General features: G+C 45.5%; 1 protein-coding gene across 3 annotated transcripts; it reads right to left on the bottom strand.

The window, feature by feature from the left end:
• Window positions 1-17,614: 17,614 nt before the first annotated feature.
• LOC144177991 (carbohydrate sulfotransferase 3-like) lies at window positions 17,615-51,636 on the bottom strand. 3 transcript variants are annotated; one of them, XM_077705543.1, is made up of 5 exons: window positions 48,466-48,592; window positions 32,583-32,734; window positions 23,259-23,506; window positions 23,004-23,180; window positions 17,615-19,207 (listed from the first exon to the last, which is right to left on the bottom strand). In XM_077705543.1, the coding sequence occupies exons 1-5, from the start codon at window positions 48,474-48,476 to the stop codon at window positions 18,668-18,670; spliced, it is 1,128 nt and encodes a 375-aa protein (XP_077561669.1). In that variant the 5' UTR covers window positions 48,477-48,592; the 3' UTR covers window positions 17,615-18,667. The 3 variants fall into 3 exon arrangements, with proteins under 3 accessions (XP_077561669.1, XP_077561668.1, XP_077561667.1); XM_077705542.1 differs by lacking the exon at window positions 48,466-48,592 and adding an exon at window positions 51,451-51,636 and having other exon boundaries at window positions 23,004-23,506; XM_077705541.1 differs by having other exon boundaries at window positions 23,004-23,506.
• Between the last annotated feature and the right edge of the window lie 20,453 nt (window positions 51,637-72,089).

A 72,089-nucleotide genomic window follows, 5' to 3' on the forward strand; every position in this document is an offset into this window, starting at 1 on the left:
CTTAAACAGTACCGTACTGTCGCACATCTCACCTACCACATTCTCTTACTTCTGCCATTCCTGCAACCTCCACGCCACAACAGCCCATCTTTTATGGTTCTGCCCGCACCATCCCGATCCCCTCCCTTCCCCATTCCCTGAGCGGTGGGAACGCGCACTGACCAGCCTGCACCCGGAGGACCAGCAACGCCCGATCAACCGGGCCACCAGGGCTGCGGAAGCGCGCGGCGTCCTGAACTGAGGAAGCCACCTACCTTCTTCTTTATTTTGCTCACTAAAACGTTTTGCGTCCTTCCCCTCCTCTACACTTCCTTGCTAATTTCCTTGCACTAAGTTTTTTGCTTCTGACTCACATATCGGGCCTGGTGGTTTTGGGTTGTTTTAAAGTAGGAATATGATGATACTGGTTTCTAGGTTACTCTTTCTCGACAATGAGACGAGAGTGACAAAGCAGGGATTTTAACCGAAATAATAAAAAAACAATTAGTGGCTGACACATAACTTGGAGGGTGGACCTAAGTCCTTGGCAGGGGGACAACAACAGATTTATATTTATAAAATGAGAGCTCTGTGCTCGCATTCGGAACGGCAAGAACTTATCTTTCCATCCCAAATTTCTTTCCATCCCATGTCAGGAGTGAACGGGACCACTCGTCTGACCGCAATTACAGCAGTATTTAAGCAGGTGATCATTTACAGAAAGGCTTCCTTATGAATACCAGTGTCCTTAAGAAATCTATGAACGTAAAACTCAAATAAAACGACAAAAGGTAATGTCAGAGCAACTATTGCACCATCAGTAACTTTCATAAGCGTCGCTTCCTCAAAATAATATTGTTCCATGCTGTTTCAATAATTTTGCTGGAGCAACTTAAAGGAGCCATGAAGAGGAAACACAAGTCTGGTTCATTCGAAAGATTGCCTCGTCAGAACCATACTGACACTACTTTTAACGCAAACGTCGCTCAAATAAGCTACATAATTAGGAAAAAAGGGAATGACCGTGCGACCCACCAGCTCATTTCCCGCAACAGAACCTATGTGCCATACTAGAATGCTCTGCGATTGGCGGAGGTCGGCAAAAACAAACGCCAGTTAGGCAGGGCTTACCAGTTTGCATAGCGAGCTATATGCCCGTTAAAAATACTGCACATACCTTTTATGACACTAAGAACGGTGAAGTAAACGGTTGAAGTTCTGAACGAACACGCAAACATGTACGCCAATGCGTACGAAACTACCGATGGCCGAGATAGACGTCCCGCCGTCGCGCAGACGAATTTTCAGGTTCGAGGCTCTTCGGGGGCAACGAACCGTTCCAGCACGCGCAGCCGCGACATTGCTTGGTATCTTAATCCCTACAGAGGAGGTTGGCGTCCTATCGCCAAGCAGCAAAAATAAACATAGAAACGAGGGGAGTAAGGAACAGCAAGCAGCGACGAGATAGTGCCACTCGCGGTAGAAGTTTCGGAATGGTACTGGCTTGCTGCTGTCGTTACGAGCTCGTTATCAGTTTACAACCACTGAAAACTTCAATTTGTTCGAGTAAGTTAAAATGAAATTTCGTTGCTGCGTCCTGAACTGCCCATTATTACGGGTAAATCGTCGAGGGAGTGCGATCTCCCCTCCGGTGAAAATATCGTTTTTTATGCGCTTCCCAACGACGAACCTCAGCGAAGCAAGTGGCTACGTTTTGTGAACTTTGCAAACGGAGGAGAAAGGGAGCTAAAGGAAGTACGAGTGTGCTCGCTTGATTTCCGACGAAGTGGTTACGGCAGAAACCCTTACGTTAGCTCACTCCTGGGACATGCCATCGCTCGTCGCCGAGTTCATCAAATCGCCGTCAAATCGCTCTGAGCTTGGAAAAAAGTACCATACACACCGCGCATTGACGCTCGTATCTTTCTGGTCAGAGCAGAGAGCTCGCGCGAACGGCTTTCCATACACGACACCGGCAAACTGGCATAAGCGATACTGCTACTGAAATTGAACGATTATTAACCGTAATAAAAATACGGCACATACGTACCAGTCTGTATTCGTCTGTGACGACGGGGCTGACGAGGCAACGGTGCCGACGGTTGGGTGGTCGTCTGCTGTGGGTATTGCGGAATGGTCGCTTTCCGGTCCATCCGTGTATCCCACAATTCCAGCCGCTCGTGCAATTAGAAGGTTTGAGCGTTCAAGTTGTGTGATGTTGTTAAATGCGAGCCCGGCTCCTCGGCGAGAGCTTTGTTGTCCGGATCAGGCGATTACAAGACTAGGGCTGCGGGTGTGCTAGGTTTTACTAGTATTTTTAAACTAGCCGCCATATCTGTTTCGGCACGAGCTCCGGTTCCTGTTTGATTTCCGTGTGTGGGCGCTGTATGGAGTCGAGATATTAAGTGTCTGTTTCATGTACCAGCTCATATCATGTGCAACTTTCCCGCTCATGGCAGTCCTTTCAACAGTGATTACTCTGCAATTGTTTAGCGAAATGAAAAGTTCTTTTGCACAGCTAATATTTGGGGTGAATACATGCTTTGTGCACAGTTTCAAGTCGCGCACGTTGCGCGACTGGGTTCCTGAGCCATGGGAACTATCCCATAGAAATGCATGGGGAGTTAGATTTGACAGCAAATTACAGAAAAAAATATTCAGAAACCTGAAATCTTCTTTTAGCGTTTTAATCTTCACGTTGACTTGTAGCTTTATATCAAATATCATTTTCATAAAGTGTTTTTCTAAGTTCTCGAGAGGTTGTAATTTTGAGCAAAAAAGCTGGGTATGGACGCCATTGTTCACGTCAAGAAATGTACAATTTAGCGGGAGATTTAAACATTTGCCTTCAATTGCCTTATTTCTCAGTGAATAAAGCTTCGTTTACTTCCGGGAAAGAGCTTGGGGTACAATGAAACACCTTATTTTTCGAATAAAACAAACTTTTGTTTTCTCTTTATCGCTCCTTTAAATAACCCTAATATTTATGACGAGCAATCGGCAGCTGGCAATTTTTTCGCAGCGCTAAGGAAAAAAAAAGATCTACGCCCCGTATTTGTCAGGTTTTTGTCCTTACATATCGACTCATGATAGCCTTCAAATATTATATAGAAAGTGAACAATGTTGCAGTTCCTTCTGGCTAATGGTACACCACCATTTTTTCTGGCGAGCGCATTGCTGCCATGATACTAATTTAACAGCAATCTGTGCATTTCTAGAGGTTGATGTATTTGTGTTCTTTGTCAGTAAAAACACCGCGATCACGACCGCCTCGCGGAAGAGATAACTTCATTCGAATTCTAAGCAGGAAACGGTTGCTACCACTGTTAAAGCTTCTTCTACAAACATAGATACAACCGGGCTGCTAAGACGAGTCTCTCATTACTAAAAGTTTTATTTTCATGTCGTGATTAGTACACCCTGCACTTATGAACGTCCATACATGATCATCTAATTGTGTACCATAGTTACAGAAAACACCTGCAACTCTTGTTGCATCGAAACGTTCCCCAAAACAATTATGTAAGAATTTGCCCCTCGAACCAGTCTGTCATGACGTGATGATTGTTTTAGTTCTAATAATTAGTGGCAATTGAAGCTGTAATCGTTACCGATTTCCTGTCCCCTGTTAATATACGGACTTCTACTAAGGGAGAATGGTTACAGATAACGGCTGTAACTTTTGCTTTGTCGAAACTATCTTGAAAGGAATCGTATGGCAATTGTCCGCTAAGACGAGTATCATCATTATGCCACGTTTCATTTACTTGTACTGAATTGTTCATGGTGAAGTTGTAATCGTTACACATTTTCCCTATCCCCCCATTACGTGGCCGCCCCCGCAGGGAGTGATGTTACACAAATTTGCTGTAACTCTTGTTTATTCGAAACTATCAGAAAACAAACATCGAAAAATAGCCGTTGAGATGTCTCTGACATTATGGATAGCGTTACTTACACAGCTCAGTATACTTATCCACCTCTCAACCTTCGCTGGTATTCCCTCTAAACAGTACTATGAGGGCCCCAAATGTTTGACAGGAGAAGGGTCAACTGTTTAGGAGCGGATAATTATTCAGGTATTATTTACGGATGCTGCTTCAATTACTGCAGAATTCTAGAGACTTTTCCCACAAAGAATTGATTTCAGTGATTATAAGATTTAACGCACCGAAGCTACAAGGGCAGATGAGGCGCGCAGTAGTGGAGGGCTCCGGATTAATTTTGCCCGCCTGGAGATGTTAACGTGGCCCAAATCACGAAGACACGGGCATTTTCGCTTTTTGCCTCTACCACAACAGCAGCCGGCGCGGTCGGGAATCGCCCCCGCATCCTTGGGATTAGCTGCACAATGCATTAGCCACTTAACTACCACGGCGGGTTTGTCCCACGAAGTAGCTTTTGAAAATGAACGGTAAGCTGAGCGAAGGCGTAGAATATTTTCGAAATTACCTTGTACAAAACGCGAAATTTCGGGTACTAAACGCCTGACCAAGAGGTATACAAACTAAACACTGCAATGGCTGATTTCCGAGCTTACATGTACGCACATTACACATACACAACCTCATCTTCGCATTACAGCGCACCAACCAGATTGGGAGCATGGGAGGAATAAGAACTTCGTCGGTGTTAAGAAATCACACTCAGTCCGATCTTAACGTCAAACTAAATTTTGATTCTGAGCTTTTACTAAATATTTGTCACAAAACACATTACGTCATCTTTTATAATACATCCTCCATCACTACCCCCGAACGAGTTCATATACATTCATAAATTCATTTTATTCTGTAGGGTATGTAAAAAACTCTACTCGTCGTGAAGTCATTATGCCAGCATTTGGTAGTCGCTGAAATTACCAAATCGTCAAAAAGTATTCTTATTAGTACTGGGCACTCTGCAAACGAGAATATCACAAAGAATGACAACCGAGGAAACGAACGCAGATGTTCCACAGTTTGTATAAAAATTATTTTGGGGAATCTCAAAAAAATATTTCACAACACTAATAACAAAAAGAAAATTTTTTCACTGTATTTTTTGCGATAAACATTAGATATGTACATTTATTCTACATTCAATGTACATTGCAATGTGCAATGAACAAAATGTACCTCAAGAGCCCATATGTAATTGCACTACATGTATTCCTGTACCGAGATTTAACTTCCTGGTTTCAAAATCAATGATGATATAAGTGTTATTTCCGTCTACGAGTGGTTTTTTCAGTAGTTCTAATTTCATTGTGACAGCAACAAAATGTGGAGGGGGGGAATTATTCTAATTTATTATTCCAATTCGCTATTTTTTTTTGTTTCAGGGGAGAAAAAGTTGCAATGCCAACTCCTGATGAGTGCAAGTACCGTACAAGGCGACGTCCCTCCAGAGTGCCTCAGTAACTACAAGAGGCACTGCGGGACAGTAACGGCTGGTAGCTACAGATTGGGATGCTTGCATGAGACAGACAATAAGGAATCATGCAGTCCGATCGTACCACGACCACTGGGCTGCTAAAGGCAAACACGGAAACAAAATCACCCGCCGACTATCTTTGCGCACAAAGAGGACATCGACCTGGTTTGAGCTGCGCGCTCTTAATTCGTTCATGTTTCATTAAAGAAACGATCCAAAAATAGTAATTGCCTACCTTGTTGACACTTCGCCCTCTAAATTTATTCCATGGTTGCAACAGCCATTACTGTTGCTGTACCGTAGAGGTTTCAAAAACAAAGTGTCAAAAGCATACCCACATACTCTGTACTAAACCGAAAAATCTCTTACCTGAAAGAAAAAAAAGACAGAAGCTTGAAGATGGGCACCAAATATTTTAGTGGTGTATGATTTGCACCGAGCACCGTATTGGTTAATCGTGCTGACCTGAATGAGAGCCAGAACACTCAAAGCACATTTCTTTCTCTCCCTTTACCAGGAATGGATTACATCCACGCTCCACTATACTCTAAGAAAAAAAGGTGTGGTAGTTTTTCCCTTAAGTGTGAAACAGGAATGTATCAGATATTGCTTCCTAAAAGCTAGAAAGATTCTCTCTTTAACAGGAAGAGCGCATTTCTCCCCCTACGAATGGAGGAAGATTTCCCCCTTTCCTGAGCTAATGGAGGAGCGTCCCTGCCTTTTCGGCGCTACCCGAACAATGCTTGTTATGCGACAAAAGGCCTAGCGAGCTGATCGGTTTGAGGATCGAGCAAATACAGATAGGTAGGTACTGTGGTTGTGTGCATATAAAATGCGTCTAAAATACCCAAAACATTACCTACCACGCAACAGAACTGCGGTTAGCAAGCCATGACACCAATCGTATATGCCCGACTTGCATCCGTCCCGCTTAGCGCTCTGTCTACGCATTTAGCCCGAACGCGCCGCTGTAAACCGAGCAGAAGTCATTACGATTGCATTCAAAATGCTGCCTCTATTTCCCAAACGCTTGTAATTCTGCCGTTCACCTACTCACGAGATCACAAACATCCAATGCGGCTGTTAGAGAACGACTAGTTGTTAGTAGCCTTACCTTGCTACAACCGATGCATCACAACGCAGATCGTCCGCAATCGTGCACCTCAGCGCAAAGGCGCTGCAAGCGGCTCAAAAAACGGATCCGCCGTATCCGCCCGGGCAAAGAGAGGACACTGCTCGCCATCTAGCGAGCCCTAATCGTAAACGTTTAAAAATAGAGAGTTATAGCAGATCGGAAAAAACGGTTCCGGTACGGTACACGGTACCCGCTACCGGACCGTACCGGGAAGTCTTGTTTTAAGAGTTATAGCAGACCGTAACTACCGGCCATGCTACCTTGACTGGGAGCGACTTGTGTTGTACGTCGTTTGGCAATTTTTCGTGAGTCTGTTGCGCTTCCTGTGCTGAAATATTAGTTTTCGGTTCTTAAAAGCGCTAAAGACAGTATTACAAAAAAAAAAAACACCCAATGACCCTACGGAGATTCGAACTGCGACTGCGTGAACATGAAGTGGGCACTTTACCTCTACGCCATTTCAATAGATGGCGCCAGCAGGTCAGGTGAAGCTGGGCTCTCAGTACATACGGCTGGCTGTTTCTAGTTTTTCGTTTATATCGCCTGTTCCTCACTCGCCGATTTGTAGACGGGCCCCATGTTGCTGTTAATACTAGTTATGTAGCCGTATCGCCCTTATTTAACCTAAAACAAGCTATCGGGCATGCGTCGCTCGACGACACAAGTCACGGCAGTTGGGCCGGGACCGTGTTTCGCTTGCTGCTTGAGCTGTCAGAATCGCGCGGATTTCACTTGTTGCAACCTCATTTTTCTTAAACGATCTCATATTTACAATCCGTTCTAATAGGCGTGAGCTAATCGTACGTCTCGCAAACTCTTCCAAAGCGGCCGCCCGCTTTCGAACGACGGACACGGTGCGTCTCGGTATACCGTCCGGCCAAGTCGCTCCGGTATACGGTAAGGTTCTGCGCATGCGCGGTGTCGTCCAGACGGTAGACGTTACCGTACCGGAACCGTTTTTCCGACAGATGACGTAAAAAAATAGTTCGGGAGAAGGAGGGGCGGCTATTAAGCATCAGTATCAGTGGGCGCTTACATCAAGGCGTTTTCTCTATGGCTAACGTATATATAGCAACATTACAGAGGCCGCAGGCTGGTGGGCACAAATTGGGAAGAAACATAGCACAACACGCCAACATAAACTTCGTTGAAGACATTGTCAACGCACACTGCATGCAGAAGTCGATGGTTGGACGGCATACCGTCTCGTCAGGTAGCATACTACAAAACAAGAAACACAGGTCACTGACCAAGTCAAAAACAAATTGACGTTTCGGGAGAGCTACGGCTCCCTTGTTCACAATTGTGAACAAGGGAGCCGTAGGAGCCGTAGTTGTCCCGAAACGTCAATTTGTTTTTGACTTGGTCAGTGACCTGTGTTTCTTGTTTTGTACACTGCATGCAATAAACAGCAGCGCAACCCGCCGCCGTGGCTCAGTGGCTAAGGCGTTGCGCTGCTGAGCACGAGGTCGCGGGTTCGATTCCCGGCCGCGGCGGCCGCTTTTCTGATGGAGGCGAAAAGCAAAAAAACGCCCGTGTGTACGAGATTTCGGAGCACGATAAAGATCCCCAGGTGGTCAAAATTATTCCGCAGCCCTCCACTACGGCGCGCCTCATCGCCTGCGTTGCGTCGGCGCGTTAAACCCCACAATCAGACAACAGCGCAAGCATAACACGTATAGATACACATTGCACAACGCATAGTACAATTTTCACGTGTCCGCAAAGCAGAAAGCACAACTACACCTTTAACGGTCACAAAGCATTTATACCACTGACTGCAGAGCGTGCAAATAGGAACAATGAGCTTGTTGTTTGTTTCAAATAACCCACAGCAATGCGTGAGCTTCAGCTGTGTTTTGTTGTTTAGTCAAATGTAACTCGTGCAATTGCAACCTTTTATTAGTTTAAGGTTTTGTAAGAAGTAGTAGAATAGCTCAAAGAAGAAAAAAACGTGTAACGAAACGGTACGGTGGGTGTGTTTCACTGATGACCTTCGCTCTTCTAGCGAAGAGCGCACCGCTGGTCTGGCAACCAACCATTCAGAGACGCCAGCCGAAATGCTACCATGCTACTGCAGGGGTCTTTTTGTTGCTGGTCACTCATGCATCAATATGCTGCTGTGCGTCCTCGTTGATGAAGAAATGGGAACTTTGGTAAAATCGTTGCCCTTTTTTACCCTTGCGAGTGAGTAGAAAACATCCACAAATGCGGTGGTAACGTTAAACTGGGCCCAGGCGAATCGTACCCAGCAAGCATGCAGTGGCTACCACGGAATGTGCGCCAAACACACGGCTGGAGAAGCGAACGTTTCCGTGGCGAGCACATGGTGATAAAAAAACAGTGAGAGTACAAGGAAGCACCACCTTGAAGAGGGTGATGTTCCACAGAATAATCGCGTACGCCCGATCGGCGAAAGCCGTTGCGCAACGAAGAACGGTTTCGTTGTCGACGTCGCCGCCAACGGCAGATCGCAGACGACAATGGAGAATGTAAGCTCCCCGTGTCCTTGTTTCGTAGAGGCCCTACAGAGGGTGCTACGTGTAATGAGCTAAAGGGAGAAACTCGCTAGGCTGGGGGAGGTAACCCGCATTATTCTCCCTTTTTCTACCCTTTTTTCTAAGAGTGTAATTCCTGATTCCACTTACGTTCGTTATGCCAATCTGATGCCGTTCTTTCCATGCACACATCTTCCATAATTTGGAATTTCCTAGGTTTAAACTACCGTCGTACTGTAACAGCCAAAAGAAGTTCTGAATCAGGTAGCGTGCTTTTTATTTTAACAGAAATTAGGCTTTAACATTTTGGACTGCTCTGTTAGCGTTCGAAGTAGTGATGTTTTTTTGAACGCTGTAGAACAAATATGAAATAAAGGGCCCAAACTGCCAACTCAACCCATGAATGGGCCATAGACAACAATGGGGGCGTAAGCTTCATACTTTGGCGGAAGATGAAATTGTTATAATAAATTAGAGCTACATGAGTCCCCTGACTGCTTGCCTGATTTCCCAGCAATGGCGGTAAACCAACAAAACAGAGAGAAAAAGAAGGCGGAGGACAAGGTACTGTGTTCTGTTGGTATGGCACAGATTGTAATAAGGTGAATCCCCAGCAAGTTCCACCACTGTTTATCCTGAAACCTTATTTAAGGGCCAAAGCATTACGAGAATACGAATTCATTTTCTCTGCATCTAGCGTGTTGTCCAACCACACTCCACTAGGCCCTTTGCAAAAAAAAGCCATCACTGATAACAGTATGCCTTGCGTAATGTACGGTAACGTAAACTAACGTAACATAACCTTAACGAAGAGAAAACAAGCATTTAGAACATCAAAAACTAACCCAACCCACAACCCATCACAGCTTACAATGAAACAAAGATGAAAACAACCGGCACGAGTTATGAACGAATCAACGCCGTTGTTTTCATGAACCGAAAACAGTACGATTTGCATAGAATCCGTACCGCGCTGGACAAGCAGAGTTAACCACGCGCCTGAAAAGTAATATGCAGGAAACTAATGAAACGCTCAATAACCTCGAGACAGCACAGCGGTTTCAGATACGTGACGAGACCGTGGCAGTCGGAAGCAAGTATACCTACGTAGGCCATGTAGTGACCGGCATCTCAACCATGAGCACCGATAATTAGAAGGATAAGAATGGGGGGAAGGGAATGTATGCGGTAAGATTTCTCAAATAATGAATGGCAGCCTACCGTTGTCCCCGAAGAAGAAAGTGTATGACAGCTGCCTATTTCCGGTACTCACCTACGGGGCAAGAAACATGGAGGCTCACTAAAAGGGTCCAACTTAAACTGAAGGCGACTCAGAGAGCAAAGGAACGGAAGATGATTTGTTTAACATTAGGCGACAGGAAGAGAGTGGAGTGGGTAAGGGAACAAACGTGTGCTAAAGATATGTTAGTCGAAATTAAGGAGAAGAAATGGCCGTGGGTGGGGCATGTAATGCGAATGCAAGATAACTGTTGGTCATTAAGGGTAACAGAGTGAATGCCTAGAGAAGGCAAGCGTGGCATGGGGCAGCGGAAAGTCAGATGCGCAGATAAGATGAAGAAGTTTGCGGGGATAAATTGGTCGCTGTTAGCACATGACCGGGATAATTAGAGATTATTGGGAGAGATGTTTGCCCTGCAGTGGGCGTAGAAAGGCTGGTGATGATGATGATGAAAACAGTACCTATGCACCACTGCGGCAGACATTCCAAACATTTATAGTATATCCTTAAACCTTGCAATAGTGTCGGATCGCACTCTAATCTTCGGAATTATTTTTAAGCATGAACAGAAAGCCTTTGAATGTCATTTTTGGTAGAACATGTTTTGTCGAGGATCAAGTTGTCAGAGGTACTTGTGAAGCCCAACTAACGATATGCCTACACGACGTCGTGCCTGTAGACTCCACGATGTTATGGGAATGGATCTACCTGCTTATCCGCCGCCCGCCCCCCCCCTCCTCACTACTTCTACCGGCTCCGTTGGAGCTGTCCAAGAAGGGCGCAATAAAAAAAATTACCCGCACCTCCCCGAGGGGGATCGTGAGGATGCAGAGCATCTTTGTGGCTATACCGGCGTTAATTGCGTTGTTAATTACGGTATTACGTTGTTGGGTGTTGTTACGTTGTTATTCCGTATTAAATTGCGAATGGTTACCATCATCATCACACATTGCTTGAGTACTTTGAATGTATGAGACTAAGAGTGCGCCTAAGAAAGCTCCTAAGAGAGCGACTAAGAGAGCGCGCACCCGGAGGGAGAAGCGCGCCAACCCGAAGACGACGCGAAGGGGAGGAGGGGAGAGGAGGTGCGAGCGCGCGCTAGCAGCTGGAGTGGAGAGGAGGATGAGAGAGGGCGCGCGCATGCGCGCTTATCACAGCTGGCGTGGGCGGAGCTTCGGAGGGGAGGAGGAGCGCGCGCCAGCGCACAGATGGCGTGGAGAGGAGGAGGGGAGAGGAGGGTACGAGCACGCGTTATCGCACAGCTGGCAGGTGCGGACGGACGGCGCGCACCGACGACGAGTGACAGGCCGCCACTATAAGATGCTCTGCATCTAAAATCGCCTGGCACTTTTTAAAGATGTTTTGCCTAGTCAAATGACCAAAAATGGAAATGGGCTTGATGTAACCATCGGTATCATGCATGAGCAGTTGACTAGCCTTGGAGTCGGAAAGGAAACTTCTAAACCTTTAAGTGAAATTTCGCAGACCTTGATTTATTTTTTTATCTATACAACGGGATTTATTTCGCACACCGAAAAGCGAAAATCAACATCGGGTCGTTTACTCAAACGTTTCCAACAATATTCAACCTTATATTCATGACCATTTTGGGTGTGGGGAGGAAGCGACCACTGTATGCAACAAGATTGCAACTCTATGCAACTCGGAGCATACATTAGAGGAAGCGAGCTCACAAAATTTTTTGGGCATAATTTCCCTCAAGTACACGCCCATCCATGCCACATTTCTGTGTGCTACATACCCACGGGAAAGTTAATAGATACCCACAAATGTACTGCCCGTTCCATAACAAACATCCAGTGTTGTACACGTTCCTCTAAAACAGGAACGAAAGCTCGTTCCTCGTTCCTTCCCAATCTTGAAACGAGTTCCCGTTACAAGTTCCCCGTCAAAAGGAACTATAGATGTCTTTAATGTAATTCAATGTGAATGGCATTAGCTATAAATGACATTCGCTTTCGCCATGAGGGTCTACATGGCAAAAAAATGCCGTTCGATAATAATAGCAGTGGCGATTAAAAACTCGCAGATGTTTAAGATAACAACGTAAATGCTTCCAGAATATCTTTAAAGTTTTACTGTTTTAAAAGGAAACCAAATTACCTTTTAAAGAACAAGTGTATTTCTATTTTAGGTAATATTCACATCAGAAGTGGTTGCAAGTAAGCACTTTAGGCGTACTTCTTGTTGGTCGAGTTGGTGCACATTATCAAAAGGTGTTAGCTACGCCAAGGAAGAAACCACACAGAGGGAAGTACACACGGACCGGTGCAGACTCGCAACTAAGTATTATTCCACGAAAATACATACATAAATACAGACGGGCCTATAATTCCTCACCCGCGAAACGAAAAAACCAATCAAATCTACAAAAACCTGTGGTGAGAATTTTCACAAACGCTCTTCGATAAGCAACTTAGAACGCTAGCCGTCGACCTTCGGGCAGCCTCGCGCAGGTGTTGTCCATACGAAGCGCGACGCAATTAGGCCCAGCAATGACGAAATTCCTGTCCTTGGTCAACACGTCGCGTGCAATACAAAAACGACCTGGCACTCCCATCGACCGATTCCGGCATGATCGGCGACATACCACGCCGTGATCAACTGCGCGCGTACTAACTTCGAGGAGGAAAACATCCCAAAACTGCGGCGCGCCCACATCAATAGTCGGTGATCCTTCGAATGAGCTCACAACGTGCGCAACTCTCACGAAATCAACGCACCCATGCCTCGCGCACAATAATCCGGTAATTACCCCTGAAAATATACAGATACGGGGATTTCACAAGGTACCTGCAGCGCCGCTCGGACTTAGGTAACCTTTTCCCGGCCGGGAACAATTCTATCGGCCAGACGCGCATCCTGGCCTCTTTAGACAAACTATTAGAGGTGAAAGCGTTCGGGTACAATATGCCCATTACGACTACCAAATCAACGCCTGGATCGGAATAAAGCGCGGCTGCGATATTCAACCTTCGAACGCCGCGTAAGCTCAACCACCATGAAAGCAAGCACAATCTGCGGCACGCTGCGTGTTTATTCTGCTTTGACCTTAGAGGACGTACGTTCCGCTGAAGGGAGGGCAAATTGGCCAGCTTATAGGAAGAGAACCACAGTAGCGACTTGTGGATTTCGGTACTCGAGCCTTGGAATCAAAACAGCCAAATCGTAGCGATGTAACTTTTGCGGAAGAAACGCCCTTCGTGCCGTTTCTTCATAAACCTAACGAGTTACCGTTGCAGTTCCACCGACCCTAATGCAACGGTGGCGTTAAGGCGTTCCTCCAAAGAGAAACTAGTTCCAGGAGCGCCGTTCCGTACAACACTGCAAACAACCCGCGGTAAGCATGTATTTAATGAAAACGCCGCAAGCGCTCACATCATACGGCGCGCCGTATGCGACTGCTGCAAAACCATATTGAATTTCATATCTTCCTCTGTATTCATCGTCAGAGTTGCGAGAACCGGCGGAAAGATCACTTAATCTTGTTTGTGTGATTGGATGCCGCCAGCCTAAGCAAACTCGGAAATAACATGAATGACCGGTTGATTGAAGAGAGACCTTTAGATTTGTTTGGTCGTAACACTTTAGGACTAATGTGCAGGCAACACCCTGATTGCCCTGTTATAACTCTCTGTGGTTCGAAACGTGAAAGTTTTTATTGTGTTGAACGTTGGTTAAAAAGTCCATCGAGAATGGAATAAGGCTGAGTGAGTTTGCAAAGGCTTGTCCTTTGAAATTGACATAGATAAATTTGTCTTAGTGATCCTATCAAGACAACTGAATAAAACAAGACAACAGAATTTTTTCCTTCTTTCATTCATTATAAACATTTTACACTAGGGCTTAAGGAGGGGCGTCTTCACTAGAAATCGAAACGAAATGAACTGAACTGAAGTTATAAATGGGTTTTAACCAGGTATTTGCCATAATACCACGGTGAGCAAATTTTTCAGGAGTCTGGATCGATGTCCTATGATCCCCACTTTGGCTGCCAGACACATTGTAACATCTGCTTTATTTCTTACGCACCATCCCTTTTCTTCGTAGTCCCAAAAGCTGCTATTCGCATACAAAGGCCATTGCAACGAAATTGCGGCACGAATTGAGTACATAAATATTAACCAGAAAAGAACAGACTTTTTCACCTTTTGAAATTGCAAGAAACAAACAGCAGACTGCCATTAAGAGACCTCGGTTCAGCAGCAAGTTCGGATATTCCGGAAAACATCACAAGGTTTGTAAAGTTTTTCCACACACTCCACTAAACAACGTCCTCACAAGTGCTCAGGCGAACTTCTGAAGTGAGCACCACTGCTGACACTTGGATGGGAATCGACACGACCGAAGGTAAGTTAAAAAAAAGAAATAAAATGTAGAAAATGCGCCAACGAATCGAAGCTACTCTCGGTCTGGGCGCCACGCAATGAGAGACCTTTAGAGCCAGAAAGAAAGACCCACCGGCAAAGTCTCCACCTCCACCACCAACCACCTGCGGAGCGGGCAGTTAACCGTAAGACAAAAAAAAGACGGAGGAATACCGCGGCTGGTCACGCGCACATCAGCCTTCCAAAACCAAAGGACAGGACAGAAAAAACCAGTAGGCGCGCTATGACGAAGACACTTCTGTTCTCCGTCCCCAAAGCGGTCACTGAGCTGGAGCTTGTGAACTCCAGTACCCGCAACCTAGCACGCCACCGCCGCCACAGCTCTTGGCTGCGTAGTCAGCAAGTCAACTCTTCGTGTTTGCCTCGCAAGCACAAATACCCTCCATTTCTAGCAAGGCACGGATTCGGCGTAAGACGAACGCGCTGCTTCGCAGACACAGATGGAATACTAAGGAAATTGCTGAAGGTGCACAAGGTTTACGAATGCGAGCGCCAGTAAAGGAGAAAAGATGGGAATGAATATGTTGGGAATGAATCAACTTGCACAGGCTCCTTTTGTATAGAGGGTGATGAACAGGTTCCCCTGCTATAGACACAAGTTGATTTAAACCCATGAGTTGATTTAGACCCAGAGTTTAGCTAATGAAAGAGAACAGCAAAACGACGAAGATCATGGCGGACATTTCCAAATAAACAACATGAAGTATTTTAAATTAATAGGATTGTCTCGAAACCACCGCAGCACATGCTGAAAGGCACGTACCAGCACAAATAATTCAAATAGACAAGTCAAACTACCATGCGAAACGAGATTTAGGAGAAGCAGGAGACAATATAGTCTAACCATGCCTTGCAAAAGAGCTGGGTTCACGTGGAAAGACCCCCAAAAGCAAATGCAATGCCCCTTTATGAAACTTGCGCTTCCAGCATTGTTATCGAGATACCGAAGAAATATTCATGCATCGACTTAGAAGAACCTAAGTGTGGTGAGGGCTCAAAAGAATCCACTGCCCACAACTGACACGAGGATGCGGCTAGCCTACTGAAGAGAACCTCATTACATCAGTGCACGGTTTAGAGGTACTGGCAGGTGCGCTCACCACATAATACGTCATTCTTGCGGTATACCAACGCAAAGGGAAATTTGTAACGCGCATCCGTATTCAAAAGGCCGGCCATAAAAACCAGTCATGGCATCTCTCAGTAAAATTGTCTCCAAGAAACACCCGGTCGGGCAGAACAATCAAAACGCTAATTACGAATAGGCTCATTATTAATAGATTTTGGTCAGAGGGGCAGTGGAGATGAGCTGTATTTGAATGTTGTAAGATGTGAACTTGTAAACATCATCATCATCATTTTCTCTACGTGTCTTTTCTTTCCTATGTCTCTTCTTTACGGTGACTAAGGTACTTAGTGAATCACCCTTGTAAGGGCAGAGCCATGTACCTCAAGTGTTACTTCATAGGGCTTAACCTATGAGCCCTTTATTGCAAACCGACAACTTCTGCATAATAAACGTGATCCAACTTTCGATCAAACCTGTTATACACTACACTTTTTTCTTTCAAGCTTTATAACTGAAAATTCTACTCATAAAAAAGGTTTAATACTAGTTTACCTGAAGATGGTGTGTCACTCATTCAAAACACATTTTTTGTTCCGGCCTCTCAGCTACGAGCAGGCGGAAAATTCCAACTCCAACTAGTTCGGGCTAACAGTTTGCTTTTTGCAGAAGTCGAACAAAATGTTCTAAGGTAAATTCCATATTCGCAGGTATCAAAGCATTAAATATATTTACCCGCTAAAATGAAACCAACCTGATCAATTGTAAATTAAGCAATGTTTACCATACACCTAGACGATCCCACTACAATAGCAACAATAGCTTCATAATTATTCTCTTCCGCGTCGGGGTTGAATGCAGATTCATTCGCTGTGACGCGCACATTCGTACGTGTCTGACAATTTTCATCCACCTTCTTCCAGGTTTATAATTGATGCATGCACATTTTGTAAACGAGACTTTATATTATTTCTTGTGATGATGGTGTTGGCTGGAAACATATATTTCATAGACACCAGTGTTTATAATGTTTTCCTCGCTTTGGTGCATTTTTGTGAAATGTTTAGAACATTTCCCGCTTTTGTTCTTTACGATTTGAGCTCTGGCTGTATAAATAAATGAAACGTAGCTGGGTTACCAGTAGTCTTTCTTTATGCATTTTTTGTCTGTCTTTATGAATGCACAGTCACTCTCTTGTAACCCTAGCGGAATATCTGAAGTAAACCGAATTCGTCTCGCCTGTAAGCAAACGATTGCATGCCGAAAATGCTGCACAGCCCCACCAATTATCTTCCCAGACCACCAGGTGAAGTGAAGGTGTAACGTTGTGATATGAAAGTGTAAAAAGTAGTAAACTGCCTTTTAGCCCAACGTTCACAGCGTTTTGGTCGCCAGCTAATGACAGTAATGTTCTGCTTGCGCAATCTATAGCAAAAAAGGTATATTTTTGGGGTTCTGTTTTTATAATAGCCACGTCGAAAACAATCTCTAGCTTTTTTTTCTGACGTTTTATAATTGCATAGAGCTAACATAAAAAAGAAGATAAAGAAATGTAGCGTACACGTTTCCAGGATATTTGCAGTACATTGCTTGCTGACAAAGGAAGCCCACTTCTTTTTTTATGCCTTCGAGATAATAATAAACAAGAGAAGGTAAATCTCTGTAAAAGAGTGTGTACGTTTTTTTGTTACTCAATACCACAAGATATACCCGCAACCGGCACAGATAAAGGAAAAACCAACAAAAAAATAGTGAACTGCGGCAAATGACTATGAAAATCGACAAAGAGAGTTTATACGCAAGGAATAGAGTATAATTTATGGTGCATAGAATACGGACACCACACATGTTTGTCACTTGGACTCCCGGTTTATTAAACACCTCTGGGCCCCGGAGCACAATCGCGGCGCGGTGGAGGACACATATCACGCTTCACGGTTGTGCAACGTACTCCGACGTCATCTCGCATTCGTAGCGAATGCTGGTCTATTGGAGCTTCGGTGCCGGTATTCACAGACTCAACGAAACGAATGGCTTCCACAGAAGGGGACTTAGGAGTTCCCGTTGTGACTGATTATTGGAACGTATAACAGGTAATAATGCCCGACCGCCATGCGTGCCGGTCACACTGCACACCGCCTATGTTCTCCCTCCCCGGCATAGCCTGTTCCATCATCGATGCTGTCAGTCCCGATTGGCCGGCGCGTTGCCCTAGGTCGTTCCTATGTCTTCAGCCCTCAGCGCAGTAGCACTGGCTAATGACCTTGGCGGTGCAAGCCTCGCGTCTTCTTCTGTCCTTTTTTTTTTCGCGTGGTATTTTTCGTTGGCCGGCCCTTGCCTGTAACTTTCTTCGCTTTACAATGGTAATAATTACGTCCGGGTTATGGGTATTTTCCTTATCTTCAACCGGTTTCTACTCACCTGCAGTCGTTTCACGCGAAATACTACACTGCAACGTTGTTTGCATTATTGTAAAAAAATTGCCTCTTTTGTTTGCCCAGTTCGGCACAGTTTGCTCTTGATATTCTGGCACCAGTCTTTCGGTCGCCACTTGCTGTCGACGCTTTACATAAAAAACTGTTTCTTAACAGAATGAATCTCAGTAGATCGTAAAAACCCCGTTACATTTCTGTTTGGGGAATATTAATAATACAGCATAGGTGTAGGATGATTTGGGAAGGCTAGCATGCAACATTCTCATAGCCCACACTATAGGTGAGCGCAAAGGTACCCATACCTTACTATGGACCGGCGAGGTTCTGTAATTTATAAAATGCGCTGCGAATAGCGCCCATGAAGACTTAATAATAAGAAGCAACAAAATAGTGATTGTAAGTATGCCGCAGGCAACCATTTTGCGCGCAGAGAGCCGTCACACATAATCTAAGTTGCCTTAGTTTAGACAAAAATGCATGTCTTTTAGATCACCCTTTGAACCACGCAGGCGCCGGTATCTGCCCCTTTTCGCTTAGCGTCAAAAGTTCATAATTTAGCCTCAGAAGCACGTCGCTGCAAGCCCTCTCAATAGCATGTATTGTTCCGTTCGACAATTTTCGTTTCCACTCGACTGCAACACGATGCGGATTCCTCTTAGTGGAGTGTGCATTTCTAAGATCTCTGAACGTCGCTCTTGTATGGCTTTTCACGTACTGGGAAACGGCCGTTGTATAGTTTAAACCGAGGTAACGAAACAATTGCGGAGCTTCGTTCTCGGGATCCGCCGCTAGGTCTTCGAAGCGGAGTCTGAGAGTACGATTCGGCTGCATTCGTTTCGCCAACTCTTCGAAGCTGTCAAGGTCGGAGCGCATTTGCGCGCACAGGGCTTCGGCACTGTCGCACGCCGCATTGTCCGTACACCAGCGTAGACCGCGGCGGGACGAGTAGACGGCACGAGGGTCCCTTACAAGGTGAACCACTTGAACAGCAGGAGCAATGTCTGGATTTCGCTCAATCCAGTCAGCAACCTGTCATTAGTAGAGTGAAACGTTCAATCAGCAATGAGTATTTTGATGCGATAACAGAATCTTTGAAATGTTCAATCAATAGAACACAAGGCAACAGGCGTTAAATTCAGTTACACTGCTCTCTAACCATTGAAGTTTGTGCTCAGTAAAAACGTTTCTTCTTTACGATGCAAGATAATTAGCTTCCCATCATCTGTGGTTTTGTCTTTGAAACTTCTCACTGAGGTCTGTGTAATGTTAAACACGAAAGATACTCAATGCATCACATCAGAGTTTGCTCATATTAAACATGACATTTCGGCTTTAGTTCTTCTACACCCTTCAGAAATGCTATGGTTGCTTGTCGTCATTGAGAACTGTTCGAAGAAAAAAAAAACAATCAGTGACCGGCTCTTTTATGCCATGGTTTTTTCGGTGTACTTGTGAACACGTTTGTGGTATTTGGGAGTGTTATTTCTTCCCTGGAGCGTTGGAAAATTTCACAATTTTATTGAGGCAATGTAGAGAAGACTGACCAGGACGCCTTTAAGGGACCCTTTTCTTTTAGTTTTGCAAAAAACTATGTTTTTTTCTTTTATTTTCTGCTCACCTAAAAGACAATCCTAGTGAAAAATGGAGGAATGCCACTGACGTTGACAATTAACTTTTTACGTTCAGTCAGCACCAGGGAAAAACATCACACGCGCAATTTTCAACCGGGAAGGTCATAGTTAGAACCTCTAATTTACTTCTACATCTAACTGACCTTCTGACAATGATTACTGCCACTGTAGCTAAAACAATTGAGTGCTTCGGGTTTGCGCGAAATTTCCCACTTGCCGAACAAAAGTTCTGCAAATTATACGCGATTGTGTCAAGATCAAGGCAAGCAAATATTCATGTACAAAACATTCATAAGTAGGAATGAGCCCTCGACGCCGAATTACTGACCGGGTGCAGGCGTCCTCCGCTCGCTTCAACCTCGGATGGTCCTATTCGCGTAGGTCGACTTCAGGTATTGCATTGAGCTATACGTTTTGAAGTGTAAGTCCTATGGCGGCGATATTACGAGAACTGATTGTCCCACCTAGCGATACCGTTCACACACGTCTAAATATTTTTTCTACTGTGTCTCCTTGTGAGTTACCGCCTATTAGTCTTGTTTTAGATGGTCAAAAGGGCATGTTTCCACGCATGTTCCCACAAAAACTTTCTGTTGTTGCCCGTGCTTTACAGGAGAGGTAGACTAAAATGTGGCAAATTCGATTGCTTGTCATCACCTTGCGGGGAAGGTGTGTGAAGTTGGCTTTCGCGTATCTTTCTCTGCCTACGTCTATCCCTGCCTACGACTGCCCACGACTACGACTGCAAAGCTGAGCTCAGGTCCTGCACGGGTTGGCTATGGCTGGTCTGAGTGAGCGTAATGCCAAAAACAGGACGTTTATTGTCAGCGAAACATTTGTATACTTACTGTTGATAGAGCGGAAAGCTGAGCGTGGTGGCGATAAGCTGTCAGCATGATTGCACAGGGTAACGTATAAAAAGTAAAACAGGAATGTCCCAAGAGGACGAAGAGCGATAAAAAAATGGCCAGTTTTCTGCTCGGCGAGTTCGCGAAATGTTGAAGGCATGATTCTTGTGTCTGTCCCTTTTGTGTTCAAACCATGTCATCAAATGTACTTTTTATTTGGGGGAATTGTTTCCAGGTCATGTCAACTGCGTTGTAAAACATTGCCTGCCGAATACCTTTTCGAGCCAATCTCATCAGACCATATAATTAGGTTTCAGGGGGTTTACTCTGCTGTACACTACGCTGCTGTGATGGCATTTGTTTTGCTTATGACGCTGTTCAAATTCTAGGAACTGTTATTTCTTTGAACCACTTCAATTCTGACTGGAACCAAATAGGGCTCCCTGAAATCTACTTTATTTCCCATAAGGTATTTAAGTTAGAGATCATTGTTTGGGCAGGTAAAAAAAAAACTCTCGAGCTGTGACTCCTTATGTCGAACTGCATTCATACAACACTAGAAAATAGTGTCGCCAATTAGCCTTTGAAACGTAGCTCAGGCGAAAACACAAAGAAAAGAACGCAAAGAAAGCGGCGCAAATGGAACTCCGCAGTGAATGAGTGAATAAACCTTATTGTGCCAAACACTGGAAAAAGAGGAGCAGAATTGGGTGCCCGGCCGGTCTTTTTCCATCAGATTGCCTCCAGGAGAGCATTGGCCCTAGCGGCATCCTCACCCAGTCTCATCACCTTTGATTAAAATTTTTCTTCTCTCTCTCAGGAAGGCGGACGACTCTTAGTAGATACTCCGCGTCGGAGTGGAGCGGCATTGCGTCCCACAGCTCCGAACTATTAACAAAAAATGTTGGTGTTGTAGGGGCTGCGCGGAGCTCTTCATAATTATGGGCTGGGGTATCCACAATGCTTCGCCTTCAATGCTCGTAATCAGACTGCGGTACACATAGAAAGACAACTTTTTCGATTCCATAAAATCACTCAAGACGATTTAAAAAAGCAGTCAATGAGACATTCATTGTTTAGATATCATGATCGCACTTTAAAATATATTACAACTCAGGTAATTAAAAAGCAAGTTTCAACAATTTTTTTTTGTATTTCTCAGAATAGGCATTTTTAGCAAGCTTCATCGCCGTCACTCAATTCATTGCGGCGCTACGGGCTGCCTTTTTTCACTTCTTGGAATGAACTCATTCAATAGCCACTTGTAAAAAAATGGCCACAAAACAAATCAGAGTGTAATAAGTATCTGCTACGACAAACCTACAGAAGTCGTGCCCTAATGTGCAGGCTGTACTTATTGCATCCAGGGAACTTCCAGACTCCAAAAAAAGAGAACTGGGAGCACACGAGTGAACAAGTTCATGCGGAGTTAGAAGAGAGCATTACTCGAGATTTCAAGCCCAACATCCGGCTCAACAAAAATTTATGGGAAGAAAGGAAAGCAAAAAAAAAATACTCGAAAGGTGTTATAGCTAAGACGTTGAAGAAATATTGGCGTAATAATCTTTGAGAAAGCTAGCAATACGGCGCTGCAATTACCACAAACAATCACACAAGCTAAGGGCGGCGCCTGGTGTATGCTTTTAAATTGAGATGAGTGGCAAGTGGCAGAAATACACCCACGAAATTTTGTCGACACGAACCAGCAACTTCAAAAGTCGTAAAAATGACAATAGACTTTACTGTAACCTATGAAATTTTCTCATGCAAAACGATCTACGTGCAGACAAATCACATGCATCGGTGTCGAAGCTCGGTGACTTCTCCGTACTCTGCAATTCCATGCGCGGGGTGGACGCAACCAAATAGCGAACGGCGTAACATTCCAATGCGTTTTCCCCAAAGCCCCATGAAGTGCTGATACACCAGTTGCTCAAGGAACGAGAATTATTTTGTTCGAAATTCTCCGCCATTCTTAGTGTGTGAGCGCCATTGTTAGCTTTGACACTTTGTCACTAACTGCGGCCGCTAAATCATATATAAACCAGAGTAGCAGTAAAAGTTCAAGCAACAAATACGAACTATGATGCTTTCGTGAGACCGTTAAAGTGGAGACAATCTTCCAATCGTAGACGCTCATATTCCATCAAAAGCTTGTTTACACATGATGTTTTTAATAGTATAGGTAAAAATGTTTTTAGCGTTTTATTTTACTTTCCACTGCCATCTCCCAAGCTACATGGGAGGCTATACTCGCCTGAGAAAGTGCAATACAATTCTTTTGTAAGAATACATCTCTATCGATGGAACGACGGAGAAGAGAAATAGAACAAAGCTTTCTCTCACCTGACTGACGTAGAGGCGTGTAAACTTCAACACTTGCTGTTCGGCCCGAGAGCAGAGGACGGCCATGTGAGCGGGAGAAGTGCAGGACTGTCCGCCTTCACACACTTCAGCCAAGAAATGGTTCTTCTCCACATACTCGAAGTGGTTCTCCAGCCACACAGTGTAGAGCGGCACGTTCTGCATGCGGCACCGAACCAACTCGTCTAGAAGCTCGAATGCGTGACGTTGTCTGCCAGGGCGAATGCGGCCACTCACTGTAAATGGCATGAGTGGCTCGAAGTGGTAAAATGTCCTTGCTCCCGAAGAGAGAAGCTCGCCGACGAACGTTGATCCCGACCGGTAGTAGGCGACAAGGAGAACTATCTTTACATCAGCTTGAGCGACGGCGGAATAAGTCTTCAGAGCACTTTCAAATGCTGCTGGCAGCTTTCCTTCTAACGACGAATCCCATGTTTCGGTTTCAATTAAATTTGAAGCCGTGTCACCTGGCTGGTTGGCCCCTCCTGCAAAGTAAAAGCCGGTTCATTTTAGATAATGATTTCTATACCCTTGTAGAACTTTAATCTTTATGTTATCGGTCCTTTATCTCTTAAAAATAAATGATTTTGCTGTAAAAGCATGATTCCTGCCTAGCAGTCCCCAATATAAGTGTTCTGTGTATGAACATTGCAATAAGCCTTTACGAACAGTCACATAATTTTGTTTATACCGCGCGACATGTGATTCTACCTTTTACTGCACTTCATTTGCGCCAAAGATTTGCACACTATGGGTTGTGGAAGATTTCATTACGTGTATTTGCGGAAAGTGATGATTCCAACAGACAAAAGTCCTACATAAATTCAAGTCTCTTTTCCACCTGTACAACAGTATCCGGATAAATACTTACCCAAATACTTAAAAGGTCATGCAATAAAATTAGCTATGTGTTTCCTTCTTACGAGTAATTTACGTGAGCAGTCACATTTCTGTTGGTACCTTGAACAATATAGGCAAATAGGTTGCTCAAATCTAAGAAAAACAATGTATTAAACATGTCAGCAGCGTCCTTATCTGTCCATCTATATGCACTGCGAAACTAAGGGCTCTGCCACAGTCTTTGAACAGTAGGAGTTTTCGATGCCCAGGTGACTGGTTTGAAAGTCACCCTACGGAATCAGGGGCCTATAAATTGCACTGCTGCGCCCATTCCGGCGAGACAATTGTGAGTGGGATGGCGCTGCGTGCCCCATTTAAACTCTTGGAAGTATGGTTGTCTCCCAGTATCAACAACTGTTCCACTGAGTTGTTGCGCACGTAGGAGTGGGGAAACTGCTCAGCTGGTCTCTATAAGATTAAGAAAACGGATTGTTCGGAAGTTACACATGTAGGCAATCAGAGCATGATGTCGGGAAGGGGAGGGTTGGGCCACTGCTGGCCTTAAAGCCAAGCTTAAGGTCACCCTTCAGGCAAATGAAGCTAGTTTTGTGATTGAAAACACGTGGTGGGTGCGAGCAAAGCATAACGAGCCGATAAAAAACTTTTTGTCGTCACGTAGTGTCCCGTAGTATCTTGTGACATGGGGAGGGGTGGTATTATGGAAGGCAGTATTTTCTGGAAGAAGACAGCCAAGCATCGGGTAGTGAGAGCGACTCGGAATGATGCCCCCCCAGATGAGAACACAGAGAGATTGCCAGAATGCCAGTTAGTCCTTTCTCTACAGTAAGCCGAATTATTCAGGGTGTTCGGGACGCGGCTAGCCCAGGAAACCTGCTGCATGGATGCAGACCGAGCGTGACCAGGGAAACCAAAGGTCTGGGTATCGTTGCAGCAGCTGCAATCAACCACCATCTGAAAGCCTATGAGATGCGGAATGAACTAAATGTGGCAGTGAGCGCTCAAGTTTTCCGAAACCGGCTGCATAAAGCGCAACTCTACAGCCGCATCGCCACATAGAAACCCTAGCTGTCGGCGGCGAACAAGGCCCAGTGACCGCATTCGCCCAAGCACACGACTCGTTGAGCGCGGACGATTGCAGGAATGTAATCTTCCCTGATTACTGAACATTTTCTACACGCTGGAATCAACGCGAAAAGCCAGGTCAACCATTAACGCAAGGTGTGATAGGGGCGCATTTCGCTGAAAAAACTGGACTGAAGAATGTACGCCCCTGCATTGTGTGGTCATAACCGTATGTTTTGGGATCAGTCTATTCGTACCTTGTGGCCAGCGCTTCACCAACTGCGGCCTACTTTAGGTTCATTCAAGTGTCTTTAAAGACGACCTAAAGTTTATTTATTCAGTGTTCACACCTACTTCTTATTTTTCCACCCAACATGCAGACGGTGGGCCAGGAACTGCCGCTGAGCGGTAAACGTTTGGGGCTGCATACCAAATAACGGGCTAGGTTTCTTGATCGGCTCTGAGGGACACTTCAATGCCAGCACCTACGAAGATCTCCTCGACACTAGCATACTGCCCTACGTCCTGTAGAGCCTGTTCTGCGTTGCCTACTATTATTTTCAGCACGATCGCAGTCGGTTGCATATGGAACGACCGGTAGAAACGTCCCCTGATGAAACAGTCATCACTGATGAAACAGACATCATGCTCCTGCATTGGCCAACCCAAGAAGCCGATATTATTATAATGGATGAAGAAGCAGTTGTCCCAAACACCCCTCCCCAGAGGGTCAGCCCAGGCCTTGGTAGAAAAGGTCGAGGTTGAATGAAACTGTTTGCAATCTTTCGATTAGTCGTCCCGCCTCTTAGAGAGCTGGCAACGCTCAACGGCTGTCGTAGTGACTACAGGAGAGAATTTTTCGCTGTACTTAAGTCTGATCAAGAGGCTACTAGTCACCCCAACGAGGCAGGATGGTTTACGCAATTATTCCTAAGTAGCGTGATCCGCACGAAGACATTTTTTAGTTTTAGCATTACTTTGTTGCACCACCTGCCGATTTTGTTCATTTCTAGAAGTGAAAGATATACTTCCACCAATACAGGAGCTAGCATTGGCAGAAACATCATGTGCACGACCTGCCGCTGTTTCTACAAGCCTACATTGAAGTATATATACTCCATAGAGCTCCACACGTATGCCGTGAAGCCGAACTCACAGTATTCGTTTAGCCTCAATCGCAACGCCGTGCTATATATCTAAGGTTACAGAGCAGGTGGGCTTATGAGCTTCAACCGGCCAAGAAATGAAGACGTAATCAACGTACCATAATTGCACAACTATAAAACTGATCAGGGCGTTATTCGCATGCAAATCGTGCCACAAAGGCAAGCTAGCAGCATAGCTGATGCTGACGAAATAGCGAACAAAATGTAACACCATCTTAGCGGATAAAGGACTATAAGTAATAAAGCTGCGCTCGGTTTTCTCTCTACGCAGTGTCGAGGCAGATAACGCTGACGTTAGCGGGCGCCGAACGCGGCGGTAAGACAAACCAAAATGCTCACCCGCCGAATGATGGTCTTTACATACCAAGGAAGGATACGAACTCTTGTAAGCTGTTCCTATTGCGCAGACACATCCCGTTAACAGTACACGCAGCATGGACTGAAAGCTACGTGCGTCATTGTTCGCGATTCAATGTATCATGATTCTACGTCGGGCTTTTCTCTCAGAAGCACGCAAGGTGACTCAGGAGTCCAAAGCATTATTCTCCTCTTACCGAAACAACGTTTCCTCACAAGCAAAAGTCGTGAAAAGCCGAGACAGTTGTTACTGCTTTGTTAAAATCATAATTTTTGTGGTTTAGCCTTGGTTAACCCTAGTTGATAGCGAGCTTCATTGCCCTGGCTAGGCCCAGAATCGAGGTGTGGTTTCGCTATGAGAAACAGATATGTTTGCACTGAATGCACTGTTTATACATCTTTTTTCGCCTCACGGCATTGTTTATGGCTCGTCGCTGCACGAGTGCCCATAGCTGGATGCTCGTCTTCCTCGATCGCCCACGGCTCAGCACCGCACGCGGCCTCCTGACCTCCCTTAGTGACGCGTGCTTACCTCTGTGGCGGCGGCCTCCTCGCTTTCCTCCACCAGGTAACGACACGAATTCCGAGCACGTTTCCGTTCAGTCCTCGCCTGTCTCTCTACTGCCGCCTATCTCTCCCCGCCATCGGATCACTGCTCCGGGCTTGGCCCTTAGCCTGGTGGCGACACGGGTCCCGCGCACGTCTGCGTTCCCCCTCGCCTATGTCTCGGCAGAAGGATTGCAAGCCGGGTTAATTGGAAAGACATATTCTTTGATGAAACCAGCGCGAACATAAACAAACACAAATAAAGTGGAACACAAGTTGTATCAACGTGCGTTTAATAGTGCCTGAATAGTCATTAAGGGGCCCCCCATCAACCCATCTTCACATTGTATCAAGTGCGGCGGATGTAAACATAATTTTCAAGCAAGTGACTATTTATTTACGCACCGCGAAATCATGGAAGCATTCCACACAGCAAAAAGAGTAGACAAGTGTGTCAGCCAAGCAAGCGTCTGTCTTCACCCCACAGAGATTGCAAATCTTCGCGTGCCTCCACTATCGGCGGTGTCTATCTAGTTGCCTTATCACCGTGGCTTTTGTGAACGAGTTTCGCTCATGCTCAGTGTTTGTATTGTTTTATGGTAAGTGTTTATGTAAACCCTCCTCCATACTAAACTTTAGTGGTTAGACCAGCGGCTGTCATTGTGTTCCCCTTCCTTTGCCTTCCTTTATGTTCGCGCTCGTTTTATCCAAGGATGAGCCTGTTCCTCGCCTGCTGTCTATCATTCTCCGGCATGGGGCCGCTGCACCATGCCGGCGCTCTAACTCTCCTCACCTCTAGCTCTCAAGGTCAAAACTGGTCATGTCGCGAAGACTGCCCGAGGTAGCTTAGTGTACTTTCGCTACAAAAAATGACGTCGTGAGTACGAGCTACGTCACGTAGCCCCCTCACTCGCCGTTGCAGCAATCCCCATGCCGATTAACGCAACTGTTCTTGGGACGCCCCGCGCTACTAGGATGAACTTTTCACGCAGCTTTCTGAATGACGAGGACTATGGTGGCTGCTACAGAGGCCCCAAGAGCGCAGACTACGACGCTTCGCGGCTGCTGCGGTGTCCAACATTACCACCTGCCGGGAATGATAAGGGCCGCATTCCCTGCGTTTCCGCAACGCATTTGGGCTGCGCAGACGAATGGCATACGATTTCTTCTCCGAGAAGAGTGCTTGTCACACTCGTCCCAAAAGCGAAGTTTCCCTCCTCTGTTGTTTCTTACTCCTTGGTTGGGTGTTTTCTGCGCATTTTTGCAAAATCAGTGATTTACTTATTCTCTCACTGGCACTAGTTTGGAAACCTTGTCAGCTCTAATATTTTGCATGGTGTTGCAATTTCTTGGATAGATACGATGAGCGGTGCTGAATGGCGGAGGGAAAATATTAAGCTCGGCGTCTTTAGTTTGTATTGGTAGTATTTTCTGTTTGTCCACGCGTATTGTAAGATATAGCCAACACAACTTTGCCTCTGCATAACTGTACCTTTCTACGGCTGAGCAGCTGCGCAATGTCTGCGCTGCTTGAACCCATTGAATGCGGTATGTTACGCCGCTCTTGTCGCTGCATAGTTCAAGTAGAAGGGCATATTTTATGGTAAACAATAGGTTGCTGGAACATTCCTACCTGCTTTCTAACAATTATATTGAAGTCACAGGAAGAGATATATCTAACCAGAAGTATGCGGCGTGTAGTTTGGAACGTGATACCCCAGACAGACGATTTTTGGAGATTAGAGCACAGAGAAATAGTGTCGGCTGAACGAGCTAAGATTGAGCATGTGCAAACGTTCGCATTTTATGAAGGTGCCTTGCCGGTTGGGCAAGTTGCTCTCAAGGCTGAAAGCTAACGTTAAGAGACGCCCTAAGGGAGTCTCTAAAACATTCTGCCTTTGTGAGCAGTCTAAAAACCAAACTTTGTACAACTCGAAGGGTGAACAATGCAGTGAAAAACAGATACCCTGCAATCGCGCATAAGATGGGATACTAGCGACGTTGCCGGGATTCCTCTATCGTTATCGTGGACAGTGCATGTACACTAGACGTACGAAAAGAAAGAAAAAATATCATTATTACGACTCCTGAAATGTACCACTATATGTTTATTTTTGAACAAATGATAAGCTTTATAATCTAACAAAAAAAGTCTCTTGCTCGAATAAAGTGATTTGCTATTGCATCAAGGTAAACCTGAGGACCAACAACGCTAGGTCGGTTGTCGAAACTCCACCGAACAGGACTTTCTATTTAAGCGAGCGGCATCGTTGACTTTATAAAAACTGACTCGTATGTTTAAAACTTCCTTCTATCTACGGTGTAAAACTTCATTCGTTTCGCAAATTTGAGCCTTGAAATCTTTAGTGTATAACCATGTCCGCAAACATCGCTCTTTGGCAATTGAATTTTATGCTCATAATCACAGGCAGCCTTGGCCATAGAGCCTGGCGGCTGTGTGGCAGCTATTCAGACCGGAACAGGAATGCACAGCGATGCCGGCGCGGTTGTTATGTGAAGAAGGGGGCGAGGCTGTCGTGCAGCTGCAGTTGTGCACCCTCAATTAGCCAGCTGCGTTTGACGAAGCATGATGTCAAGGTATCCTGCTGCGTGCGCGGCGCACTCCATGTACGGCAAGAGAAAACCATTCAGGTCACCGAAGAATTCCAGGCTGCGACATTATTTCGAGTTGGTTTCCCGTAGCCCCTTTGCTTTGTCTAAATCAGTAGAGGTAGCTTCAATACGTAGACATTCCAGGGAAGCAGGTGTAACGTGAAAAACGGACTATAATTACATCAAATTGACGCGTACGAACCCAAAGAGGTAAAATATCAGGAAATGTTGCGGGACGTGAAAAAACATGATTTTTACTCATTCTTGTAAAAACACGAAAAACTAAAAAAAAACGACGATTGCGCTCACTGATATAAAAAAAATCCGACATATGCATACGTATAACACCGTAAGGAATATTTCCTTTATTTCTGAATCATCAAAGTTCCAGCACAGCTTCCCGTTTTCAATCTAGGCTGGATTTTACGTCGAGGCGTTGATTTCGCACTAAAATTATTATCAAATGGTGCCTGGTTCGGTTCCGCTTGATGGCTGAACGCTTCGTTGAGCATTCATTGCTTCGTTCAGCTGGCTGAGCTTTCCTTAGCTTGTACTAAGTTGCGCAAGGTGTGAAATACATCAAAGCTGCAGGAGTTCTTTCTACGTGAACACTGAAGGACACATCACCACGCATATGTACAACTTTGAAATTATTTACAAGTTCCGTCGTCGCGTTTGCACTGTGCTAGTAGTAGCCATCGCCATATGCATCCATATTCTCGTGTTCCTGGGGCCAATCATAATCATTACATATGTGGTAGCGTTTGAGGAAAGCAGGGTTGCAGCGGCGGCACGCATAGAGTTTCATACAATAATAACTTGAAAGGAAACTGGCGCTAGTGTCAACGCTAACTCTGAGGAGGTGCTTACGTTTCGATGGGGATGATGGGTAGTTCCGGAACCGTATTGCGTACAATCGAGAAGGGTCTATCGCTCCGCATATTGTTTTAGATGCCAAGCAGCTGATGGTCGAGCCTGTTTCCTCCGCCGTTGTGTGGGTGCCGTTGTGCGGCGTCCACACCCCCACTGCTGATGATGATTGTGGCAGGATGCCCCTAGGGATTGGCCAATAAAAGAATCCATGACGGGATAGCTTCGCGTTCAACCACCGTCGTCATCTTCCCGTCGAAGAACTCTGACTACCACACCCTCACTGCGCATGCCTGGCCAGGCACCGCTGATGATAATTGTGGCAGGATACCGCTAAATATTCGCTTACCACTTCCACTGCCTCGCCACCTATCTCAAACTGCAGAGATAGTTTGCAGAGATAATTAGAAGGATCAGAATGGGGTGGGGTGCATATGGCAGACATTCTCAGATAATGAATAGCAGCCTACCATTGTCGCTGAAGAAGAAAGTGTATGACAGCTGCATCTTACCGGTACTCACCTACGGGGCAGAAACTTGGAGGCTCACTAAAAGGGTTCAACTTAAATTGAGAACGACTCAGCGGGCAATGGAGCGGAAAATGATAGGCGTAACATTAAGGGACAAGAAGAGAGCGGAGTGGGTCAGAGAGCAAACTGGTGTTAAAGACATATTAGTAGAAATTAAGAAGAAGAAATGGACGTGGGCAGGGCATGTAATGCGAAGGCAAGATAGCCGCTGGTCATTAAGGGTAACAGAGTTGATCCCTAGAGAAGGCAAGCGTTGCAGGGGGCGGCAGAAAGTTAGATGGGCAGATGAGATCAAGAAGTTTGCGGGGATAAATTGGTCACAGTTGGCACAGGACCGAGGTAATTGGAGAATAATGGGAGAGGCCTTTGCCCTGGAGTGGGCGTAGATAGGCTGGTGATGATGATGATGATGATGATGACCGCTAGATATTGGTCAACCAAAGAGTTCATCACGAGATAGATTCCCGTTGAACCACCGTTGTCTCCTTCCCGTAGCGGAACCCTGAATAGTAGGCGAGGCATTCGTCTTCCCCTCTCCCAAGCTCCTCTCTTCTCCGGCATTTCTCCTCTCCTCTTCAATGCTCCTCTCCTCTCCGGGATTGCGCAATTAATGACAACACCTGTCGCTCCGCGCGCGATATTGCGAAGCAGCTTAGGGTTAGAGACGTGGCGGTAGCCGCTGCATACTCCGCTGGGGGCCCCACTGTAGAGCCGTGGTATAAATGACGCGTGCGTGCGCTCCGCTCCCGTAATTCTCCTCCCAAAACGCCGCGATCGAATGGAAAACTAATGGGAACTTGAGTCGACCCCATGGCTGCTTCGCATACTACTCAGGGTTCCCCTACGGGAAGACTGTGAAGTTTTTAACTTTATTTCTCCTTTTGGTACTTGCGCACGCGTTCTAAGTATGTTCTTTCCACCGGGATAAATCATTCAGTTGATAGTTCAGCGCTCGTCTTGCGTGTTCTTCCGTCTCGTTCTGCATGTTTCTGCTGTTTAAAATAGCACAACACTGTGTTCTATGTATGCGGAAGTCAGTTCACTCCGTGTAGCTGGGGTGTTTTCTTTTTCAGGAGGCAAAAAGCAATAATGAAAGTGTATCAAGCTATGAGCACACATAAAGATGTCGACCGAGTCTTGCCCCAACTCACCCAAAAATTTCGAACTTTGAAGACTATCAACACTGCAGCATTTTACGTTGATTTACCACGACTCCTTCATTAATTATATGTAGCGACCAGCGTTTTGCATTGCTTGGGGAACTAGCGTGGTTAGGTCCGGTCCAGGAATTAACATCAAACTACCTCATAAAGGCGTGGCCCACCTAAATTAATGTCAACTAACATCAGTAGTAGCGTTTTTCGGATAAAATGTTGCACACTTCGTGTTGGTGTTAAACTTAGCTATCAGTTCTTGAATACTCTCTACCCTGCTGCAGTTATGATTCCGTGAACTAACACACATTTTCTGCAAGTATAGCCATTGAACAAAACGATGTGTTTCCGGCTTTTCCACAACAAGTCGTCCTACATAAAGCTGAAATGTAACGCACTTACTTTCCAACGATTTCTCGGAGAACTCCTCAGGTAGATCATTCCTGGAAGGTAGCAGTGGGTCCAAGATCCTCCATGCGAATCCAACGTAGAAAATAAAAACGAATACTCCAGCTCCCACGAAAACAAAGGGCCGCCACTTCGCCATGAATGCTCTGAAAATGTAATAATAATTACCAGGGAAATAAACCTATCGGCCATTTGAACTTGGGATGGTTGACCAAAGCCACTTCCTTTTAACCTCCCTGCTGAAGTAATAGTCATTTTCAGTCTTTCTAGATATTTAGAGGTTAACACTCATTTGCTATATAGAAAATACCGGGATCCCTACGTCGGCCCGATGCGGATGTCTCGAAACGCACACAAAAAAACGGTTTCAGGAATTTGCGTTTTTTTATTTTCATTATCATCTTCCCCATCATCATGAACCTGGCTGTGTTCACTGTAGAACAAAGTCATTTTCCAAGCGTTTGCCGCCACGTCTATCGCGAGCTTCAAGGTACATTACTTTCGAGTTTTTGTTGTTCAACGCTGAATCCAGTCCTTGCTCCGCCCCTACTTTGCCTATGCTTCATTGTAGCTACTACATTAAACGAATGGTTGACCTGTTGTCCCTACTACATATTCAATGCCATTTCAATGCCATTTCTTTTGCTTACATTGAAGTGGAACGCCATCCACACGGGTTTTGATGAATAAAAGGTACTTGATCACTACATTGAGTTGGAGGCACAAAGGGGGGGGGGGCGGGGGGGTGTTAGGTGAGTTGTCTTATGCCAGTACGTAAGAGTATCTTAAATAGTAGTAAACCAGTCGCCAAGGCAACAATGGCTTACACAAGGCATCCAAGCAACAACATTCGCTTGGTAACCTTGTTGCGTTCTTGCCAAGGCAACAAGCAGCCCTAAGGCAACAAGACCTCAAGCAAATGGTTACACAGGCGGTGAAATAAAAGACCCCCGATACGCTCTTGTACGCTACACTGAGCTTAAAGGGTCTATGAATACGAAATAAATGTTTATTTTAATAAAAACACCCCTTTTATTCGGTAGAGAAACGATAAAAAATTGATCGCAGTTAATACGAATACTCTACATAAAAAAAGACAATAGAGAAGGGCAGACTCCTCCGCCACTTTCAGTAAAGGTCTTTATGACGCCACATACTATTTATAAAGGACTAGCGGTAGTACCCGGTGCTGCTCGGGTGGGCCATTATATTAAGGACAGCAATTGGTGTTTGTTAGTCGCAATATTAGGCTACTTCATTGGGAAGTGGTACACACTCGGGAGCGCCTGCCTGCTGTCAGTACATAGGCGCCTTCTGCAGGCGCGTCGTGGTAATGTGAAACGAATGGTACTCTGTTTTACTCCAAATCTCTCTAAACAAATTGCACCACTGTGGCGCGTTTGAGTGACTGAGTCAGTGAGTGAAAAAGCTTTTATTAAGCGGGCGAAGTGGGAGTGGTTCCCAATTTCAGAAAACCATGTGAGGAGTGGGCAGCCTTCGCTCTGGAGGAAGTATTGTCTGGACACTCAGATCGCTGTTAGTCACCAGGTTCTCCCACAGTTCAAGGTTTGGAAAAGTGGATGGAAGAAGGAGATGCTTGGTTTGCTTGCACTCTTAATATGATTTGAGGAAGAGTGCCAGGTTGCAAACACAACTTGAATTCGGCAGGAGATCGCGCTGGGAACACGTGATGGAGGCCGGCTGGGTGAGGGGTATTCTTCCTCGTAAGAAGTGCTATCTCAGAAGATATGAACGATGCTCATCGGTACAGTTTTATCATAAGTACAATGGGCTCTCCTGCGCGAGGCGCGAGGTTGCAGGAAGTCCCAGCAGATGCCGAGGGCTAACCTTTGTGCTTTTTACTGGTACATCTTCTCTTTTACATTTATGATATATGACACCTGCTCCTACGGGAGACGCGTAGTTGCTGAAGGTGTCAACAGATGGTGACCGCTAAGCAAACGCGGGAAAACTCAACTGAATTTTACGTCCAAAAGGATGCGGATTAAAAAATCTCGCTGGCCTTCTTATCCGCATGTTAGGACAAAATCCTGAAAGTGGGTTTTGGGCAATTAAATGGGCAACATTTTCACGAAAAAAGGAATGGGAGATATCAACTGGCTGGGTGGTAATTTGCGAACGTGTAAAAACAAAGTGTTTTCCCGAAATCCCGCTTGCGTCTATTTGGAGGGTGTCATTGAAAAATGTTGTATAACAGTGTTTAGATACGTGAATAAATTGCCTATCTCAACAAAAACCAGTTGGATATCTCAGATGGCGGGCGGTAAAAAATTAATATCTGAAAAACTATTTTACCGCTTTTCGCACTCCTCGGGGTGGAATCTTTAAAATTTTAAGAAATATTGACCTCCAACACCGTAATCAGAATGTGCCCTTGCAATCTGTAGCCGTTTTATAGAGCGCTTTGGCTAGACGTGTACATAACCTGTCAGGCCTTTTTGGCTAATCAGCCGTGCCATTTGTAAAAACAAATTTCACCATTCTAGCGGCGTCGCAGAGCGAAGTCCTTAAAAACGGTTCTGCGCATTTGTATGAGTAACATATTTTAGCAAAAATCGGTTGGATTACTGAATCGGTGAAAGATTTATTTGAGAATTTTTAGGAACACCGTTTTAGTTCCGGAATGCGGAATCACCTCGCTGGTGTAGGTTAGGGCGAAATCCAAAATCTACTTTTTAGGTATTCTTAAGGGCTACTTATATCAGCAAAAAGCGCTTCGATATGTGAATGGGTGACCGAGGAAATCACGAATTCGCGAAACCAGAATTTCGCCCTTTTCTTCGGTTAGGAGGGCAACTTCTGAAAAACCCGCCTTAGTGAGCACCTATTCAATGACGCAAATAAACTCGTGAAATTTCAAGTCTCTAGGTCTAACAGTTTTGGCTGGGCGTTGATGAGTCAGTCAGTCAGTCCGTCAGTCAGTCGGGCACTTCTTTTTATAGGTATAGATTGGCAGGCGCCTTTTCGAAGTTACTGGCATGAAATATGACTGCGCTATTGTAGTACATTGAAAAGTAAATAAATTCCGCGCAAAACGCAGGACAGAAACGACGCAGTACTTGTTTCCTACAATGCTAAATACTATTTTCGATTTCAAAATTCGCCGTTTTAACGCTTTCATTCAGAGAGTGGCGTGATATGGTTTGTAAACCCTAACCACATTAATGGGACTTTTTTGCAGAATATACCTCACATACGTCAATGTGCTTAATGGTATTCAGAATTGCACTACACTTGTATTGTAATAACTCTCGTAACAATTGACTTGGTGCTTTAGGTTGTAGGGTAGCCATGGGAATTTAAAAGGGAGACTGAAATGAATTTGTGAAGCTCCCGTTTTTGCCTGCACTGCGTAGACTGACTCAAATTACGACACTTTTGATCGTTTATGTGGTTGATAAGTGGGTACTTATTTTATAAAGTGCGAAAGAAGAAAAACTACCTTGCGCAGTTTGCGGCAGCCGCACCAACTGAAAGTTGTGACGTCAGGAGAAGATGCACCGTGATTGGACGATGTCCAAGATTAGCATTCAAACAAGTTTCGGTTTATATTTCTGTAAAACAACCTGCTTGAGATCCGACAGCACCGTTGGATAGGCATTTTTGATATCTCAGTAATCGTCGTACCGCGCTTCTGCGATGTTATCGGCTGTAAAATGCCGACGTTAAGCCTCCCAGGACGGCTTGGCACCGTGGCCATCACTAGCCGAGGCCCACGCAGTAGATGAACGCCCTCTGCGTCCCCGCAGACGCTCAAATTCCATGCGCGTTCCCCCATATTTGGAGCTTGCCTCACTCATGCCTGAATCGTAAAAAGCGTGTTCGCACCAGGCCAAGGGTCTGTTGATTCTGGTCTGTGGCCACTGCCCGCAAGCAGTCGGTGCTCATGGCAACAGCACGCCAACGAGAACTCGCTAGCGCGTCAGTGTGAGCCTGCGCGCATTCTGTGAACTAGTTCGTGGAGCAGTGAACGTTACGGCCCAAAAATGGTGAACGCACTATAGAAAACATCGGCCGAAAAAGAAAAAGTCAACTTATAAAAAAAAGCATGTACCCCCAGGGATTCAAGCTTGTGACTTGAAAAATTCTCGAAATAACATACCTAGCGCTCCGTACCACTCGGCCACGGGGACCGCTGCCAGCGTTGGAAATATAGGTATATATTGTATTACCAGTTTACACTTTGATTTAGTTTTAGCATTTCAAGCTGCTTAGGTGACAATTTGTTGTATAGCGCTCGTGCACCTAGCGTTCCCCAAATTTCCACAACATCTCACGGCTAGCAATTGCATTTCTTAGACGGAAAAGCGTTCGCAGATTTGTGGTCCGCTGTGCTTGTTCACCCAGTGGAAAAACGTGCTTCCTGCTCCCTAGTTTTACGCTGTAAGGTAAACGTTTCAGTTTATTTTATTTCCGTAGTACGTATATCAATTTAGCTAACTCTTCTACTGCCTTCAAGTGGACTTATATTTTCTACTAGCAAAGCAGTCAGCGAAGCGTCGCATGTGCGCTTGTGCAGCGCTTGTGTGGAGCGACCTGGACTAGGATCTTGATACAGTGTACAATTCTAACAAAGTAAAGAAAGGAAAGGCACATTCTGCCATCCACAAACGTGTCGTGGCTTAGTTTCAAATAAGCGAAGGAATTGCGACAACTCGTCGGCTGCCGGCGGACTAAATTCTGGGCCGACTGACTCTGTAGGAAGGCCGGCGAGCCGTGCAGTAGCACAGTCAAGCCAAGTCATCTCCTCCTGACATCACCCGAAAACACAACAAAAGATGGGCGATGATTCAGAGGGGAGGACAGCTATTTAGAATTAATTTTACGACTAAATAAATTCGCGTAAATGCACTCAGAGTGGTCGAAACATGGCCTATGGACTACGGACTACACTGTGCCCTAGTAACACGCAATGTTTACAAATCACTTGAGTGTTCCTTTAACATGCTTCAACAGCACTTTTTATTTGTGTTCCTGGAACGTGGTTGCGAAGTAAACGAGGTTCAGTTCAATTGAATTGTTTTGTTTGATTACATAACTTACCCGCTAACCTCTAGTTAACACAATGAGAACCATATTTGATGTGTTCGGTTTATTGCGTCGCTGTTAGCGTCCTGTAGAGCAAAATTTCATTTTTTTTATATTTGTTGCGTTTGTACGAGTAACATAGAATCATTTCTGGCTATAATAGAGCTCACCGTTCTCCCAAAAGACACTTCATTCGAACCGAACAATTAGAGCTCCCGACCACAGAATGCTGGGACAGAATGCCGACACTGACACCATTCTTTTTTTGTTTCTTCTACACCATGCTTGATACACAAACCTACTTAAATAAAGATGGGCCTAGTGAATTGGCTGCGGTCTTAACCTAATAGCGCGTGGTGTAGATATGCAGTAATGCCTACTTGAGTAATTTTAGTAATACAATCTGCAAAAGTAACTGAGATAGTTTACGATTAATTTTGCGAAAAAGGTTACAATGTGCATTAGCTAATATAGAAAAGCACTTTGACACCCATACGCTAAATGCGCGTTACACCAAGAGGATTTGCCGAGCGTGGCGCAGTCAGAAAGAATTATGACGGCGCCTATGTGAAGACACAATCGCACCACGACACGCGCTTCTATATGTCTGTGCGTTGCAACTACAATGTACTGCACAGGGTCTAGCTCAGCGGCAGCTAAAACTGTATCACTAACGAGAACGCTCCCAAGAAAATGCAAGGGGCGACAAAACTGCCGCATGGTCAGCGAAGAAGCAAACACTGCGCTAAAATCTCCAGTATAGCCTTCACCAGCGCAAGTGTTACGACGCTAACACTATGCACTAGACACATATCTCTGAAGATGAAGATAATTTAGCTTCAGGAAATAATATCTTCGATCATACGAACTATATCACATGAATCATCGCGTAGGTTGAAACCAAAACTAATGGTTTCGTATTTGTACGCGTAAGAAGCTTTAAGTGTCTTTTCAATTGTTCTATTTCTTCGATTTAATGGCCAGCCTTTGGGATTTTGCCGTGACGCCGTCTTCTGTGGTTTAATTTGTCCATTCCCATTGTCAGCTTTGCCTAACCGCTGCTATACCATGCTGGCGCAAAGACTGAGATAAGTTTGGACCGTTTGTGACGAAACGGCAAGAAACCCAGAAAACGCTTCCGGAAATTTGGCTAATGCCCAATAAAGCTGAGCATAAGCCCTCGGCAGCCATATTGCTCGAGAGAGAGAGAGAGGGGGAGGGAGGGAGAGAGAGAGAGAGAAGTTCTTTATTAAATAAGGAAATGCAGAGAGGTTTCAAAGAGCATGGGGATGTGTATGCCAGTAATGTCGGGCTGCGCGGCCTGAGCTGCTTTCTGTCCACGTTCCCTGCGGGGACGTCGAGTTGAAGGGGAGTCTGCGTCCGGTGAGCGGACATCAGGTGCGGCATGAATAATTGTGGTTGTTGGATCGTCCCGTGTGTCCTGCGCCTAGGACTTGGTTGTGGGAGCTTCGCCCTGAAGAGGAGGGTTATTTGAAGGCACAATCACAGGTGGAAACACAACTTCTGAGTTTGCTGGTGGGTCGCGACGAGAAGGAGCTTTCCCTTGTACTTGCTCGACACTGCGTGAAAGAGTAGCTGCCTTTTTCTTCGGGCAAGCTCCTTACGACGCGGGATGCGGGCCGCCACAGTTTTCGCATCGTGGTTGATTGCGCGAGGTGCAGTCTTTGTGTGGGTGGTCCCAAGTGCATATGCTGCAGCGAAGTTTTCCTCTGCAGTTCCTGGCGATGTGGCTGTGTTTCTGGCAGTTGAAGCACTGTGTAGCAGATCCAGCGTACTCTTCGACGGGGAAGCTGTTGAAGCCAAGAAACACCCGAGCTGGCAGAGGTGAACCTGGCTTGAACTCCAAGATGACTAAGTGTCGGCGGGTGTCAGCAATTATTTAATTTTCATCTCGTATACGTAGGTGACTTGCCGACGGGCAGAGATAACACCTTGGTCGATCAGTTCCCTATTGCCTCTTCAGTGTACTGAAGGGGGACACCTTGGATTTTACCCTCGTTGCCATGTACGATCGTGGAACGCGCACCTCAACTGGTACACCAGCAAAGGTGGAGACATGTAGAAGTCGATCAGCTGCAGCCAGTGATGACACGGTCACAATACGCCTACCGTCCTTGGTCAGGCGATGTGTTATAACTTTTTCTTGTGCCGTCGCCACGACTTCTGACGCCAATACGTTGGGGGAGGCTTTCCAAAAACTACCAACTTCAGCTGGTTCAAAGACAACAGAAATCCAGGCGGCTCGCTTTTTCTTGTAAGTGACAAGGGTAAAGTCGCCTTGGTTTACTTCTATGTCAGTAGCGTCAGAGCAAACGTTCCGATCTGCGGTCTCTTGGCCGGTAGCACGCTTTTTAGGAGCTGAGGGGCTTTCCAGGTTATCATCGGCAGTGGATTCATGCGAAACTGCAGGAGTACCTTGGTGGGGTCTGCTTGGAGCGGCCAGGCCCTGGCTGGTTTCATTCAATATGACAGCATGAAGCGCAGGCGATGACGGCACATTGCTGAGCTGCAGGGTCCGCACGCAGCTTCGCTGAAGCCGTTTGACGCGGGGCGTCCGCCCTTGTGAAGTCACTGCGTCCTTGTAAGGAGGCAGCGTGAAGGATTTCAGTCACATCAAAGAGGTATAAGTACACAACGCAGAAAAACTCCAGAGCAGCAAAACAACCAGCCGGTTGAGCCGATCTTCGTCTTCCTCGCGCTCATATTGCTCGAACCACACACTTTTTGCCCTGTCTCGTGGTCATATGCAATAAGGTCCAAATAAATTATTTAATTTCGTTTAATGTCTTCGGTCTTTATTACTACATACATTGTCACTGCAAATTTTTCCACCTTAATTTAAGTGACGATGAGTTTCATCCAGTGTGTCGAAAAAAAAGTTTGGGTTTGTTGCACAAGTCTTGAACCGGTTCAGGAACTTGCTCGCCAAGTTGAATTACCAGGGAAGTTAAAAAAAGGTGTTTCCTTCTTTAAAACAATTGTAGTAACAATTTACGCAGATACAAAACTTGAAAATACCGCATTTTGCAAATAACTCCGCCGTGCAATTCCAAAGACAAGTGAAAAGAATGCGACCGGATAACTGGGAAAACCGACGCAGTAGTGACGATTCATTAGGCCCTTTCTCGCCTAGGGAACTTGTTTCGGGTGTATTCACGAGAGATGAGCAGGTGTGTCCGGTCGACATGTCCAGGTTGGACGAAAATTAATCATTTTCTATTCTTCGTGTTCATTTTAGTTTACGGAGCAAAAATGGTTGAGTTTAAAACAGCACTACACAGAAGATAGGTCGCGCGTTTTGCCGTAGTTTAAAAATCAATATAATACCGGCAGCATAGATATTTTTTTTTACTTTGACTAATTGATACCAAGGCTGTTTTTTATCCCATCACTCAAATACATGTTCTACTATTTTTGTACTTCTGTAGCTACGAAGCACGAAATATGATCATATAGCTGTACTACAGGGATATAGTTAAGTGGTTAGTTGCAAACTAATGGCGTGGCATACGTGAAATGGCCGGAACAAACTTTTGCGCTTTACTAGTTGTAAGCACCTATTACCTCATGCATTATACGCTGTGACGAGAGGTTCGTTTATGCGAAAGGTCGAACAAAAATAAAGGACGTCTAGAGAAATCCACCACTACGTTTTGTGCTTATTCAAGGGGGGAATTAAGGTGCAAAACTAGCGCAAACTATACGAGTATGAACTCAGCGCAGAATATTTTAAAACCCACGTGGCTGGCCGTTTCTTCTGTCTTGATCAATGCCGTCTCGTTTTAAGCTATGAATGCTCTCTCGTATGATGCTTCAAAGCTATGCTGTGCTATGGGGTGCGTGTATATTTCAGAGAGGCAGAAAATGTTTTTGACCGCCTGGGAGAGTTAATTAACGTCGCAATATCGACACAAAGGTGTATCGCTTTAGTTTTTTGTATCAGTCCGTAAAACTGCCGCCTCGGGAAGTGATCGAACATAGAGCCCTTTCAGCTGCTTATCCACGGAACCATTCAAGCTGATAAAACTTGTAACATATGCACACTTTTCATTGTGTGGTATTTAGAGAAAAGTATCAAAAGCAAGTAGGAAGTACGCTTAGACTGGCAGGCTCTTCTCTTGCGCAGTGCAGCAATCTTTCCGGCTGATTGCTCCTAGGCAGTCTCAGCGTTAAAAGAATGAAAACATGGATGTTTTATCACGACTCCATAACGACACGAGTGTATTTTCCTTCGTTCAGCCTTGCAACCAGCAGCAACATACCTTTGCAAAATTGGTGCGCATCTCATTCCCCATGTTGCGGCCATTCATAGAGCGTTGATAGTGTTGTTATTGCGTTGAAAGGGACTGCCTGAGAGAGGATACGAGGTTATCATGCGTGAAAGAGAAAAGTCTGAATAGACTAGACTACGCATTATCGCTGACGGGTGGTCGAACCGTTTCGCCGTGAGCGGGTAACCGTTATCTAAATTTTAGTTTCAATTCCGCATCGGGTTGAGCGGGCTCGAAAAATATCGGTTCGGGTTTGGGTTCGGATCCTGCAAAAATACTAGTTGAGTGTCGGTCCAGTACCGTGCTTATTCTGCGTAGTTTGTGCCGAGAAGCTGGTTTCGTACCTCGTAGCAGTAATTATATTATTAGGGAAGATAGACGCGCAAACTGAAAGCAGTGACATCCATCTATGTTGAGGACATGTTATGAAACCTATAGATGCATATTTCTAAATAATTTCTGGATTTCTCTTTCGTCATTCTGTTATTATTTCGACATATTTTCTCGCGCACTGCGCGGCAAAAGTGTACTACTGTATTTCTTTGCGTTTGTCATCGCGAATAACGGCCAAATCAATTCGTAGGATTCATAGTTTCTTTGTTTCCCCCACTGCTTCAACTTACGTGGCAGGCATTAAAGTATTGTGATGATGTAAAAAAAGACAAGATGTCTCTGCGGGTATGCAAACGGGTTGGCGTGAATGTCTGATACAATTCCCTATGGTACTAGTACATATGACAAAAGAATTGTGGCAGCTTCGCACTAGTTGCGCGAAGACTGTCAACCAGCGTAGCTGGGTGACTTTCCTAGCCTATTCTTGGTTCGACTGAGTTTATGCATGCTTGGAGACTCGGCCAAGTTTTCCTTCTGCTTAAGCTTGAAGACTAGGTCAGGTTTTCTCCGTGATGTCGTCGTAAACATCCAACAGAGCAAAAAACACTCGGTCATTAAAGTCTGTATAATGTACACAAACTTGTAAGTCTGGACCATTTGCAACTTCATGACCTGTCGCCGCCGCTGTACTTGCACGATATTCGGGATTAGACCGAAGTCGTCGCAGCAGTTGCCATGTAGCGCGGCGATGGACTTCGCACCGCGGTTCCTCTTGTTTGGGAGTGATTCTGTTCTTTTGTCGTACCATCTCTCTCTTCGTCGGAGGCACGCTGCTGCACCTCACGTAGATTTATGAACTGGACGGCGAAAGTTCTGCATGTCTGGCAGGCCGGGATGGTTTCGTCCGTATTCTTTTACGTCTATCCCAGCGTGGAATGCGTCAGTACGCACTCACCCCGGCGGCAACCAGCTTCGCGAGCCCGGCGTCTGAAGCTTGAGCGTTTTTGTGTTTCTCGCTAGAGGGGCAAACGCACGTGACTCTCTAGTAGAACAGTAAGCGAGACACCACGCCATGAACGCTGGGCAGAGTCCTGTCAAAGGTACAGCGGTGCCGGCCCGCGCGATTTCCTCATCGCTCGGCGAGATTTCCCTGCGCACGTTCGCCAGCCCAACGCCAGCTCAATCAGCATCGCTGCTACAATAAACCCTTCTTGTGAGTTTTATAACCACTTTGTTTGAGGTTAGGATACCGTGGATTCTCGGTTTTGGTAAGAAATCTGGGTGAGCCAAAATTCAGCTCGTAATTTGAAGCAAAAACGCCAATCCTTCAACACAACCTGGAGCTTGTGTGAGCACGTTTGTTTGTTTCTAGATATCTTCGGTTCTTTTTTGACGGGGTACTTGGTTCATGTTTCGTGATAGCGTTCTTCATTTTGAATTTTACTCCTGATTTCCACCCTGGCCACCCTCCTGACCTGCAACGCTGGGTGCATGGACCGTGTTACCGACAACTCCTGAACTTTATACACAAAACTAATCTGTTCGTGTTTCTGTAAGCGCTTACATCTATTATGCCGCAGGGCAAACTTTCGAATAAAAAAAAAACTCCTGTTTTGTCGTCGAGATAGAATGGTCGCCTGTAGTCCGCACTCTGGCATGCGGAATGTTGAAGTGTGAGGGAAGCGTAAAGACTTTCGCCTCAAGGGTTGTAGGCTCGAATTATTTCCAATAATCGGATAGCCCCGGTTCAAGACAATTTATGGAGCTTGATGTATATCAAAGACCATCCAGTCGAAGCACGACTTCCCTGAAGAGTTCGTACTTTTCTTTGAAATATTGCGGCGACTAAGCTTCACTGGTTATTTGCTTTCTCTCAGGGGAAAGGCTTATAATGTTTTGTTTTGTTTTTCTGTGCCTTGTGTGTCGTTGTGCGTTGAGTTCGTTGCAGCGCTGGGCGTCGGGATTATGGAGTATTTTCGGGTTTCTTAGTGCGCGTTTCGAAGAAAATGTTTTGCCGGCCGAACTGCTCCTAAAGCCGATGGAGGGAGCATTTGTGCCCAGGGCATCGACTGGCAGATGAGCCTACACCGCAAGACACTGTGGTAACTCCCTCGTCAAGGACGTCGTCTTGTTTGACACGCATCCGAAAGTTGTCCAGCCACGTTTATGTTCTCTGTGACTGCCCCATATTCCTCTGCCCTTGTGTGGGCTGGTATCCAAGATAGGTAGAGAACAACTTATGTCGCTATGGTACTACGAAAAGAAATGATTGTAAATAGAGTATACGGGGTAGGGCTTCGTGACCACGTTTTTCTAACCAGCTTATTTTAGTGCTAAGCACTCGCTCTTCGATGAAAGATACGTGATTGCTCACATGTCATTTAGTGCAGCAGTAGCCACGAGATTTCATGGGCCCTCCTGCGGCTTCGCCTGCAATTGAATTATTAGGTAGGTGAATAGTGGCCGACTTTATTTTTGTTCTTTCGTTTAAGCGTAAGATTCTGCACACGGTGTTGGAGTTGGCGATGTAATATAACGAAGAAGTGATGACCTCGGAAATATGGCAAAAAAAGGCGTTGCGCTGCTGAGCACGAGGTCGCGGGTTCGATTCCCGGCCGCGGCAGCCGCTTTTCTGATGGAGGCGAAAAGCAAAAACGCCCGTGTGCACGAGATTTCGGCGCACGTTAAAGATCCCCAGGTGGTCAAAATTAATCCGGAGCCCTCCACTACGGCGCGCCTCATCGCCTGCGTTGCGTCGTCGCGTTAAACCCTACAATCAATCAATCAAATATGGCAAAAAAATTTCTTGAGTTCTTCTCAGGTGAATTCTAGCTAGGTGGATGGCGTGTGAAGTTTCTGTGTCGTTCGTGAGGAAGCCGTATCATAATGCTTTTTGCGAAATGAGAGACTGCAGTCTTATCCTATTGACAACACTATTATGCCCGACCACAATGGGTGGTGCCCTACGAGATTCAGTGAGACATGGCTTGGGGCGGTAAAGACATTTTCGGTATTTTCGAAGCCTTCATAATATCGTGGCGGAAATATACGCGATGCTATGGTAAAAGTTGCGTGCTCACTGGAGTCGCGCTTCCAAATGATCAAATCTGTTTTGTTGCAGGCGTATTTGGCGTTGATGTGGTATGTTCGAGATTCGGGGTGTTTCGAACTGTCGGTTTAGTTGGCGGTATACGAAGTCGATACGCAATCTACCTCAGTGAACGACCAAGCTTTGTTTAGTTGTTATATTTGCTGAGACCTAGCGAACGTACTAACTGCCGCATGCCGCATTCCACGCGTCATTGCGTGCAAACACCTTTTGGGGTTTTGTCAAACCGAATATATGATGTTAGAAAGACGAACGCAAATAACAACCCAAGTGTGCCTCCTTCGGTAATGCCGTTTCATGAAGTATATCTGTGTACATGTGATGATGGTGTTTCCACGGATTCTTTGGGACGCATTTGATTTTGTTTATAGGTGAGCGTTATAGCGCTAGCATTCTGGCTCAGAGAGAGAGACAGCAAAATTTTGCAATATAAACAGCCGAAAAAAATTACAAGCGGATCCATGAATCTTTTGCATTCTCTTCTCCTCAATCACTGATTTAGCCTAGTGTTCCCCACCAGTCCCAGAAATTTGCTTCTTCTCTGATGTAGGAAATACTAGATAGAGAATCTAAATCTAAAATAAAACTTTAGGTGTTTTAAAATTGCTGTCGAATTGTCCACATTTAACATGAACCGAATGATAGAGCTCTCTGCACAATCACTGCAGGGGTCTTCCGATCTTCCCAAATAAGTCAATGTTCCCCGTAAACACCCATCGCTCACCTAACTTTGCATTTACTAATATCTCTGACCTATTCCACTTACGATTTTTAAATACCCCCTCTGAACAGGCTGTACTGAATTCTGGAAGGACAGCTTCTTCCGTTGACGCTCATCTGGATAGTGAAGTGTTCACTCTGCTCATGAAGTAACATGCTTCCAGGCCGTGTCTTAAATGTAAATCCTCTGTTCTCTGGTCTCTCATTGATACCGTTACTGCAGAGTAGTACGATTATGACATACTTTTTTCCTAGCCTGCTAATGCTGTTTAAATGCTGCAGTTAGCGTTTTCCGGTGGTCGCTCGCTCAGGGGTCGCGGTGAAAAGGGAAAAACGTATACATTCTAAAATTTGATATTGCCTTCTTGTGACAAGAATCTGATTTATTGTACATCTTCATTTCCCCAAAACCATCTTGTCAACATGTCTCTTTAAAATTTGGGGCGTCGCTGATGTGGTACACTTTTACCTTGGTAAATAAGGTATATGCCGTACGCAGTTCGCTTATGGGTCTCCACCAGCTACGCTAGTTGACAGAGGTCTACTAGTGAATTAAATCTTCGTTGATATTTTTAGGCTACTGGTACAATAACGTCTTGACATATTGCGAAATACTATTTCAGCACTAAGTAGTGCGATGATTTTTTCAATTATTATTGGATCCGTGGTTTTATTGCCGTCCCCGCCGGCTCCGCCCTTTCTGCCCTTCAAAGGGGATCGCTTTTCACCAGTTGGTCGTTAGCTACTGTAGTAACACCATGAACAATAATTCTCTACATAATATATTCCTGGCTTAACCTTGTTGGTGTACAGTTTGGCATAAATACTTTCCGATACTTTTATAATCCGTCTTATTGTTGGCAATGTTGTCTTATTATCCATGACTGGATAGCACTTCACTAATAGAAAAAATTCCACTATTTGTTCTTGCGATCATTCAGTATTTTCAGTGTTAAGTCACTGAATTTATTCAATTTTTCTTCTTGAAACTGTGTCAATCACAGAAGAATGTTAGCTATGTATTTACCGGTAGAGAAAAATGAAAACGAGATCCAGGTGAAGCAAGTTATATTTTGTGTTTTTTAATCTCAAATGTAGAGGCGAGCAGTCATAAAAACTGGTCCATTCGGTGCAATGATTGCTTAGACAATTTAAAATGCCCCTTCCCAACGTAGCAATAACGAGTGCAGAAAATTTCCAAAGTCACTTTTTGCGGCATGTTCTAAAGTTCAACGTTGTTTTGAAACTTTGATTATCAATTGTTTTATTGCGAAAGAGGCTTCCGGATTTTTTGGGCCACTAGAAGAACCAGTATCACCATTCTTGAACCGTGAATTCTCAGATAGGCGTCGAGGCGGCAACTACAGTGGGTAATGTACATACCAAACGTAAACAAGCGGTGGGAATAAAGCACCACTCCCAATCAACGGACTCTTCGAGCGCTAATTCCGCCTTAGAAACGAGACCTGAGCCGTTGTTTTGAGCCACGTATACCAGGTGAGTTAACTCGTAGTGCTATTTACTTGGGAAATACCCACTAAAGTCGGGTTGTTGTTTAAACAAAAGTTTCCATAGAGGCCAGCTTCCGGTTGAACTTTCACTGCATCTGTTGTGCGTCACTGAGATAATGAAAGATGTAGTGTTTTATTACCTGCAACTGCTTTTAATGTTCTCATGCTCAGGCGCACTGCTCGAAACTGTGATAAATAGGACTCTGGTCTTTTCTGGTAGATAATATGATTAGCGTAAGCAAACTATAAGGCCAGACCAAGATTCTCAGCGCTACCAGTGGCACATAAGGTCAGAAAAAGGAACCTACACGTTCTCGCCGAGCTAAACATGAAAAAGGAAACCACGTGCTCTCGCCAACGTGATCACAATGGTGACATAGCTGCTGCCTCGCCTTCATGTTGGCCACGCTATCATCCTCACACATTTTGCATATAGCTACGGACCATCCAATTGGCATGACAACATTCACTGCGTCAAAATACTTCTCTATAGTCCCCAAGTTATAGCGACTAAATTTACCAAATATAGACAAATTCTTTTTCTTCAAAATATCAGGCTCCAACAAGTCGCGACAAGACAAACGTACTACAGCACGGGTATCACGAATGCTAGAGCTTGCTGCTAGATGATGCGAGTGATGTACAAGTTAGCTAAAATTATTTATACTCTTATCTTCCGCGAACTGAAAATAATTTTTTCAAACTTACCTGCCACTGGCCTGCCTGCCTTTATAAAAGAGTCTGAACGGGTACTGAGACTGAACACCGCTCTGTTTCGGTACCCACACGAACAACTCTCATGATTTCATCAAACACCTGGGCGTTCTCGACCATGTATAGTCGGACAACCTTCCACAGATTACCTGCCCCACATTGAGGAGATGGCGCCAGCCGCTCCTATTTTCCCTGCTGTATAAGAGAAATCGTAATGCACGCGTGAATTCAGCAGATGTTCCCAGAGTTCGACCTTTACACAGCGTGCGTCCGTGCTTCCCCCTGCGGTGAGAAATGAAAAGAGTCTCGAAAATTCGCCTTTCACGAAAATCTGCGCCAACTTTCGCGATTTTCAAAGGCGGTAAAATGAAATGTTCTCGTTTTTGCTCTATCAAGAAGACGTGGCGGATTACTAATCAAAATTTGTTTTCCTTGCCACAGGTGTTAGGTTTGTTATATTCTTCACCGCTCGGAAGTATTTTTCGCAATACATCTCAGCGCTTTGCCACAATCTGTGGAGCGAACAAAGATTAGGAGCGCTGAAAGGTCTTGATTATTAATGTAGTGAAATTAAAGGAAATCAAAAGCAAACGTAAGAAAACCGCGACATCACAAAGAGGGCACCAAAACCAGCGTTGCTACCTATCGATTGCTCTATTTTCGATTATCGCTAACCCCGTAAGAATGAAATAATTCGAAAGGGATTGCGTTTCGGCTGTTCAGGTTGTCTGTCCATGCTTTCCTGCTTCGTGATGTTCGTTTGCCTCTTTGCCCAACGTTTGTTGCGCGTGACACCATTTCTTGTCCTTCTAGACTTACAAATTACCACCTTTATGGCCCTTGCTCCTATACCTTTACACCCTCCTCAATATTTGGGGTGAAGTTGCTTTTGTCAGCTCTGCCTGCCGGCCAGAAGTTTATATTAATTTCGAAGGAAAGCGAATATTTCGATGCAGAGTATTCTGTCTGAGCTGCTAGCGTGCAGTGTTGACACAAGCGCTTTGAAAACATCTGCAAAGTGCCCACTATAAGTTTCGCATCAGATATTTATCCCCCAAAAACAGCTTATCATTCTGGAGTAATTATTTGCACTGGTATAGGCGTCAGAACAAATGGTCTTCGAAATCGCGGTGACACCTACAGTAACAATAAAGTTTTCCGCCACATTTAGATCGATTCGTAAGTTATCAGCGGCCGTAATACACGTATTCACGGCAGTGAACGGCGACTAGGTATGTTTTCGTAGTGTCTTTCAAATACACTATTATAAGTGGCGTTCAGAGTTGTTTAAAACGTGTCGCCGTCATCGATCTTCTCAGCCGGAAGGCGATTGCTTTAAATTTTTTATTGCCTAGCATTCTTTGCCGGGTACCCCCCCCCCCCTGCCCTGACCTTGAACAGCCCGCATTTCTAGAAAAATGCAGATATCGCGGAAGTTCCACCTGTGATTGCTATAAAAGCGCAAATGAAGACAACTGGTCAAACAAAATTTTGAAAAACTAAAAACTAAAAAATACAATTTTTTTATTTATAAAATAATACAGATTTGACGAAGGTTACACCTCTAATAGTTATAACAATGTAAATGGAAATAATTGGTAGGGAGAAATTGCGAAAAACTACAAAATAGGAAAAATATTACAAATTACGCAAAACGGTAAAACAACAGGTATAACTTGAATGTGAACATCTTCGACAGAACTCTGTCTGGTTGGGTTAAACTTAAGAGGCAAATACACCAACCAAGGGCGTTTATTCAAAACGCCCGTGGTTGGTGTATTTGCCTCTTAACAGGTATAACGCATGGCATTTCCACAATATTGCGGATTTCGAGAAAGTTTCACCAGCAATCGCCATAGCTTGAGAGCTCGTTAATTTAAACTAGGTTAATTCGAACTTACGGGTTATTTGATCTGACGTCCTGGTCCCGGCACAGCCCTGTACATTTCAATACGGGAAAACTCCCGATAATTTGAATGCGTCGGGGTCTACAACGGTTAATTCGAAATTGGGTCCCTGGTTTCCAGCGCTCCTCGAAGAAGTCAGCTCAGAGTGATTCCAATGTGTTGCAAATCGAAACCAAAGCAAATTTACTTGCGATGCAGAACAACGAAGCAAATTTTATAACACCGTATACCGCAGGCATCACTGCTCCGAAACCTTATTTAGCTTCTGCAGCGGGAGCCGCGCCGCCGGCGCCTGCGCTCCCGCGGACGCCATAGCAATTGTCTGTGTGCCGCGGTTTGCGATCACGTAGCGTGCGAAACAAGCGCGTAGTAGTGCCTAATTGGCGATAACGACTTCAGACGTGACTTTTTTGTGTCCTGCCCGCGGAGTGTGGCGTGATGTCTATTCATCCAAGCGCCCTCCCGATAAATCGAACTCTCCTTAATTCGAACAATTTTATGATCTGATTCGAGTTCGAATTTACAAGCTTTTACAAAAATTTACAAATTAAAAAATCGAACGTATTGCTCAAGAGACACATGCACTGCTTAGTACATAGTGCCTAAGCATGTCACTCTGTCGTCACCCGCATGACATACGACGAGGATCGTTTCTTCAAAGGTTGGCCTGAAGTGCACGTAATTACTAAGAATGCATATTGGGCTTGATATTCAACTTCTTCTTTCGAAAAACAAAGTTCTTATTTGAACCTGAAGGCAATACGACGAAGTCCATCTGCAGGAACATTTTGCCCGTACAATGTAAAAGTTTAAACATACACACAAAAAAGAAAATATATTTGATTCGCTGTCGGGAACTCCGATATTTTGCACTAGGTACATACTGATCGCCGATCACCCCAAAAGTTTGCACTGGCAGCTTACTGTGGGTGGTATTGCACGGTATACGGCTAATAGAAGGAGTAAAACTGACTGGTTTTGGTCGTACACCTTCATAATTTGCTTCGCATGTATCAACGCTATGTACACTAGAACAACTCATTTCGTTTCTGGGGCCCGACAATTGCTCGGTAAAATTTAGGTGAAAGCGCTCCTCCATGCCTTAAGTCCTCGAATTTATTCTTGTGCGTGTTGGTTTACCCAACAGTAGCAATTTGTGAGTTATGGGTGCTGGCCTGCAGTTTAAGGTAAATCGATACTTTGGGAAAGCACCAGAAATATACGTACTTTTTCTTGCAGGAAACTGACGCTTATGGTGACTTCATCATTGATGTCTCCGTCGGGGCCATGGGGAAGAAGAGGCCATGAGGCAACTGCAGCCGCTGTTCCCGTTTGCTATTCGCAATTGTTGTAAGCTGGTTCGCAGGTTTTCTGTCCAGCGCTGCCAGCCAGTTGGAGATGTTTTTTTTTTGTTTCGCATTCCATGAGAGATACGTCATTCAGAGCGAGGACTGACTTATTTCACTTTATTTTTTTCTGTCTCGTGGAAAATGAGCGCAACATTACACGTTGCGAAATGGTTAAACACCGTCGCTGCTCTGAACTCCGGCAATAAAGGTATGATTCCCTGCGGAAACGCGAGCAACACACGTTTGGTGGCGTAGTTTGGTATACCAAAACGTGGTATTCTTCGTTGCAATAACATTTATGGGGCAGTCCTACAGGAAATTCAGCATATGTTATACTTCTGGACATTGGTGAATAGTTATTAAAGGAATGGAGACATGCTTTTTCTAACGAAACAATAAGGTGCTATTGCAGCCAGCATACTTCCTTCTTTACCTGTAATATGGACACCAAGATACAAAAACCTTCCACAACATGGTCGGAATTGTTGCTCTTTATTCAAGAGTAGTGGCCATAGTATTATAATACAGCATACGTACACACGGCGTCAAAATAAGCCGGAGCACGCGAGAGACATCGCCACGCCATCGGACGTTGCAGTTCTGGTGTCGAGATATCGATGTGCGCGTGCGCGTCCAACCCCCCCCCCCCCCCCCCCCCGTATACTATCCTCTCTTTGCCTTTCATTCAAGAGGCAAACCTGATAGCATTGAGTGCTTGGTGCTAGAGGTCACTATTCATGCCCAACTCGTCTCGCTGGCACACGCTTCCCCGGTGGACGGTAAGCGTGAAGCGGGCCTTGCTCTATCTGCCTGGCTTCGAAAAAGGACACAGTGCAACAAGATTTTGATATCTTGTTTTTAAGGACGACAGCGTTTGTTTTCCGTTTAAAAGAAATAATTTGGTATGTGTTCGTGTCACTAAATTCAACGCGGTTTGCAACACACTATTTATGTTTGATCTTTTTGTCAAGCCCGCGACCTTGCCGATTTCTTGCTGCTTTTTGTCTGAGTCAATACTTGTTTTAGTACGCATGCAAGGCGACCTCTTATCACACTTTAATTAAATAAACTATTTCTCGCCTCAATACCATTCGTTTTTGGTGTGCTCGTTTTTAGTTACCGACCGACTGAGTGTTTGTCGGTAACTTCCCGAGTAAGCAGATACTAATATCCCGACATATTTCGAGTTAATAAAAGCAAACCTCTGAATTTCATATTTGGTGGTGGACACGTTTGGTAGTGGATGAAGTTGGCAAACGTGCTTGTCCCACTTCGTGCACATATGACAGGTGTGGTGGAAGCGCATGGTGATCACGCCCAACTGAAGGCAAGCCTCGATGACGTCCCACCAATAGATTTTGCGACGCTAAAAGAATTAATCTACTTCACCGCCAGCCCTGTAACTACTTGTGCATGCCCTTTTCGAGGTTTTCCAAAAAACAGGTATAAATTTGGCCTGACATCTTTTTAACTGTTTTGCCTATTTAAATGGCCAAAAAGCAAAATTATATGGCTTCTGGTCCTTACTGGTATTTTCTATGAGCTTTTTGCCAACCTGTGAAGCAGGCAAAAAATGTCTTATTTTTTAGTGGTGATTACGCTGACCTTGATTTATGGGCCGATCTATTTATTGAAGATGAACGCGAAACTTGTATAACTCGGCTCATCTAAAGACCACAGTCAACATCGTGGTGTTTACTGGAATGTTTACTATTATCTCTTACATTATATTGATGTCATTTGCGTATGGGAAGCAAGCGACCACTGTACGCAACATGGTTAAGAACTCTGGGCCCATAATAGAAGCAAACTCACGAGATTTATTGTGCATAATTTCTCTTCAGTACATTCCCATTATTGCACAATTTCTGTGGACTACATAGCAATGCCAAATACATTGCCAGTTCCCAAACATACTGCTAGTTCCAAACAAACAAGATGTGCTCCCGAAGTTGGCGTGTGAGTACTGAAAACGCTGCAAGCTATCACATCATACGGCAAAAGTTTTCAGAACATAGCAAACCTATATTGAATTGCAAATTTCAACTGCATTCCTCATCGGAGGTGCGAGAACCGAAAGAAAAGTTGCATAATGTTGTTTGCGCTATTGGTTGCATCCAGCCTACGCCAACTCCGAAAACATGCTTGAGAGTGCGATTGTAGTCATGCCTTTACATTTGTTTGCTCGTAACACTTAAGGGCTAACGTGCAGTCAACACTCTGATTACCATGTTTTAGTATCACCTCACCTCTTCCCATATAACGCACTGTAGTGCAAAACGTGAACGTTTTCTTTATCTCTTCCCCTTTTGGGGCACCTTCAGTAATCTTGGGGACGCATCGTGGTGATACCACGTACCCCGAGACCCCATACATAACCTCTTACCTACCGTAGCGAAAAGGTGAAAGGTAAAGGAATGGAAGCCTTAAACGGTGGCCATCGGAGCCCTGGTCAAGCTTCGGGCGATGGGCTCCCTGTCTATTTACAAGGTAGGAAGCTACAGGACCTCTCTGACCATCAGGGTAAGATTAGAAGAAAAAACGCCCCCTTCCGCGCTTTTTGTATATCCCGCATGGTAAACTAAAAACTACTAAGAAACCGTAGCCACCGCTCCCAACCATATCCTTTCCACAACCAGATAACTTCGCCCAGTTCTTGATGATGAATTCAGTTGACGCAGAATGTCCTCTTATGTCGCAGTCAGTGTTTCTTATTTAACTGATCCTAGAAGTTGTAATTGGCAGGTCACATAACGAAAAACTCAGAACAGCCGAAATCCTTGCGCAGTTGAGTAACGAGCCGCAGGGCTCCAACCTTCTCCCTTAGTCACGCATCGCTTATTTGGACATCAGGGTCACACCCCAGCGGAGGCTCAAAATCTCCAGCGTAGGATGACTGAGCCAGATCTTCTAACTTAGAGAGACGCCGATCTGCTCGAAGGCCTAAACGATCAAGCCGTAGCAGCACTGAGCACGTAATCATGACAAGTAACAACAAATACATCGCTACTAAACATGCAATTAATACTTTCAACCACCGTAGAATGGCAGAATACGTCAAACCAGCTTTCATTTATTGCGCAGTTCGCCCGTACATACCCAACCCGTACTGCTGCTTCAAGTGACAGCGGTTCAAGCACGATACGAACTCTTGCCGCCGCAGAACCTATGCGAGACGCGTCGCACAGGACCACCCCACTGACAACTGCAACTTTAACAACTTCACTTGAGCTAATTGCGGGGCCCACACGTAGGCTACTCCCGGACCTGCGAACACGTCTAACATAAAGTGAAACTAACCTACATCAAAGTACAGTGAAAATCTCTTTCAAAGCCGCAGAAGAGGTTCGCCTCTTCATTTTTGCAGAGGTACGCCAGGCAGCCTCGCTGGGGGTTGTAGCTCCGTCTGGCTTCGGCAGGGACTCAGCAACATGAGTGGGACTTTGTCCAGCCACACTCCGCCTGAGTTCTCTGAGGCAGCCCAATCCACCAACACACTGCAGAGCAAGTCTGCAGTGGTTGAGGTGGCTACGGACACCGTGAGGAGCAACGCTGATTCTTCCACGTGCCCTTCCTCGGCCGCCAGCACACCTGAGACTGCCAAGGAGATGGACGTGGATGGACAAACTGCGGCTCCTATCTTCGCCGAACCGGCGGTCCCACCTGTTGCGCTCCCGACGGCGACGGCGGTGGGGGCTCAAACGAAGAGCACCACAAAGAAGGCTAAGTCCAATAAGCCCGGTCCGCAGGCTTCCCCAGGACATCACACGGGGAGGTCGACTTCGGACGTTATCTGCCTGCATCGCAGCGCAAGGAACTCGCTGCGCCTTCCAAATCAAGAGAAAACACCAAAAAACCCGTCCGAGAATAACAGCACCGAATGACAACGCGCGCACACAAACGCACACACACGCACACACACACACACACGCACACACACACACACACACACACACGCACGCACGCACGCACGCACGCACGCACGCACACACACACACGCACGCACACACACACACACACACGCACACACACAAACACACACACACACACAAACACACACACACACAAACACACACACACGCCCCCGCACATGGACCCACGTACGCATGCACACGCGCACACGCACACACACACACACCCTCAAGTCACTCTTAAAAGTAAATAAAGGGGCAACAGAAAACATCATTAAATTTGAGTGCGGAAGCTTCTATAAAATTACTGATGATGTGTATCCGATGCTGCATGCTGATCAGCCAAATGTCATGTCTCTCCAAGAAACACACCTGAATACAAAACGAACAGGCTTTTCAATAGCTACGTCGTATTTACAAAGGACAGTCATGGCTGCACACACTCTTCGGGTGGTGTCGCCATTCTCGACGTGAAATCTTTAGCATGCCACCCTATCACTTTGAACACCTAATTGAGGCTGTAGCAAACCGCACGATAATATGTATGGGGTTAATTACGCTATGCTTACTCCACACCTGTCATGACTTTGAGCTCTTGAGCTCTGATTTGGGGGACTCATGGATCAGCTACCCGAGCCCTTCATTCGTACAGGCGACCTCAATGTGCATAACTTTTTGATGTGTTCTTCCTTCCCGCACGGATGACCCAGGTCGCGTTATCGACAAATTCTTAAAATCTAGGTGACGCCCATTCAACAAGAACAAGCCTACATACAAAAACCTAGGACACAGCACTCATTTACACCCTGACATTGCTATTAGCTGTGTAGTACTTTTTTCTGTGACGGTGGGAAGTTAGCACTAATCAATATGGTAGTAACCACTTTCCAAAAACATTAACAAAAATAAGTATTTAACTAACAGTTCGCATTCCCACAGCAACAGAGACCTGAGGAAGGGAACTTCTGGGTACATCGAGCATGTAGGCCGTGAGAAGTTGGGCTGCTTCGTCGGCGTCTTTGTGTGTTGTCGATGTGTGGCGAAGTTCAGATGTATCGGTGAATGAATGTGAGGAAGGCGCTCCAGCGCATTCCTCACATCAATAAACTCATACAGCAACACATACAAGAAATGGACACGATTACGTAAGCTCAAAAAACAACAGACACGTAGCCTGTCCCTTGTCAGCACAAGAGGGTACACTCTCGAAGACCAGGCTAACGCACTCGCAAAACACTTCCAACACTTGTATAGTTCTGTATACTACACAAACACTTTCGCTAAACATTAAACCGCTTGTGAAAAGAATTTGGTACGGCACAACAACGAATCACAGATTTCTTAAAAACCATTGTTTCCTCCACATGAGCTGAGCGCTGCTCCTAGCGCATGTACGCCTGTAGTTCCCGCCGCACACAAATTACATGCACCATGATGCAACATTTAGACGCAGACCCATTTGAAACACTTCTCCATTTATACAAGAATATATAATTTTCGGGGTACCATCCCAAGTATCGAAGGCAGGCGGATAGGAGTGGCTTTCCTGGAAAAGGGAAATGGCCTGTCGACCCTGTCAAGTTACCTTCCCATCGCCCTGACAAGATGCCTATGCAAGCTTTTGGTGGAGAGGATTACCAGGAGACTTCAGTATTTTTGCAGCCCAATGGTCTTCTCCAGAGCTGCCAGGCAGGCTTCAGGCTGGGGTGATCCATGATCGACAAACTCGCGGCACTTGTACATCAAGGGTGCCTTCGTGCATAAACAGTTTTGTAGATCGGGATGGGAGATCGAGGGAGAAGTGGAAAAAAACGCTTCCTGTGGCCGGAATCAAACCTTGTTCTCTCGCGTTCAGAAACCTCCGTTATACGATTGCTTCATTTCGGTATGGTCGAAGCGGTTTGGAAAACTCTAACGAACATAGAACAATCCGTCACAAGAATAACGCTTCTCTGGGTGCTGTAAGGCTGTTAGCCACAAGACGTTAGGGTTAACTTCGCTTTGAAGTTTTGGGGCTTCAGTCTTAACGTCAAATCGTAGGGCTCAAGACCTCAAACAACCGCGAACTCAAAAAATCAAAGTCGTTCCACTCAATGTGAAGGCGTTCGAAAGTGTCAAGCAGTGATTCGCCATTATGGGTTGCAGCGCCGTTATCAGCCCACTGCTGCCACCCAAGGGATTACAAATTTCCCGCCTTCGCAGCGCTCGGACGCCCCATACCTAAAACTGCGCCAGCGAGAGTTCTGTTGTTTTTGCTGCTTGCTTTAATTTCGTATGCTGCAGCTGTTTTTTGTCATTTCGAACGTGTGATTTCCTTCTAGTGCGACTGGAGCCTTTCTGCATCATTTTGAACGCGCCATATTTTTCTTGCGCGGCTGGAGCCTTTCTGCGTCATTTCGAACGCACAATTTCTTTCTTGCGCCGCGACGTTGTTCGCTTACTATCGTAAAAACCAACCCAACGAGCACTTCCTAACTAAATCAACGCGTGGCTGCCGGTTACGTGCGCAGATTTTGTCCGAAATGTACCTGCAGTTTTCTTTACGCTAAATCACTGGGAGATGTATGACAAGCGTCAGCGGATCACGAGGTTTGAACGGTTATGACTATGTAAACCGCCTGTTTTTTTAAGTCACTGCCTGACTCCCTAACGCCAATACAAAAGGCTCTACTTGGGCTCGTTATCGCGCTGCGTTGCCTGATTCTGGCAGTTGCATCACCCGTTAGCGAGCCAAGACGGCAAGACGAGCCCATAAAGCGCTCTGTACTTAAAATTGCTCGCCTAGCGCCCAGCAGCAGATACCCATTCACGCCGTACAACCCAAACCCGAACGGGCCTACGGTGCAGACCCGAAAATTGCTATGGGTATTCTAGAACAGTGGCGCGTAGCTCGACAGTAGAGCACATACTTGCACCATCTACAACTTTAAGATACACAAAAAAAAACGAAATGAACAGAGGAAGTAGGCATAAAAATACTGTGAAAGCGGAGCAAGCGTGGATACAGCCCTGTACTCGCGCAAAAGATTTTTTCAGTGTAGGAAGCTTATTACCCATTAAAGTGGCCTGAATCCAGCAAAACAAAAAATGTAACAAATTCAATGAAACTATCTAAATTTAAAAAAATCCACATACACCCATGAAATCCAGACTTAAAATTTAAAAAAAAACCGAAAAGAATGACACCAGCGCATACTACAAAATTGTGATAACGCAGGAAGAAACACGCATGACCTGCATTTGCATAAAAACTCCTAGTTGATGCAGCTAAGACATTTATTCTGTTTAATAATGATAATGCAAACGAATGCTATAGGCAATTTTTAAGATCCAAAAATAACTATACCAAATGATAAAAATGAACTGACAAAACAAAATTTCCTCATCTTGCATGCCTCCCCCGTGAAAGGAAAAAAAAGTGAAATCCCAGAAAAAACTACAGAAACTCAGACACCGAGAAAAGAGACCAACCGTCTCCCCCTACACTTTAGTTCACTGTGGGCTATAGACTGCTCCTTAGACCAGATAATACTTGTGCAGAGGTAACGCAAGGCACAGGAGACCATTGGAAACAGGAGCAACCTTGCTGATCATGTGGGGAGCTGAAGCACCCCAGCTGAGCTCGCCAAGCTGGTGTACCTCCAAACCCCGCAAAAATAAAATTGCTTTTAATTGCTAAGTCCAGGACAATACAATCTCACCTAGCAGATTATGGGAGGAGACACAGTATGGCATTTGAATTATATGCTGCCCGTCTCAACGCATCTTGGTTTATGATAATTCAAAAACTGGAAACCAATTTTAAAGGTACTTTGCAAAGCAGCTTTCACGGGTTTGTAGTACTACCCTAAACACAAAATTAACTGCGGTCGCGATGCTCTAACCTGTAAAAAACATTGTGTCAACTCATTACGGAGCTGTGCTACAAAGGCTCGCCAGTATTACAGTTCATTATTAGGTAGAAAATTTCCTTTCCTGCTAAGAGCTATATTGGATACGGCTTCCTCTGTCACTGCAGTCGAAACTTTCTCCTTCAGCTGGTATCCGGCTCAGGTGCTTCGTTCAGCTTGGTTTAATGTGGAAAACATCGTGAACTAAAAGCATTAGGCTTTATTATACGTTCATGAGGCTGGGATACCAAAACCGTCGCTGTGATGGAATGGGGGTATCATCACTAACACGCGCTGAGGCTCACGGCACTTTTCTTGCGTGAGTTCGAGGTCTACCGAAGTTTTTGCGCGTAGAGACTTGGCCTTCCGTCCCTTCGAGCATGCACACGCACTTTGGTTTTAATCATTTGAAGGAATTTCAAGAGGGAATGGCGTGAATATTGCCGAGCGGAAATTTTCTGTTTTTCTCCAAGTGTGCTTTTCTGATTTGCCTTATGTAAAATTACGACAATGCCCTGCGCACAGATAGTGAACCAGCAAAGTCATAGCGGGCGGATGGTGTTTACGCCGGTGTTGCTCCTTAAACTGTTCACTAATATATTTTCCATTATACGCGGCGTGCTTGCGGTATTTCCTATCATTCGCGTTCCTGCTGGCGACATCTCTGATTTTAATCTGCCTGCTCCCTGAAAGTTCGTATTAGAGGTGGCACGCCAATTACAAACACCAGCGGGTGGTGTTTGTCATTGTCACGTTGACACTGCTTCGCCGGCGCCGTTATCGCTTGAATATGCTCCCGCAGCAGATTGCTGGGCGCCGGCTCTCATACGAGCAAGATAAACGCAGCTTCTCTCTTTGCCCTTACTTCTAACTATTCTGCAACGTGCTTGCTAGGTAGCGCCTAAAAACCCAATTAATAAAGAGCAATGTAACCTAGAATGTAACCTAGAACTCTCACTCGTATTCACCGTATAGTTAAACGACCTACAATGTTTTCGAGACCCGTGTTCTAGAATACCCGCACAAAATAAAGTTGATGCACGATGCTGGAAAAAATTTTTGTGCCGTAAATTCTAAAATTCCCACTTTTCCTTTGAAGCAGCGGCTATCTTGAATGTATCCTGTTCTCTTTTCTCCACAAATCCTTGTGTCTCTGACGCGCAAACTATGGCGTAAACACGAATCGTCATAAATCCTCGAGTAACTGCGACAATCGATTGGATATCACGTTTTGCACGTTTTACGCACCAAAGCTACACCTTGGCTACGTGGCGTGACCTTTAGAGGGCTACAGGGTATTATAGAGCAGTGGCGGGGGATCTTGACGACCGGAGAATTCTGGTTACATTAAAAAGCTTCATTTTTCAGCTTCTTCAGGAAAGCGGCGGTAATGGTCTATGTTAGAGTAGTGGCGATACGAACCCTACCAGGTGCGTAACTTTCGAGACGATGATGTATAGCCGCATGAGGCGCAAGCGAGGATGCTCACGCAAGAAAAGAGCTGATAATATGGGGGAAAAGAGGAATATAAACTGCCGCCCACGTCGCTTGTGAAAAGCGCCCATACGCGGTGGTAGGCCTAAGCATCTCTTATACTTCAGGTTACTATCAACCGTCTACCGCTTCTTTCATTGCTTTAATTCCACTTGCTGTTGTAAGATTGTTTTGTGATCGAGCTCTTTCTTTGCCTGGTGATTTTAAACTTACGGCCCATTTAATACAAATTTCCTGTCTTTACCATCGCCCTACGAATAACACTAATAATTCACAAATACGAAAAAATGCCCTCGGTCAACGGTTTCAAGCAGGCAGCTTCTACGATTACAGAGGCATCCCAGTTGTGTTGTATGCTACAAAAACCTCGTCGACGCTCTTTGATAAGCATCCGATAAAATGAACTGCTTTATGCTGGCAGCGGCATTAGACCACTGTAAACGATGCGTCAATGGAATACATTTATTCATAAATGTTGGATTTTAACGACCTGTGCAGAGCTGGAATGCACACCCGTGACAACAAAACAACTAACTACCTGCTGAAGAAAACAACTACAGCTCTTTTCTCTTTAGGCCAGCATAGGACCACACTGCAATTATATCTACCTCTCTGTTAAAATGGTTCCAAAGCCTCTCCTCAAATTAAAATTCTGGTTCCTGCTTTCAATGAGCCAAATTCTATTTAGCTGTTTGAAGACCCTTTTTGAGGAGGAATAATATTGCTGCAACCAATTTCAAAAAATGATTTAAAAAACGAGCCCTTAAAGCTGCCCTGAGGAATGCAAGTAATATTGCGATCCTGCTACGTTCTCAGGAAGGTTTTCTAAAGCTTTCGGCAATCTCCCTTCGGGGGTATGCTGTAAACAGGCAGAGAAGACCAAAAGACGAAGAACGTGTTTGCATTTGAGGGCGGCCGTTCAACTACTTGACACCAACCAAGTATCCTTGGGAACCACATCCTCCAGAAAAACCGGTCAGCCATCGCATACTACTAAGTGAATAGCAGACGAGGTAGGCAACTCGCCGCCATCCAACATGCACAGTGTCTTCGACGAGCTAACTGCAAGCCCGCGTCGCAGCTGGTCCAGCCCTGCGCTGTCCCGGTTCTACTGCGTGCCACGTGTCTCCGCGTCCTGTCCGCAAGTAATCCAGGCCAACGTCATTTCTGCGGCAGAGTCCGCAACCATGCTGCAACAATCTGCAGTAGTCTCGACAATGTCGCTGATCGGCCGCACAGGAAGTAATCCAGCAGTATCAAGGAGGCCCTCTACCAAGCTCAACGTGGTGCATGCCAAGACTCCGCGGTCTTTCCGCGCAACTAAGCACCCCTGTTCAATCTCAATGGCGCTGATCGCGATCCTGCTCATGGTTGGTGGCCCACTGCTTTTATTGGTGATGTTTAAAGAACGGCTACATGGAAACGACCTCCGAGATACTGATTCGATTACAGATTTGGAAGACTTGCCTATGGTCACGGATGGTGCCAGACCCTCGTCCAAGGCGCCGGCAGTCGGTCTTATTAGCAGCGAAGAAGATGAAGCAACTCTTTCGAGCATGAGCGAAATCCACGATGACATCGATGATGTAACCTCATCTCCGGAAATTAAAGCCACACGACGCAAACAACGCTCGAGGCGCCGCTCCTATCGTTTATACCTCGCTAGCACGCATCGCCGGCGTGATTTTGATGCGACGGACTACTATCCGACGAAAACAAGGAAACGTTACCGCAGTTCCAGACGCTCAAAACACTTAAACCTGCTTTCGCCCACTACAACGACTGACGTGGACCCTACGACTCCGGTGTACTGAAATCAATGAAACCTGAAAATTCTGAAATACATCAGAACATTCGGTCTCTTCGCGACACTGAGTCATCCAGCAGACAAGAACAAGTAAAACCCCCAGTAAAAATATTTCACGTTTTCAATAAGCGCTGTGAAATTGGTGAAGAACTTTGTATAGTTTGCAACAACTTTACCGGTTGCCTAGACGCAATATCATAGGCATTTCATTACATCTACAAATAAAAATTGATGTACTGCCTACTGTGTCAGCCTGAGCTCTTAGATTCAGCTTTTACCGCACTGCATAAAAATATGCAGAAATAGCTCTCCATGCTGAATAGAGAAGTGTTAACTTCCTCGTCTCCTTTTTGGTTCAATGAAGCCGCCGCCATTCCTCCAGGTTAATTTTGGTAATATACTCAGCAGCAAATATTGCCTCGGATTCTGTTAGTCTCGCCCATTCTCACTATTTCTATGCAGGATCGGAACGTCTACTTGCGCTGAGGCTGGTATATTGTGTGTTCGTGGTCCAACGGTCGACACAGAGTGTTTGCCCCCCTTTGGCCCTTTTCAGATTCGGACATGGAGCTTCAGGTTTGGCATACGGAGTCAGTTCCTCAGTATAGTAAACGTTTCGTATGATTTTTTGATTGTGGGGTTTGACGCACCGACGCAACGCAGGCGATGAGGCGCGCCGTAGTGGAGGGCTCCGGATTAATTTTGACCACCTGGGGATCTTTATCGTGCGCCGAAATCTCGTACACACGGGCGTTTTTGCTTTTCGTCTCCATCAGAAAAGTGGCCGCCGCGGCCGGGAATCGAACCCGCGACCTTGTGCTCAGCAGCGCAACGCCTTAGCCACTGAGCCACCTCGGCGGGTAACGTTTCGTATCACCTATTGCTGAAGCCCTGCAAGTGCAGCCAAAGCAAAATTCAATCTGTTAAGTTTGATTTCATGAAAGTTTGCACACAACGCTAAAATGTCTTTCCAACTGCAACGCACATACTGAACAATGTTAGTGCTCGAGATAAAGCTCCATGGTTGCCACCAAATTTCAAGGGCCCACGTTTAGTTTCCTAGTGGTGCCGTTGCTCCCAAACCATTGATTTGGCTGTTGCTATTGTGGAATATTGAGAATATTGAATATTGTTGATATTGTGAAATTTTGGAGGAAGGTTACTGAACGAGCGCTATACAACAAATAGTCACCTAAGCTGCTTGAAATGCTAAAGTTAAATAAAAGTGGAAACTGGGTATACGTTATATACCTTATATTTCCAATGCCGGCAGCGCTGGCCGGTGGCCGAGTGGTCTGGATAGCTGGGTATGTTATTTTGCAAGTCACAGGTTCGAATCGCCAAGGGTATATATATATATATTTTTGTCAGTTGATTTTTTCGTTTTTGGCCCATGTTTTCTGTACTGAGGTCACCATTTTTGGGCGATAACGTTAACTGCTCCACGAGGGAGTTTGCAGAACGCGCGCAGATTGACACTGACGCGCTAGCGAGTTCTCGTTAGCGTGCTGTTGCCATAAGCGCCGACTGCTTGCGTGCAGTTGCCACAGGACAGAATCAGCAGACATTTGGTGTAGTGCGAACAAGCTTTTTATGATACAGGCATGAGTGAGGCAAGCTCCAATAATGGGGAAAAATCGCATGGCATTTGAGCGTTTGCGGTGACGCGGAGGGCGTTCATCCACTGCGTAGGCCTCGGCTAGCCTCCCAAGCCGCCCTGGGAGGCTTATCTTAGGCATTTTACAGCCGGCAGCATGGCAAAAGCGCGGTATGACGATTATTGAGATATCGAGAACGTCCGCCCAAAGATAACGTCGGATGTCAAGCATGTTTTTTTTTTCAGAACTGAAACCGAAACTTCTTTGAATGCTAACCCTCGACATCGTCATTCACGGTGCATCGCCTCCCAACGTCACAGCCTTTAGTTGGTGCGGCCGCGGAACACCGTGCATGGTAGTTTTCCTTCTTTAGGGCTTTATAAAATATTACCGACTGATCAACTGGATAAAGGATGAAAATTGTGTCAGTTAAAGCCAGTATACGCAGTTCAAACAAAAACGGGACCATGACAAATTCACTTCCGTGTCCCTTTAAGGAGTTTGGGGCCGACACTGGGTGTTTCATAGGTCGCGGCGATGCTTTTATTTTTATAGTGTGCTCCCGTACCGCTTGGACAAGGCCGTCCATCTAAGCGCTAAGGGGTGAAATGGTATCAATTGAGCTGGAGGATATAGCCTTTCGAAAGGCATCCCAATTAGAGATACGGGCCATGCTTGCTTTCACGATGTAATCTTTATTCCGGTTGTTAGTTGAACAATGTCATCATCCGAGTCCACATTTTCATCAGTTCAAGTCCAGATGACATTGAATGCACGCCTAAAAAGGATAAGTCGGGAGTTGTGTCCCTGGCAGTATTTCTGCCCGTACAAGTGACTGATTCCGGGTAATTGAACAAGATCAATTGAAAATCTTCTGTAGCCTGGGCCACCAGGGTGCCTCTTTTTGTTTGTACGTGTACCCAACTGCGGGTGGGCGGCGTTGAAGTCGCCCGCTATGATCAATCGTCTGCCATTCAGAAGGACATCTGCTTCTCCTATAGTGGTGGATATATCAACAGTCTTTTAGGAATGGGGTCAATATGCATTCGTGATGAAAAGGCTAGATTTAGCTTTAGTCGAAGGAGAGAGGAGCTCTATGAGAACCTAATTGCATCCCCATTGCGTGGTAACGTGCTGAATTGCTGAGATGGTTTCTTGCCATAGAGTAACGGTAGGGATCGTGTCGATGGAGCCGTAAGGGACGTAGCCCGGTAGTACGACAGATGAATTAGCCTCCTGCAAGGCGAGAACCACAGGTTTTAGGTTAAGAGTGTTAATCAATTGATTTAGGGCAGCTGCTTTCTGTTTAAGACCGCCGCAGTTTTATTTAAGAATGGTCGTAGACTGGGTCCCGACCTTCAGTAATAGATGGGGTGATGAAGTTGCGGGAAGTGCATGAGTGCGGGACGCTTCGGCTATTGGTTCTGATGGGGCCTGTAGAAGACCTTTTTTGCACGTGTGGTTCCCAGTTCGTATCTATGATCGGTGGACTTACCAGCGGTGGTAATTTCCTGTCGGAGGAAAGTGGGATCAAAGCGAAGGGACCAGAGTTCTTGATGTAGCAACCCATTTTCTTGGTGGTTGTATTGGAGTTTTGGGCGATGGAAGTCAACCGATTAGCTAATTCGGAAAGCATAACTTGGACCTTAGAGAAGGGGGTTGCGGTTGTGTTTTGAGAAGAGAGAGTGGCCCGACTTTTGGGCGGATTCGGTTTTCTGCGTTTTTCATTGTGTGTTGCCTGTGTTTGCTCAAGTGTACCGTAATTACCCGATTCTAACGCGCCCCCGATTCTAACGCGCACCCGATTTTTCTGGCAAAAAGACGAAAAAACCTGCACCTCCGATTGTAACGCGCACGGAACTTTGTGAGCAAGAAAAACGAATGCGAGAGAAACCGGCGATTCATTTCTCGAAGTAATCTCACTCATCTCAGTCCTCGTCGCTCTCCGCTGACCACATCTCGTCCTTGGTGCCGTCAACCGCGTTCGCGATGCCACACTTCTGAACGAACGTTCAACGATGGTTGATGGGATCGTGGCCGACGCCTCGCACGCCCATCCCGCGGGTTTTTCCAGAGGCGTACGCTTCAGCCGAGTGCTCGTTTTGAACGCGTGAGAGCCGCTGCTGCCCTTGCTATTATCAAGCATGCAAATGGAACGATTTGACGATTTGCGTGAACCAAGGAGAATATCCTCCTTGGTGTGAACGCCGATAGAAAAGCCTAGCGGCGCCTATGCTTCCTGCGTATAGAAAATTGTTGCTAAAAGTTTTGGCGCCATCTTGAGATGGCGATGGCGATGGGTGGACGAAATGTTCGCTGTTTCGGCAGTTTCGGTTTCGTATCCGATTCTAACGCGCATGCGATATTTCGACCTATTTTTCCGGAAAAATGTCCGCGTTAGAATCGGGTAAGTACGGTATCTGAGCGAGCCCGCAGTGGCGATAATAATGTGTTTTTTTTGCTGAAGTAGTTGAGACAGATGTTTGCAATTCAGATAATAATTAAGGTTTGGGGGTAATGTTGGGGGTGTTGTAAGGGAAGATTGGCAATGAGCTGTGGCAGAGACCCGTTGGAACCAGCTTACTTGTTTAGGCTCGTTCTTGCATTGTGGGCGGGTTGTCGACTTGCTTCAACAGTGGTGGCGATTACATTCGGCTGTATTGATTCTCGAGCTTCATCTTGATTGCCGCCTTCTCCAGCTGCTACCGTCCATGGTGGGATTCCTGGAGCTGCTTCTCCCACCACTGCTTGGCGTTGCCGACCGGTCCTTCTGCCAATGGCTTGTGGTCTGGTCTCGATTGGACTCCGTCCATCGTTGTTGCTGCCGTTGTCTCTGCCTGAAGACGTATGGCGTCAGGTATCGGTGTGGGGACTTTCGCACCCGTGTCGTGATCTCCGCCGCACAGCGTGCACTTCGCCACTCATAGTCAAGGGTGGTCTGGGGCAAGGTCTCGTATGCCGCAACGCGGCAAACTTGTGGCTGGGAAGGCGGCGGCAGTCGGTTGAGCTGACTTAGTTGGCGTCGGTCTTTTCGGGGTTGCGCCTTCGACACGTCGATGATCCACTCGCCTGTCGCCGCTGAATCCTGGTTTTCATCGATGTGGTCGTGTTGCATTTGGTTGTCTTCTTCTGCGATGCGTTGATTGTTATTCCCCACGCACGCACGCGCCGCGTCGTCTGCTCCGGAAGGTGCCAGATCCTCAGCCAGCGTCAGGCTTAGTCCACAGGATCTGGAGGGTTCCTCTAAGTTCAGGAAAATGGCGCTTACCAGCATAGCTTTAACGTCGCCGCATGCCCTTCACATGGTCCAGTGCGGCTATACTGCTCAAATTACACTGATAACGCGTTTGCAACACTATTGTTTGAGCAATGCAGTGCCCAAGACAAGCGCGTCGCAGCTGGTGACCTTTTTCTTCTTTTTCTGCAAACCTGTACCAGTACTTTAATTTCAGTCCCTTTCAAGGTTAGCTTAGTTAGATGACAGCACGCTTGTTTTAATGCACGTGCTCAGTATCTGCCATTTCGGCTGCTAAAACGGCCGCTCTTTTGCTTCATGGAACACGTAATGCTTTGAAATAATTCAAGGACATCAAGGAAAATAAAGGTGTTGCAAACTTCCTGAAGCGTGCTAAAAATCATTCATGTTTTAAGACAAGAGCCAAGTAGCTAATATCTAACTAGACGCCTATTTCTATGCTTTCATCTCGTAGTAAACTATTAAAAAAATGTTTTCTGATCGACTAAATAGCTACCTAAATACATTCAACATTCTTAAGTCCTGTCAATTTGGGTTTCACTCTGGTAGTTCTCAATCTCTTGCACTTTTATTCAAACTCATCTGACTTGGTTAAGTTGGAGAGATACATTTCTTTTCAATTTTGCTAAGCCTTTTGATACTAATAACCATGACAATCTGTTCCAGAAACTGTTGTCCTATGGTGTAACAAGTCAGCCCTTAAATTTTTTAGAGTATTTTCTTACAGAGAAGGCAACAGTTCGGTTAATAATGCGTATTCTGAGACTAAAATAACAATCAACGCTTGCGAGAAGGTTCTATTTCAGGTTCTTTATTCTTTATTATCTATTAATTGACCTAGCTGACTCTAATGCCTCACGCTTTGTTGTATATACTGACGACACCACATTATCATCGGCTGATGAACCTCTGTTCATTCTTACGTGTATTTTAAATGTTCTTTTGACTAACGTAACTAAATCAGCCTAGTCAACCACGTAATAACCGATCCTCCAGAAACAAAATTCACCATTTTTAGAATAGCGCAGAAGCGCGTGTCATATCTTCCCACCACTTCGCTTTCTTCGAACGCCATAAGCACATGTGACAGTGTAGGCTTTCCTGAAGTGTAATAGACTAACACCTGGAATTTCAAAATCATACAGGGGCGGTATTCCCGTGTTTTGTCGCTTTTGTGTCCCTTTTAAAAGTGTCCCTTTTGAGTGAGCCCTGATTGGCTAAAAGCGAACACCCGGATGTGACGCCATGCAAGCACGGCGGAGCTATGTGCCGTGGCTACTCGGAGCAGACGATTTGGAGCAGTCGATTTTTAATCCCCTTATTGTTGGTTCGCTCGCGGAACAATAAACACATAAAAGATATTCTGATACGGTTTCAGTTCTTCAAAATGCGTTTGCAAGAACAGTTACGGTATTTGAATCAAAGGCCCACTGCATCACCGGAAGTACGCCACGATGAAACGGACGCAAAAGGGACGTTTTCAAAAGGAACAGTTACGAGAATACCGCCCCTGATCACCTTGGAAATAAGACGGCGTTTGTCATTCAAGCACTTGTAAACTCGCGCCCATTTGTTTTCACGCCAAGCCCTCCGTCTCTTTATTTTGCTTTCCTACATAGTAATATCACATATGGTATTCGTGCATGAACTAACCCTTGCGATTGTCATCTCGCACCGTTACAACTCATTCAAAATAAAGCTATTCGTATCATTACTGACAACTCGTTTCCTGCTAACGCTTGTGTTTTGCTTCAAAAGAATAATGTCTTATTGGTTGAAATGTATTCTGTTATAACATAGGCACTGTTTTCTTATATCTACGTGTTAATTATTCATTGTACCAATTTATTGACAGATTCCTACTCCAAAACCACAAGTCCGCCATGTTCGCAGACCGCGAAGATTACTTATCACCCATAGTCCGTACTAACTATGGTCACATCACATCGGCTCTTTCGGCTATTTCCTTCTGGAACAGTCTTTTGGTTAAATTGAAGTTCTCATCATCATTCTGTTTCTTCAAACACTCTATAAAATGTTTTGTTGAATAAAAGAGCCTATTGTATTGTTTGTATAATCTGTATTTTCATGTTACTGTGTATTACGTTATATAAGTTCGCTGTGTTTTGAGTTAGATTGCAGGTATTGTGCAAGTGCCCAGTTTATGTATTGTTTTTTCCCCCGAACGTTTCTACATTTTAACACGAAAGTCTTTTATGCCCGCGTACGCCAACGCCTCGCCAGCTTCATATCGACAGAAAAAGTTCCAATGACCCGGCGGCGCCCGGGTTCGAGTCACGAACTCTCTTCCCACAACGGGAGGTACACAGCGCTCTGCCGAATGCGCTATGGATTCAAGCGCGGATTGGTCCACGAACAAGACTCATATCTGTCCGACTACTTGCGTTTATTCAGATGGGGCTGCTGTTAAGGAGAGGCGAAACGAAGTAGTTCATCAGTACCCTGGCCTACACGATCGGGCGCAGGCACAGCGCCATTGCACAACGGCGCGCCGCCGACGGCCAATCGCGGAGGCCAAGTCAGGACGCTAATGACCGCCGACAGTTGGCGCCTAGATGCAAGCGTCTTCGTGCACACGGGACGCGGGTGGAATGAGGCACCCTCCGCCACCTGCTGCTTTCGGTTTCGGTTCGGTTTCGTTAGCGCGGTATTCAAGGGACTGTGGTTTCCTTAGGATTTACGCAATACTCCGGCGCATGCTATCAAGTGCCTAACGTTGATGCGTCTAACGGTGCCATACCGACGTACTATAAATAGCGATGTGCAAGTTCATACGGTTGCACAATAAATATTTGAATTTTCCTGTGAAAGTACATTTCACTTTCGTGTTTTACCGATGCCTATGGAAGAGGCATCAACCACGTTTATTTTAAATGCTGAGCATTTCTTCACTCACATGTAGCGTCCGCAACAGCTCAGCGCGCAGGCGCGCCTTCTCCCGCACTCCTCCTCTCCCGCATCACGCTACCCTCCTCGCTCTCAACAACAGGTCCGCACCCCTCCCCCTAAACTAAATAAAAAAATAATACTTACCGGCGCCTCGTTTCGATCCCCCGACCCTGCGGGCGGAACGCAAGGCACACGGTGCTCTACCCACTGCACCACAAAGCCGACACAGAATGGGAGGCTACGACCGCGCCTTATATCCTTGACTCATTCAAACTACGTCAAGAAGCTGCTGATACACCGCATTCACTACCTGTGGGCGGAACGCGAGGTACATTGTGCTCTTCCCACTGCGCCACAAAACCGACACAGAATGAAAGGCTACGAACGCGCCTTATATTCTTGACTCATTCAAACTACCTCAAGAAGCTGCTGATACAACGCATTCACTACCACCAACTGCCCAAACACTAAACGTTAACGCAATACACCCACCCCCCATGCGACGCATTTACTCGAGTCGCCCTCGCGGGGAGATGGACCCTTTTTTTAAAATTAGGATTGTGCCTAGATATTCTGGAACAGTTATCTTTAGTCCATGTTTTGGTAAACAGAGTTCTTTGCTCTTTCGTATTGTATTTGTGCGCTATCTGAGCTGTGTCCATTATTTTATTACTCGTTTCAGCGACCTTTTGTTTGGTTTTTGCTGTTTCTTGTAATTTAATTTTGTGATAATTAATCAAAGGTCCCGTTGCAGTCACTGGACTTCGGCACCTGTGTCCTGGGTGACGAATAAAAATTTAATAATACATAAAACTGTTGCAGGACGTCAACTACAGAAATCGAACTGGAAGTTTGTCGGCGACTCTCAATTTTTCCGTAACAGGAGACTTGGCAATTAAAATTTCTCGTGCCAGAAACGTCGCGGTATTTTCGGCCTACATTCATGCCGCGCGGTAAATGCAGAATCTAAGAGCTCTTGGTGACAGAGTATGCATTAAATAAACTTTTATTTCTAGAGGTAGTTAAAGGTCTTTGATGTTGCGCCTATGCACCGGGTAAATGTGTTGAAAAGTATGCAAACTTATCCACCAATTCGCCGGAGCCCATCAAAATGCTCAAATTTTTTTATTGGAGCTTTTGCTTTTTCTTGTAGTCCTCGACGAGGTGCCATGCCAATTTTTGTAGTCTGCAAAAGCATGGTTAAGTATTTCGAGCGCGGGTAAATCTCTTAAGGCTTCGTCATATTCGTAGGATAGTAGTTCGGCGTGTCAAAAAACGAAGGCTGTGGGTGGTAGGGATCTATAATTGACGAGTACGGTGCCTCGAGCGTTGGTTGAGTTGTATGGCTTCAATTTCCAACGATGTGGTTACATCTTCAGTGTCATTCCTGGTATCATTGTTTGCCCATGTAGTTGTTTCTTCATCTTCTTCACTGGTCTTAAGACCGATTCCCCGCGCCCTGGACGAAGGCCCGGTGCTATCTTTGATCATAGGCAAGACTAACAATTCTTCCGTAATCGTATCAGTTTCCCAGATGTCGTTTGCTTGAAACGGGTCTCTAAACATGACCACTGCAAGCGCTAGGGCACCACACACGAGCAGGGTCAGGATCAGCGCCATTGGGATTGAACAGAGGTTCTGAGTTCTATGT

Source organism: Haemaphysalis longicornis, unplaced genomic scaffold, assembly GCF_048455015.1.
Source record: "Haemaphysalis longicornis isolate Haplotype H1 unplaced genomic scaffold, Haemaphysalis longicornis Haplotype H1 scaffold_37, whole genome shotgun sequence".
In the NCBI taxonomy this organism is placed as follows: Eukaryota; Metazoa; Arthropoda; class Arachnida; order Ixodida; family Ixodidae; genus Haemaphysalis; species Haemaphysalis longicornis.

Excerpts from the sequence above, each read along its gene's own strand:
- LOC144177991 (XM_077705541.1), bottom strand. Across the intron at positions 23,507-32,582 it reads CTCCGAGAAATCGTTGGAAA|GAGGGGCCAACCAGCCAGGT; the intron begins GTAAGTGCGTTA and ends TTTACTTTGCAG. Across the intron at positions 19,208-23,003 it reads CACGCCTCTACGTCAGTCAG|GTTGCTGACTGGATTGAGCG; the intron begins GTGAGAGAAAGC and ends TACTAATGACAG.